The sequence below is a fragment of the Moschus berezovskii genome, chromosome 21, assembly GCF_049115385.1.
Source record: "Moschus berezovskii isolate FMDL1 chromosome 21, NW_MosBer_1.0, whole genome shotgun sequence".
Taxonomy (NCBI): domain Eukaryota; kingdom Metazoa; phylum Chordata; class Mammalia; order Artiodactyla; family Moschidae; genus Moschus; species Moschus berezovskii.
The window spans coordinates 44,262,439-44,334,527 of NC_142480.1; the positions used below are offsets into that span (position 1 = coordinate 44,262,439).

Consider the following 72,089-nt stretch of genomic DNA (forward strand, 5'->3'; position numbering starts at 1 on the left):
CTCTTAGGGAGGGTAAACATTTTCCCCTACAAGATTCCTTCTATTATTTTCTTAATTCACTTTTTTAGAACACTTAGCAAAATTCAATCCAGGTTCAGTCTGTCTATATGCAAACTTGGGATTTGTGGATCTGAATTCATATTTTATTGTAAAACTAAAAAAGCATTCTTATACCCAGCATGGTATAATTACTTTAATATTCTCCAAGATTTCATCAGAGACTTTTTTCTGTGTTTAGGTGTCAAGATATTAATTGCTTTTTCCAATGTGCTGTGACCCATGTTTAATCAGTTTTCTTTAATGACTCAAGCAGGGAACTCAGGACATCTGTGAGTGGCAGAAGGAGATGAAAGAAGCTAGGTGAATTATCTCCTCACCATTCTCAATGATATTATATGATTCCGCAAGCTCAGACTTCTGCCCAAGTAAGCTATTATTATTCATTTACTTCATGGCCAGGAATGACTAATGTCTCCAGGATGAAAAAAATGATGTTGATGTTGTTACACAACATTGAAAAAAAAAAACATTTGAAAACAACATTTGAAAGAAAAAAGACTAGATGAATGGAGCAGAATAGAAGGTCCAGAAAACCATATATGTTTTCAATAGACTAATGTCAAAGGGGAAAGACGATCTTTCTAATAAGTGGCATCAATCAATGGATATACAAATGGGGAGGAAAAAACTTAACTCTCGACCTCATATCAGGTATGAATATCAATTCCAAAGGGGATACATTATTAATAATACCATTTGCAGCACCATGGATGGACCTAGAGATTGTCATACTGAGTGAATTAAGTGAGACAGAGAAAGAGAAATATTGTATGATATTGCAATGAACGTATTTTACAAAACAGAAACAGACTCATGGACTTAGAAAACAAACTCGTGGTTATCACAGGGAAGGGATAGTTAGGGAGTTTGGGATGAACATGTACACACTGCTATATTTAAAAGAAATAACCAACAAAGACCTATTGCATAGCACAGGAAATTCTGCTCAATATTCTGTAACAACCTAAATGGGAAAAGAATTTGAAAAACAATAGATACACATATATGTATAACTGAATCACTTTGCTCTACACCTGAAACTATCAAATTATTGTTAAACAACTATACTCCAATATAAAATAAACATTTACAGATATGACATTAAATATAAAACAATAAAGTTTCTTAAAGAAAGCATACATCATGTTCATGACATTGAAGTCTGTAAAGATTTCTCAAACAGGACTCAAATTGCCAATCATAACAGAAGAAAATGATACATTTCTATATTAAAATAAAGAACTTCTACTGATCAAAAAGACACCATTAAGAGAGTAGAAAATGCAGCTCACAGAATGGAAAATGATATCTGTGATGTATATATGACAAATGACTCATTTCCAGAATTTGCACAGAATGTCTACAAATTGGTAAGAAAAAAGACAACAGTAGAGCAAAAACTGGCAAAAATATGGAAGGCACTCCAAAATATGAGGTCCAAATGGTCAGTAAACACACAAAATGATAGCAAGTCTTATTAGTGACCATAAAAACACAAACTAAATACACAATGTGATACCACTACATACCGAACAGAACGGCTCAAATGAGAGACGGAAAATATCCATTTTTAGTAGGATGTAGTACTATTGCCTAGAAAATCCCATGGATGGAGGAGCCTGGTAGGCTGCAGTCCGTGGGGTCGCTATGGGTCCGACACAACTGAGCGACTTCACTTTCACTTTTCACTTTCACACATTGAAGGAAATGGCAACCCACTCCAGTGTTCTTGCCTGGAGAATCCCAGGGACGGGGGAGCCTGGTGGGCTTCCGTCTATGGGGTCACACAGAGTCAGACACGACTGAAGTGACTTAGCAGCAGCAGCAGCAGAGCAACTGGAACACCCATATATATACTGCTGACAGGGCTGTAGCTTGGTACAACTGTGTTGGAAAACTTTTTGATAGTGTCTGGCAGTGTTTGGCAGAGCATAAGAACATCTCATGATTCAACAATTTTACTCCTTGGTATGGCAGACCACCTGACCTGCCTCTTGGGAAATCTGTATGCAGATCAGGAAGCAACAGCTAGAACTGGACATGGAACAACAGACTGGTTCCAAATCGGGAAAGGAGTACGTCAAGGCTGTATATTGTCACCCTGCTTATTTGACTTATATGCAGAGTACATCATGAGGAACCCTGGGCTGAAAGAAGCACAAGCTGGAATCAAGATTGCCGGGAGAAATCTCAATAACCTCAGATATGCAGATGACACCACCTTTATGGCAGAAAGTGAAGAACTAAAGAGCCTCTTGATGAAAGTGAAAGAGGAGAGTGAAAAAGTTGGCTTAAAGCTCAACATTGGGAAAACTAAGATCATGGCATCTGGTCCCATCACTTCATGGCAAATAGATGGGGAAATAGTGGAAACAGCGAGAGACTTTATTTTGGGGGGCTCCAAAATCACTGCAGTTGGTGACTCCAGACATGAAATTAAAAGACGCTTACTCCTTGGAAGGAAAGTTATGACCAACCTAGATAGCATATTAAAAAGCAGAGACATTACTTTGCTGACAAAGGTCCATCTAGTCAAAGCTATGGTTTTTCCAGTAGTCATGTATGAATGTGCAAGTTGGACTACAAAGAAAACTAAGCAATGAAGAATTGATGCTTTTGAACTGTGGTGTTGGAGAGGATTCTTGAGAGTCCCTTGGACTGCAAGGATATCCAACCAGTCCATCCTAAAGGAAATCAGTCCTGAATGTTCATTGGAAGGACTGATGCTGAAGCTGAAACTCCAATACTTTGGCCACCTGATGCGAAGAACTGACTCATTGGAAAAGACCCTGATGCTGGGAAAGATTGAAGGCAGGAGGAGAAGGGGATGACCAAGGATGAGATGGTTGGATGGCATAGCTGACTCAATGGACATATGTTTGAGTAAACTCTGGGAGTTGGTGATGGACAGGGAATCCTGGCATGCTGCAGTCCATGAGGTCTTGAAGAGTTGGACACAACTTGGCGACTGAACAAAAGCACTCACCAAAAGACACATACAAGCATATTCATAGCCCCAAACTGGAAGCTGCCCAATGTCCAGCAACAGTAGAATGAATAAATGAACATAATGAGAACTAAGCCGCTTCAGTTGTGTCCAGCTCTTTGTGACTCAACGGACTATAGCCTGCAAAGCTTCTCCATCTATGGGATTCTCCAGACAAGAATACTGCAGTGGGTTGCCATGCTCACCTCTAGAGGATCTTCTCAACCCCAAGGACTGAACCTGCATCTCTCACGTGTCCTGCATTGACAGGTGTGTTCTTTATTACTAGCGCCACCTGGGAAGTCCAGAATGAATAAATAAGTTGTGCGATGTTTGCAATCAGTGCAATGAGAAGGAAAAAACTACAAACACACAATATTATGTTGAGTGACACAAGAGTACATACTGCATGAATGCATTCACACAAAGCTTGAAAACAGGACAAACTAATATATGCCCTGGAAAAAGGGTGTGTGTGTGCGCGTGCACATGAGTGCTCAGACATATCCAACTCTTTGCGACCCCCATGGACTGTGGCCTACCTGGTTTCTCTGTCCATTGGATTTCCCAGGCAAGAATACTGGAGTGGATGGCCATTTCCACCTCCAGGGATCTCCCCACTCAGGGATTGAACCCATATCTCCTGCATTGGCAGCCATACTCTTTACCACTGAGCTACCTGGTAAATAGTATAGATGACCTTATTTGCAAAGCAGAAATAGAGACACAGACATACAGAACAAATATATGAGTATTAAGGGGAACAGGGGTAGTGGGAGGAATTAGGAGACTGGGATTGCCACACATACACTACTGATGTTATGTTTAAAATAGATAACCAATGAGAATCTACCGTATAGCACAGGGAACTCCACTCAATGCTCTGTGATGACCTAAATGGGAAGGAAATGCAAATAAGAGGGGATGTATGCATACATATGGGCTTCCCAGGTGGCACTAGTAGTCAAGAACCACCTGCCAATGCAGGATATGTAAGAGACATGGGTTCAATCCCTGGGTTGGGAAGATCCCCTGGGAGGAGGGCATGCAACCCACTCCAGTATTCTTTGTGTCACAAGGAGTCTGACACGACTGAATCGCCTTAGCATGCGTGCACACATATGGATAGCTGAGTCACTTTGCTGTACAGCAGAAACTAACACAACATTGTGAAGCAACTATATTGCCAATAAAAATTAATTTTAAAAAGTCAGGATAGTCATTCTTCTTTGTGAGATTTTCACTGGAAGAGGGCTTGAGGGAGGTATCTGGGGTGCTTGTATGTCCTGTTTTTTTTTTTTTTTTTAATCAGGATGCTAATTACATGAATGTGTTCCATTTGTGAAAAAGCATCCAGCCAGCCACATTTGATTTGTGCATGAAACTGCTTATAATTCATGCATAGAACAAAACTCACACCTTGCTACTTCATCATTTCCAGTTTATTCTCGATTATATTTGGAGAGGCAGATTTTACATGATAGCTTCAAACCAACCATTATACATTAACCAAATTTTACACAAGCCATTTGAAAAAAGATCTAAAAATGTGCTTAGTTATTGGTATTATATAACATTGATCAAGCACCAAGAGTGCGCTGAGAGCTTTACAGAACAAACATAGAAAAGACAGTCCCTGCCTTCGAGGATCCCCACTCCTTTAGACTCTAAAGTTCAGAGTCGTGCACATAAAACTTCACCTAATATTTCACACCCCTTTATTCATAAGGCATAAATAAGGAAGTTTGTTGCATTTCTCCTTGTTAATAAATATCGAATACCCCTTTCCCCTGTTTTACCAACTATTATTAACATTGTTGCCTTTAAATACAAATTTCCAAGGTACGATATACAGTATACTCTGATTTGGTATTCACACAATTGAGCACAATCTTCTTGCAGGCTGGTTATGATATGAAACAGGTTGAATTTCAACGTTAACACATTTTTATACCACTTAACAGAATCGTGTATTTTCGGCAGAGCTTTTTTTGTTAAGAAAAAGGAGGTGCCGTGCTCTTAAACTGATAAACTATAAATGAAGACAGCACTGCCTTGATTTCAATAAGGGTATCAGAGCTTATGCAGGTTCCAAACGGTGACTTTCAGCACATCTATTAAGCCAGCCTTGCAGATACAAACCACATAGCTGCATGCCCTAAAATACTAACAGTTTATGATCAGCTAGTAATGGGTGATACAAGTATGATTTGCTTTACTGTATTTTCCGTTTAAAGGAGGTACTGGCATAAAATATCTGAAAACCGTGAGCTGGGAAATATTCTTTGCTTCTCTTCAAGGCTGTGTTCAGAGCAAATTCAGACTGAAAAAGAGGATGTGATGATTACGACTTTATTTGGATAAAGAGATCTAATTTTAAAATAATTCCTTGATAATGTCTAATGGTTCATTTTTTTTAAGTGCAAGAGAACCGAAGGGACTTTTGATAGTATAATGATTTTCAGTTTAGGCACAAGAAATGGTACTTCATCAGAATATGCCAGATATGGCGATAGAGGCTGTTGCCTACTACAGAAGTCAGGCCTGAGCCTAGGTCGCCCACAGGGAACTCATAGCAGCAGAAGATGAGAGGCAAATTTTAGAGGAATGGGTAGATGCTTCATTCCCATCCAGACTCTGGTCTTGACCCTTTCTGCAAACAGAGGGATGGAGGAGCTGGAGTGAGTCTAGAGGTCTAGGGAAAGAAAGTTTAACAAGCTTGGGATCAATGGAGAGAAAGAAGCCAACTATGAGCTTCACATTCTCTAGACCCCAAGACTCCAAGCATCCATCAGGCTTCACGCCATGGCAAAGGTACATAACTTGACACCAGACTCAGAGCTACCAAGCTAAGGACAATCGCTTTCCAGAGGAAACCCCCTTGCCTGGGGGTCATCGCTGTGTGGTCTCCCAGGGGGGTGACCAGGTCTGGATGTTTCCATCATGCAGCAATGAGTGGAGCTGAATTTTAAAGCTACGCTGGACTTAGAGCAAGACTAAATTTCTTTGACTACCTCCCCAGATATGAAAAGTGTAGGAGAAAATTCTTCACTTCTATGCATTGGGAGGGTGCTTATACTCATGCCCTCCCCAGGGAACTAGGCACATAGCCCAAAGAGGACCCTTTAAGAAGAAACTCACCCAAAGGCAGTGGCCATAGTGGTTTGGTTGATCCGGCATGATCCTACCTGGCAAATGAAGGAGTCCGAATGGGATTTGACAAATTTTTCTTATCCTAGGTGACTGCATCTCCACTTCTCTGCAAATCACAGGGTAAGAGGTTGGCAACCTACCTACCTCTGCTGCTCTCGTGGCTTAACCTGTGATAAAGGGGAGAGCATCAGGGCTAGGGTGTATTCTAGAGTGGTATAGGTTGGGAGGAGACTTCGGAACCCATAACTCCCAACGGTATTAATCTAGAATCCCCTTTGGGCCGAAAGAAACAACCTTATTTAATGTGCCCAACCCAAAACAGAGCACCAAAAGACTAAATTCTGACAATAGACAGTAATATATATTAATATATTTTTCATTTTCAATTATAAATCCTCAGGTTTCCGTACTAAGGCTTAAATTTCAGTCACCTAGCTGAAAATCTATACATAAACATGAGACTATAAATAGAGAACATGAAGACCTCTAAAAAAGAAGGTTTACTACAGATGAGAGCATCCATCCTACATTTATTAACAACACAAAATGTTCTGACTCCCCTTTGGGAGAACAAGAGAATTAGACACAGCAAGCTAAGCAGTATTTAGAAGATTTTAGGATGGATGCTGAATTCCTATTGCTTTAAAATCTGAGATGCTTCCCAAAACTCTTGTAGGAATTTATTCTATCATCGGGCTTCCCTGGAGGCTCAGACAGTAAAGAATCTGCCTGCAATGAGAGAGACCTGGGTTCAATCCCTGGGTCAGGAAGATCCCCTGGAGAAGGAATGGCTACCCACTCCAGTATTCTTGCCTGGAGAATTCCATGGACAGAGGAGCCTGGCGGGCTAGAGTCCATGGAATACCAAAGAGTTGGACGTAGCTGAGTGACTAACAATTTCACTTTTCTTTCACTGGAGTGACGTGATTCTTACCACCAACATTTTTTATATTCCACTTTGTTCTCAGAAGAATTAAGGTAGCTAGTTTTTGTCCATTGTTTTTCTTTAACCTATAACAAGACATTAGGATCTGACGCTGAAAAGGATTCTTTCTGTCCACTTATGTCAAAGCACCATTCAACAGGTGGAAACTGAGATCAAATTCTCATGAATGACAACGGCTTCCTTACACAGGAGAAATCTTGCTCTCAAGTTAATTAACAGAGAAGACAATAAACCAAAATCAGGTATTTAGATAGACATATAGATAGATAGATAAACGGTTAAATAGATCACTTTTTTTGCACTGCTGACAAATATTTGAAACTCTGGAGTAGGTGCTGGAGTAGTTGAGAACACCTCAGAGCCTTTATCATATTATTGACAAGCTTTCAAAATCTTTTTAAAGCCATTGGAAATGGCTGGTATAATTGGTGCACAGCAACCACGGTTTATAGTTAGAAGGTCAAAGTTCTGCCATTGTCTCTACTCTTCAAGGCACAAGGACAAGTTCCAAAATCAACTCATGGTGAAAGGTGGAGGATCCGTACTACCAGGAGATAGAAGATGGAGGAGATGACCCACACACCAAGGCAAGGATGGGAGGTCTTTTGGGATACCTTGACTTTTAGATGCTGAGCATACATCATTAGCGAGCAGCCCTCCCATGGCTTGGGGTGGCCACTGGAAGGTCTCCTAGCCTGAAGACCTTGGCCTATTAAGCAGAGAGGTCACTTCATGCCATGCCTGACTTGGCAGTCCAGTACCTTCCTACCCTGGGCACCAGGATGAAGGTCCGGAATGTTTCCATGAAGATCTGCCACAAAGAGCATCATGATGACAGAAGGGCAAGTATGAAAAGTCAGTAGCCCTTGATTACAGTCAGCAGAGAAGTAAACAGTAACCCCCTATGGAAACATAGCCTGTTACTTCACCTGCAATGGTCTAGGAACATTAAGCAAGAGAGAACCCAGGCTTTTGCTTTCTCTTAGCTTCCTTTAAAGAAGCATGTATTAACCATCTCTTCTATAGCATATTCTCCACCATGAAATGGAAATAATCCAACCAATTAATCTTCCTCTTCTTTATTTTTTGCCTGGAATTCTGTTTGTATATACTGGTCGTCCATTACATTCTTTCGGTAGGAAAAGATATTGCACTTCTTAAAATTCATCTGTGTCATTAAGTCAAAGCTAATAGGTAGGTAGACATCTTTCTAGAATGAATATTTTCTGAAGACCATCATCAGCATTTGCAGAAAAGCCTCCATGATTTCTGTTTTAACAAGTGGTGCCTGCCCTGCCACGTGATTTTAGACTACAGAGAGAGATGTCAGAGGTCACGAGCCATTGGCAACATTGCCTCTAGCAGCTCATGATTTCATCGTGCAGATGGGCACGACGATCACCAGAATGACCGTGCATGCAGCCGCAGCAATCAGAGCCGCTATCTTGCAGACCTTGGCTCGTCTGAATTCGGCTTCTTTCCGTTTTAGCAATGAGTCGTAGCCCGGAGTATAAATGTCTTCCATCCAATACTCTAAGTTGTTTGGATTTAAAGATTCTTGAGTCTAAAAGTGAAGAGAAGATGTTAGAAAGATGGTGAATATTTGTAAACAGGTTCATCACCCTTGAAGCATCTCAGCTGCTGCTTGAAGCACCAGCTGCCTGCAGCTGGCAGGGGTGTCCAAGCTGCCCACCAGCCCCTCCTGAGATGGACCACCAAGGACTCTGGGTCTTGCACACCCCAGATTGCACCTGCCCCCTCTTACTACAAAGGTCATGATGGTCTCGACACAGGAAAATCCAGAGGTTTTCTGGGGACAAGCAGAACAGGGCCAAGACAAGCGAGAGTCTACACTTCAAGGGCGCACAGCCAAGAACAGGCTGGCCTCACTGTCAGGGAAGCAGGGAGGGTCACTGACAGATATTTCCCACTTACAGTCCCTAAGAACAGAGCTGTTTGAAGCAAGGCTGTTCTATTACTCTGATTCACTTCCCAGTTCTTCAGGAAAAGCCTCTACTGAAAAATCAAAGGCACCTCCCACAGAAGCAGCTCAAACAAAACATAAAATATTTCCATCTCAAATATCTGTCTGAGCAGGTCAGGCCACTGCTCAAAGGCCAGGTCTACAGACTGGCGGCAGGCCACCCCCAGGCCAGGTGCAGCATCCCCAGTGGGAGGCCCCTCCCTGATATTTTGTCTCCTGGTCTCCCTGAGATTAATGATTGTCTGCGCGAGAAATATCGTATTTAACCTGTGTTGCCCATGAATCCCGTTCCCTGTGGATGGCTATAATCTATTTCCATAAAGAAAAGCAGTGTTCTCATTTTACAGCAAGCATTTAATAATGTGAGTGGCACATAAGCAGCAACACATTGCGATTCCAAGTTGAGGTCTCCTAAATCTCTGAAATACAAGCAAAATATCCATTTTGAAGATGTTCTCAGATTGGTCAATGCTGATAAAGATGGATGTGTTACAAATTATGTACACACACACACACACACACACACACACACAGAATTACAAAACAATGCTTCCAAAACTTAAAAAAAAAAAACCCAAAACCTCAGTGGTTGCAAGTTATTGGAATATTGATGATTTTCTCACCCATATTAGTCATTCTCCACCTGTCCTTCCAGAGCAGTTCTCTGTTCTACTCCACCTTGCTCTGGTCTCCCCAGATCTTGGTCCATATGGACGCATCCCTGGTGGGTTTCCTGGTGGCTCAGATGGTAAAGAATCTGCCTGCAATGCAGGAGATGTGGGTTCAATCCCTAGGCCGGGAAGATCCCCAGAGAAAGGAATGGCTACCCACTCCAGTATTCTTTCCTGGAGAATTCCATGGACAGAGGAGCCTAGTGGGCTACAGTCCATGGGGCCACAAAGAGTCGGACACGACTGAGTGACTAACACACACACTGGTGGGTTCAGTTGGTGGAGCACCAGTCCTCAGGCTCCCTCTCTGATGGACTACATTTCTATCTGGCACCTGCTTTCACAGCTGTGGGTCCTGGCAGGTTTCAGAAATAGCTCCCATCTTTGGGCCTTCAGATCCAAGGGCAGCCTTAGCCTCTCACTCATGCTGGTCCCTGGGTGCTTGCTGGGCTTTAAGCCCCGCCTACACTGATGCCAACAGTCTCCTCATCCCATTCCCATCCTTCCATGAGTCCGCCAGCTGCTTCCTGATGGGATGCTCACAGTCCAAATGCTGTGGACCCCTCTGGCATCTCTATTGCTCTCCTGCTGCTAATGGCATTCTAGTACTGGGGCCAGCAGACGCCAGCCTGGGAGCTGAATTCAGCCCAATACCTGCCTCTGTACAGCCTACAAGTTAAGAATGGTCCTCACATTTTTTAGTCACTGAAAAAAAAAAGAAAAGCAAAACAACAGTCAGAGATATGTGAAAATCATGGGAAATTCAAATCTCAGTGTCAAAAGAGAATGTTTTATCAAAACACAACCATGTCCAGTCATTTATTTAACACAAATTGTCCATGGCTGCTCGAGGCTATTATGCACAGAGCTGAGCAGTTGAAGCCTGGGGTGCTGCAGTCCATGGGGTCGCAAAGAGTCGGACACGACTGAGAGACTGAACTGAGCAGTTGTGATGACGGAGATTGTAAGGACTGCTGGGTCTTAAGGTAGTTACTCTCTGGCCCTTTAGAGGAGAGTTTGTCAACCTTTGTTCTAGTCTATTCAGTTGTTGTTTAGTCATTAAGTCATGTCCCATTCTTTTGTGACCCCATGGACTGTAGCCCGCCAGGCTCCTCTATCCATGTGATTTCCCAGGCAAGAATACTGGAGTAGGTTGCCATTTCCTCTTTCACAGGATCTTCCCAACCCAGGGATCGAACCCATGTCTTCTGCATTGGTAGGCAGACTCTTTATCATTGAGCCAATGGGGAAGCCCTTTCCTGGGTAGATATTCTTTATGCACTGCGATTCAGTCAGTGAAATAAACTATTTGTAATTATTTTTTTCAATAACTGCAAGCTCTCATGACACCCAGTAGCAGAGAGGTGATGCCAAGCTTTCACAGGACCCAGGGAGCATCTTTGATCGACAATTACACCTGCTGAACACTGGAAATGGAAATGGTATCTTTGATGCATCCTCAAGGTGCCATTGCTGGTGAATTTATATCTTGAAGCCAAGAGACAGCAAGAAGATGGTCCAGATGCTGAGGCTGCCCTAAGACAGTACCTGGGTCTCTGAAAAGTGATGGAAACAAGGAGGTGGTGCCTTTCTGCCTTTACCAAGTTCCCGATACCTATTCTACTTTGCTGCAAACACCCTTGAGAGGCTATGAAACTCCTTACTGTCTTACATTTTGTGAAACTAGATATATTATCCTCTGTTTTTTTTTAAGTGATGTCACCTGAAGCTCTCTAAAGATCTTTAACTTTTTATAATTTTACCTTTAGTGCTTATAAACATTGGCACTTTAAAATCACATATATCTATAGGAGCAATTCTCTCAGACTCAGCCTTCGGAACGTTAAAAAGATGTTTCTCAATCTATGATGCATTCCATTAATCTGACCATGTCAAGGTCATCCCATGATACTGGTGAGACACTGATTATTCCTCCAGGTGAGCCATTCATACCTACAGGTCTTCCCTGATTCGTGGCATCCTAATACAGAGCACAGTGTGGTACCCACGGCAAAGTGTTAGGGCCACTTCCAGGAGAAAAGAATCCTATACAGCCTGCTTGCCAGCAGGATGGTGACAGGAGAGGACCTGTCATAAGTGATAAGCAGCAGGCATGTGGACATAAGGTGTGGGAGGGGACAGGGGCCACGATATCTCCAGGGTCATCCTGATAGCACTGCCCAGCTGACTCTCAGGATTTGGCTGGAGACGCTCCTCCCCATAACTGCTGTCAGTCAGGGACCAACATGAACCAATGTCACTGTGGTCACTTTAGTGACACAAAGCCCCACTATACTCTCATCACCAGAAAAATGAAATGGTGGTGAGGCAACAGAAGATGAAAGAACAGAAGTCTGATTGCTGGAGAGTCCGACTGGAATTCAGACTTGTCAGACCTGCAGCAAGTTCTTGAGTTTCTCGGGCCTCGATTTCCTCATTTACCTGCTTGAGATGAACGTCATCACTCTGCCTGCAGACCCCTGTACCTTGCATGAGAGACTGTGGTAAAAAAAAAAAAAAAAAAAAAGCACCACACAGGGGCTTCCCTGGTGTCTCAGTGCAAAGAATCCACCTGATAATGCAGGAGACGTGGGTTCAATCCCTGGGTCAGGAAGATCCCATATGTGCAGAGCAACTGAGCCCGTGTGCCACAACTATTGAGCCTGTGCTCTAGAGCTCACTCATCTCAATTACTGAAGCCTGCATACCCTGGACTCTAGGCTCCACAACAAGAAAAGCCCTCACAATGAGAAGCCTGCACACCGCACCTAGAGAGGAGCCCCCGCTCACCACAACTGAAGAAAAGCGTGCACAGCAACAAGGAGCCAGCACAGCCAAAAATAAATAATTTAAAAAAAAAAACCCACCATACAGAGTTGATTGATTTCAGCATCCTTTTGTCAGCCTAAATACCGTTTCAGTCCCTGATTAATGCCAGGTACTTTAAATACGTTCTTCTCATGTCTCACAACACCACCACAAGTTAGAGATTATCACAGACATTTAACGGGTGAAGGGACCACAGCTCAAACAGGTGAATGTTCCAGGCTGCACAGCAAAGGAACCCTGGAAGAGGACCTGCACTGTGGGAAAACACATTCCTTTTCTCACCACCGCACTGCCCCTCCTGCAGACTCTTGGCTTCAGAGCGAGGCAATGTCAGGGGACACCTTGCCATACCAGCCTCCACCAGCATCTCCCCAGCTGCCCTTTAAGTGGTGGGGGCATTCAGGAACCTGGACGTGACTGGCAGCATTAAGACAATGACCTCACTGCCCACAGATCTAACCAGCAGGTGAAGGCAAGGTGCTGCCCTGCTCCCAAGATGATGCAGACACACAGATAGACGCAGCGTGGATGGAACCACCAAGATGCAAGTGTGGCCGAAACCCAGCCCTGCCGGTGGCTGAACAGCAAACACACCCTCTAGCCACAACTGCATTCACAGAGCTTCCAGGGGTGGTGCTTACCTGGGGCTGCTCCGTACGGAAACATAATCCATATCTTGGCTCCCACAAACATGCTTATCCCACGGGCTACATGTGGAAGGAGAAATCAGGCTTGTGTTCCATTAACCAGTTGGGCTCAGGTCTTAGGAGCAAGCATGAGAATCTGCACTTGGTACAGAGTCTTAAATGCAACGTTAGTAAATTGATGGCCAAGGTCAATCCATCAATGAAGCATTCCTGTTGCTAAATGTTTACAAGCCAATAAGCAACATAGCAATCCTCTGGTTACACATCTCTGCCTTATGATGTATGCAGGTTCAGTATTCCATGGTGGGGACCAAGGGAGCTGAAGGGGAGGGAGTGGGTGGCTAGGGCATCCTTCATCCATTTCTGCATCCACTGGGGTGTGGCCAGGCTTCCCCCACCTTACCCGACCCTGGGCAGAGAGGCTCACCTGCAGGTCCAGGGCCGTCAGCTTGCCCTTGTCACCCGAATTGCGTGCATACTCCTCGATGGTCCAGGAAGGCTGGCCCCGCTTCACCTCTGCCAGCTCCGTGAGCCGCATGTCTGTGTACAGAGGGTTGCTCTTCATGTGGGCCTTGAGAGATGCGGGGTAAGGGTGAGGGCTGAACACCTGCTCCACCAGGAAGCCGTCCTTGGGCTGCTTGGGCAGGCGGTGCTGCGGGGGGATGTCGTACTGCCTGTCTGCCTGCAGAGGGGCACAGAGAAGTCCAGGAGGCCACACAGATGTGGTCAGATGTCACACTGGGCAGATCCCAGCTTTTCATCACTAGGTGCTGCCCAGGTAGCAACATGCAGTTATTCGTGAGCAAATAGGATTGCCTGTACTGGGGGAAATTTACTAGGAAAAGCTTACGACATTAATACTATTCATATGACCCAACATTTCTGTGCCAGAAAGAGACGATTTTATCTAATCTTCACACCATGACTACTACTATTAACACACATTATTCTGGTAAGGAAAAGGAGATCAGAAAGACTCAGTAATTTACCCTAGGGAGCACAGCTGCTAATGGCAAGGAGCTGGAATTTAAAGTTAGCATCTGACTTCAGAAAGGCCTTGCTTAACCACTGCATAGTACCGCGCCCTCTTTCTTTCCTTCCTTCTTTCTTTTTTCTGCCACGCTATGTGGTATGGCAAGATCTTAGCTCCCCAACCAGGGATCAAACCCATGCCACTTGCACTGGAAGCACAGTCTTAACCAGTGGACCACCAGGGAAGCCCAGGCCCCCTTTCTATTACCAATTTCTACCTGGTCCTGAGGAGTACAAGATATGGGTATTTTCCCCAAGGAGCTGGCCAAAAGCACGGATGACACCCTGCTTCTTTGGATGGAAGAAGCCATGGTGAGAGCGTCCACTGGTTTTCAGGAACATCTGCTCAAGACAGGGAACAGTCTGGACCACAGTGTGGAGGCAGGAAGGTGCCTGACACAGCTGGCATCACTGATGCTCTCAGTCCCTAGTTATGAACCTGGGGCTCTGCTCTCCATGAACCCTGTGATAACCCAGGTCTTCTGATACTTTCTAACTTCAGGCCCTCAGGTCTCCGCACACATGTCACTTCCTCTAGGAAGCACTCCTTGACCCACCAAGACCAGGTCAGTGCCCACCTATGAGACCCCTTCAGACTGCATATGGAGCTCATAGCCAGCACTGTCCCACTGAATTATAACGGCCTGTCCATCTGTCTGTCTGTCTCCTCCACTGGACTGTGAGTTCCTCAAGGGTAGAGGACTACCCTGATCACTTTTCAATGACACATTTGGCAAAGTCACACCACTAAGGAGAAGGCGCTCCAAGCTTTATAAAAGGGATAGATACAAACACTATGGGGTTTCCCAGGTGGTGCCAGTGGCAAAGACCCTGCCTGCCAATGCAGGAGATGTAAGAGATATGGGTTCAATCCCTGGGTTGGGAAAATCCCCTGGAGGCGAGCACAGAAACTCACTCCAGCATTCTTGCCTGGAGAATCCCATGACAGAGGAGCCTGGTGGGTTACAGTTTAGAGGGTTGCAAAGAGTTGGACACAACTGAACACATAACACAAGCAAGCTTTTCTGACCTGGAAAGTTACCCACTGCCCACACTTGCCCCCACTTCTACTACCAAGGAGATGCTTGTGTTCTAATCCGGCACTTCATATGTATACCTAAGATAGTTTAAAAATAAAAGCTGGTGTCTACTCTGCACAAAGATGACTAAAGGAGGGAAATCAGAGACCAGCAAGAAGACCCTGGGAAGTTTTCAGAGGCTTTTGAATTAAGAGGCCTTAATTCTGGGGGCTATCCAACCATCTCATCCTCTGCCACCCCATTCTCTTTTTGTCTTCAATCTTTTCCAGTGTCAGGGCTTCCCTGGTGGCATAGAGGTAAAGAATCCACCTGCAATGCCGGAGACCCAGGTTCGATCCCTGGACAAGGAAGATTCCCTGGAGAAAGGAATGGCAACCTATTCCAGTATTCTTGTCTGGACAATCCTATGGACAGAAGAGCCTGGCAGGCTACAGTCCATAGAGCCAAATAGAATCAGAGACGACTGAGATACTAAACAATGACAAAAACAACAAAGCTGGCACCCAGTTACATGGCCTTAATTGGGCATTACCTCTTTAGACTTCCTATGCCAGTCTTGACTGTCTCCAGGACCTCGCTCTTTGATCTCCTCCTCGCTGATGCCCATGCGGTTGGAGTAAGTGATGGTGCGCCAGTCCCTGGGTGAGTTGGAGATGCTGGCAATTTTGGATTCTGTGGCGCTGTTCTCCTCTGTCAGGGACCTTGAAGACGGCCTCGTGAAGAGGCTTTTTTTTAAGGCCTGGACACGAAGGCTTTCGCTGTTGCTCCCACTGGCATCTGAGCAGCACCAGTCAGCAGTATTCTCCAGCTTGGGCCCGTGGGTACCCTTGTGGGCACGGAACATCCGGGGCGAGGCGCTCTCGTCAGATGGAGCCTCACTGGTCAGAGAATTGAGGTCGATCTGCATGCTCACCTTCTCGGGCTGCTGCATCTTCTGGTCTAGTTTACTGAGCTTGCCCAGGACCTGGGAGATCTCCTCACGCACACCCGACAGTGACTCGAGTTTCCGTTCAATCTCCCCGATCCTGAGCACCAGCTTGCACACACTGGTCTTCAGCTCCTCTTCTGAGTGGTGGCTGTTTTCTGGCCGGCTGCCCTTCTCCCCTTGGCCGCCAGGGAGCCCATTGGCGATTCTGGTGAGATGGTGCTCTGGCGAACTGTCACAGTCCGACTTGTGAAGCTGAGATAGGGACCCCGTGCTGTTGTAGCAAGATGACTGCATGACTCCCGTCGAGCCGCTGATGCTCATGTCATCAAGAAACCGGAAGATGTCGCTGATGTCGTCACTGACCACCTCCGAGTCATCATCGGAATGCTTCACGGCATGCCGGTCACTGTACTTGCCCTGCCCGGGGGTACACAGGTCCTTGCCTTTTTTGGGCTCCAGCACGTGCAGGTCAGTCTGGGTGCCCACGCTGCTGGTGTCTGAGCTCAGCTGCCCGCTGGTGCAGCTGATGCTCTTGTCTTTAAACTTTTTGACTGGTTCATGCTTCTCCAGGTCCACAGGGGATGGGATCTCTTTAGATTTGAGCCCATTGGACTTTGCTGAGTAGCCGACGGGGAGGATGGGCTGTTGATCCTGTGGTGTCAGGTAAGCGGGACATCTCTCCGGGGTTGGGAAGTTGGGTGTCTGACTGTTGGAATTTGGATAACGGAGCTTCTCCTCGGAGGGGTTTCTGTTGAAAAAGGACCGTTCAAAGTCAGGAACTTCTTCGGTGTTGAGGCTCCAGCTTTTGGCCGGCCAGGGGGTCTGCTTGCCTGATTTGCCAGGACAGCGCCGGGCCTCCTGGGTCCCCATCACTGGAGTGGGTCCAAAATAAGTGGAGGCTTGAAGGTCATCTAAGCTCTCATGCTTTGCCCGCCTCTTGTCAGGAACCGGGGAGTACTCAGGGTTCAGGTACTGGCTGCTGTAGGGCATCTCAAAGCTGTGATGGGGGAAGGGCGTCTTGTGGGACTCCTTGCGGCCCTGGGATTTCCTGTGCTCGCCCTCGGCCTTGTTGGCCGGGCTGGCCAACCCGGGGGACACAGCCATCAGGTTGTGAAAGTCCTCTTTGAATATGTTCCTTTTCTGGACACAGGACTGGACCACGAAGGGCTCGTCATTCGAGATGAAGGTTGGTTTGATGCCCTGAGGGAGAGGCAGGGAGTCCTGATCAGACATGGACTCACTCTCGAGGTTCATGGGGAAGTAGGTTCTCTGCATCTCACAGGGCTGAGGGTTGGCCACCGAGTATGGGGCCAGAGCCTGCAGCCTGTCCAGGGAAGCTGCCCGGTTTTTCACGTCTTTGCTGACCCCCAGCAGGAAGTCAGGTTCAGAGGCAGGAATGAACTGCGGACAGTCCTTGCAGTCCATCTTTCTGCACTTGGATGACTGGCGGGTGGGGTAACCCCGGCTGAAAGGCCGGTCACTCAGCTCACAGTTGAGGGGTTCGCACTCGGCCGCGCTGCAGATCTCCGTGTCTGAGCGGCACGAATCAAAAGAGGCATCTTTCTTGCGCATCTTCTGCCGGCCTCCAGGTAGCTTCTCCTTGGCGGCGCCCCCATTCATCTGGATCAGGTTGAATATGGTTACGATGTCTGCGGCCACCATGATTTTCTTGGACTGCTGGTTGTTTACAGCACATTTCATCTTGTCTTTGAATAACGTGGCTGGGAAGTTGGGGTCAAGACAGGCTGTATAGAAGAGCACGCTTCTCAGTTTGGCGAGCTGGGACAGATCAAAGCGGGCGCACAGGGATTTGCAGAGGTCCTGGTAGGAGACGGTATTTTGCTTGCTGTCTAATTCCTCCAAGATCTTCACCAAGAAGAGGGACGTTTCCTGGTTGGTCTCCATGGCTTAGAATTTCACAGGCTATCTGGCGACACTGGAAACTTCAAGTCAGTTCTGTGGGACTGATAATATGGAAAAATAGTAGGGAGGGGAAAAGAGGATTAGAAACATCAGTGGAGTTTTAAGTCAATCTGGTCCTGAACCACATAAAGAAATACAAGGAAAGACTTCTTCATGCTTAGAAATATTGTAAATGCTTTAAAAATATTTATAAAATACCACGTAATAATTCCCTTCCAAGGAACATTGGACCTGGAAACTGGGAAATCTAGATTTTCGTCTTAACCTATTGATTAGCACTTAGACGCTGGGCAAAGGCTTTAAACATTCTGAGAAACTACCTAAATAAATGATAATGACTAAAGGAATCTACCTAAAGAAATTATGAATGACTTTGGTTTTGCATAAAAATGTTCACTGTGTATATGTGCAACTGATTCACTTTGCTGTACACCTGAAACACAACATTGCAAATCAACTATGCTCTAATAAAATATTCTTTTAAATAGTTATAATCGCAAAAAGATGCTCATTATAATGGCAATTATAATAGTGAAAAATAAAACATCTTAACTATCCAAATATTATGGTAACGCATAAATAAAGCAGGCTATGATATATAGTAATTTCTCACAAACATGAAAATTACATTAATGTAGGACTTCCCTGGTGGTATAGTGGATAAGAATCCTTCTATCAATGCAGGGGATATGGGTTAGATCCCTAATCTGGGAAGATTCCACATGCTATGGAGCAACTAAGCCTGCACACCCCAACTAGTGAGCCCCCGTGCCCTAAAGACTGTGCTCCACAACAAGAGAAGTTACTGCCACGAGAAGCTGGTGCACCATAATGAAGAATAGATTCTGCTCACTGCAACTAGAAAAAGCCTGTGCACAGCAGCAATGACCCAGGGCAGCCACAAAATAAATAAATTACATTCATGTATATCCTTCAACGGAATACTACTCATCAATAAAAAGGTACAAATTACCAATGCATATAGTAAATGACATGAATGAATCTGAAAAATATGGTGCTTGAATGAAAGAAGCCAGACTCAAAAGGCTACCTATCATATGGTGATTTTGTCACTATGTCCAACTCTTGTGACTCCATGGACTATAGCCTGCCAGGCTCCTCTGTCCATGGGATTTCCCAGGCAAGGATACTGGAGTGGGTTGCCATTTCCTTCTCCAGGGGATCTTCCTGACTCAGGGATCGAACCTGAATCTCCTTCACTACAGGCAGATTCTTTACCAATTGAGCCACCAGGGAAGCCCCTGGTTCCATTTTTATTATATTCTGAAAGACAGATCCGTGGTTGCCAGACACTGAATGTGAAGCAAGGTGTAGGCAAAATGGCAAGGTATAGACAAAACTCCATTCTGGATGATGGAGCTCTTTCACATCTTGATTGGAGTGGTGGTTACATGTCTCTCTGCATTTGTCAAAACTCACAAAACTGTGTGCCAAAATGTGTGAATTTTAATTATGTAAATTATATCTTAATTATAAAATTACACATTGGAGACTTTTGATGACAAAAGAAAACTGAGGAATGACATTCTGAGTGAAAATGCAAAAATGAATCTGTATCTGTAGTAAGATCTTAATTATATAAAATTATATCTTCTTGGAAATGAAACTGAAAGAAAATAATATACACTAAAATGTTAATGGCTGTTACCTTTGGATCGCAAATATAGATTTTCATTCTGAATTAGTCATCTTTGTTTCTCAATATTTTATTACGCAAATCTTCAAACATACAGCAAAGTTGAAAGAATTTTACAGTGAACACTCATATAACCACCATCTGGATTCCACCATTAACATTTTACTATATTTGCTTTATCACGGATCTATCCATCTACCCTTCATGAAGCCATCTTATTTTTTTAAATGCACTTCAAAACAAATTGCAAACATCTGTGCACCTCCTCCTAAAGATTTCACTGTGCCTATAATTAACCTAAGTCCAATAATTGCTTACAGTTTCTCTTTTATTAATAAGATTTACATACAATGAAGTGCACAAAATTTGTGTGTATTTGCTGAAGTTGTAACAAATGTGTGTGCCTGTGTTAAAAGCAAAACCCCTATAAGATCTAGAATGTTCCCATTGCCCCCAAAGTCCCTCATATCCCTTCCCATTCAATGACAGTTTTTATTTTTTATAGGTAACGTTAATATTTTCTTCATAATTTTCCTTCTTTTCCAAAGTTCCTACCATGACCACACATTATTTTTTGCCATCACCAAATCAACATAGGAGACGTTAAGAGACGTGGGTTCGATCCCTGGGTCAGGAAGATTCCCTGTAGGAGGGCATGGCAACCCACTCCAGTATTCTTGCCTGGAGGATCCCATGGACAGAGGACCCTGGAGAACTACAGTCCATAGGGTTTGAAAGAGTTGGACATGGCTGAAGAGATTTAGGACACACACATACAAACAATAATTAATCTTATTTTGAAGTGGAAGAAAAAATCTACATTAATGAAACTTGGATGGAAAAATGAAAAACATCAAGCCAAAAGCTTAATAAAGCATTTCAAGAGAAAGTAGACTTCTCATGGATAAATGTGCACCCAATTTCTGAGATTTATAAGGAAATATCAAACTACACATGAGAACCTCGCCAGTCACTACTTAGCAAAGGCATTTTGATGACTGACTTACAGATTGTCAAGTTGACTTGGCCCATACAGTCACGGAGCTTCCCGAGTGGCGCTAGTGGTAAAGAACCCGTCTGCCAGTGCAGGAGGGGCAAGAGACGTGGATTCAACCCCTGGGTCAGGAAGATCCCCTGGAGAAGGAAACGGCAACCCACTCCAGTATTCTTGCCTGGGAAATCCTATGGACAAAGGAGCCTGGTGGGTTACAGTCCATGGGGTCACAAAGAGTGGGACGCAACTGAGAGTGTGCACACACACACAGCCTGTTTTCTAGGGGAACAGTGTCTTTTTTAGGGGTTAAATTTCAGCTGCTCTGGACCACGGGCTCTCTCTCCATCCTGAAGGCAGTGCTCCCAGTGAGAATCTATACCCTCTTTCCATGAACGTCTGCAGGGACATGCAGAGATGAGTGGCCTGGATTTTCTTGTATGGAAAAGGCAGTTGAGCCCTGAGAGGCTCTGCTCCTGCCCAGAACAAGTCACAGGGAAACCCCCATCTCCCCGCACAGCTCTCCTTCCCTGCCCCATCCGCCCACTTTGTCTGATGGGAGTGCTGCATGTCAGGATGTTCTGGTTTATTCCAGGTGGGGACAACCTGCCAAGCTCAGTCTTCAAGGAAACAGGCACAGAAACCCAAGCAGGGGACAAATGAATATAAATAGTGAGGGAAGAGCAATTACAACTCAGGCACATCAGATTTTATATACAGGGGACACAAAGCACTTTCAGAAATCCTAGAATTATTTCAGAGATTTCTAGAATTCTTGTAACAATCTTAGGAGGCGTCTCTCACTGTCAGTTTCTGACAGACCAGCAAACAAGTTCAGAGCCCTGCAAGGAGTAAGCGGGAGCAACAGGGATGCTCAGAGCTGGACTTGCAGTCCAACCCCATGGACCTCCCCCAAACCCAAGACCCCACTTTCCCATGAGACTGTCTCAACTTTCTATTCTACTTTATGTGGTGAAAGTTCTACTAATCCCAGGTCAAATAAGATCTTGGAAAATCAAGGCCCAGCGTCTCCTGAAGTGAATAAATGCAACACAAGTGGGATCTGTCTAAACCTGAGTTGTTTTCTATTAAGACTGAAATTTAGGGGATTATGAACGGCTGGCAGGGTAGGCAGGTGCCCCTGTGCCAATGGACACATGCCTGCTGTGTGCTTAAAACGATTAATCACCACAGAGAAATCCATGTAGATTTTCTACAATGTGCCAATGAATGCCAGAGAGGAATAAGGAGCAAAAGAGAGGCCAATGGAAAAAGAATTTCTAGGCTCTGTGACAGTGAAATAGGATCTGGGCTGCAGCACATGGTCCCTGGCAGCTACCTCCTCGGGTCACAAAACAGCTCTGCGGTGTGGAAAGAGTGCTCCCATTTAGCAGATGAAGAAACTGAAGAGAGGGGAGGGAATGTGAGCTGCCTGGGGCCCAAATGGACCACAGCCTGGGCTGAGGACGCTATGGGCAGAGTAGCAGGCTCTGTCTTGTGCCAGGAGGACGGAAAGCATCACTGCCAAGAGACAGAAGTGAACTGGGGCAGGGGCGGTGGTGGTGCTGAGCCGGACGGACGGGTATTACAGCCAGACCACCTACTATGTGCCGGGGGTCACACAGAACGTCCACAGCAGCCTGGAGAGTGCAGCACCACCACTCGGCCACCTGTGCGGGACGATGAGGGAGATGAGGCCAAAGGGAGAAGGGAATGCCGGGTCTGAAGCCAAATCTCCTGAATGCTGGCTCTTGGATGCTTCTCTTAGTGATGACAGAGCAAAGAGGAAACATCAGCCCGAGATCTCTGGGGGCTAAGCGACTCTGCCATGGAAGGTGCACGTGTGTGTGCACACGGAGACATACACACAGTCACACATAGAGACACACAGAGACACACTCAGACACTCACACACACTCTCATACATGTTCACACACAGAGACACACAGACATATTCACACACACACACACATTCATACAGACGCTCTCATACACGTTCACACACAGAGACATACACTCATAGACACACATTCACACAGACACACCCATACACTCACACACATTCACACAGAGACACTCATACAATCATACATGTTCACAGAGACACACACACTCATACACTCACATTCACATAGAGACATATGCCAACAGACACACTCACATACCCACACACGTTCACACCCAGAGACACACACACAGACACACCCATACATTCATACACATTCATACATACAAGTCATCTGAGCAATAGTATGGACACTGAGCAAGCAACCACCGTGAGCCCCCAGGCCGAGCCCCTCCCCCTTACAGACTGGAAAACAGGGTCAAGCACCATCATTTTTCAAAACTACATGGAGAGCTAGTGGCAGAATCAGCCCCAGGTCGCAGGTTGCACCTTGCCATTTTCACAAGTGTCTGTGTAGAAACTGTCAGGCTTCAGAGAAGCAGAAACCAGAGGCTGGGGACCTGGGGAGAGAGAGATAAGTCCCAGCCACTAGGAAAGGCCAGTTTTGCCAAGGAGGCACCATCAGCAATGGCCTCAAAGACTGGAGAGGAGGAGGGTGTGTGATGGTCCGGAGGAAGGAGACAGAGGGAAGATTCCAAGGCAGAGGGCAGAGGCGTGAAGGGGTGATGTGGTAGAATCTGTCTGTGTGGTCAGGATAAGCAGGGGGGCATCCAGAGAAGGTGGAGTGCTCAATCTGGGCTAGGTGTCTGGACTCGATTCTGTGGGCAGCGGAAGCTGGGAGCAGCGACAGAGCAGCTGCAGGACCTGCAGCTCAGATGAGCATTTGCCCACAGGATGCACAGACTGGGGCCTACATTCTCTTGTCTGCAACTCCTCCTGCATACACACAGCCAGAAGGAGAACTCCAGGCTTCTCCATCTCCGGACGCATGGCTATTTCCACTGCATGTCTACAGCTTCAGGAAGGGCCGGAACCAGATTTCCCCACTCCCTCATGACGCCATCTGTGATTCTCACGTTGTGCTCCAGCTTGACTAATGCAGCTGTCCAGTCTCAAATGAATGTCCACCTTTTCATAATTTTATGCATTTGTAACTGCTCAAAGTGTTGACATCAGATGTTGATCAAAATGGAGAAGAAAAGGACATGATTTAGGGCTATAACTTGCAGAACTGCCGCATGAATCTTTGGACAGAAGACAAGCTCTCTGAATTTCATCTCCACTAACTCCCTTAAAGCTTTCATCTTCCCTTTTGCCAACCACTCCAAAAATCTGATGAGGACAAATGATACAAACCTTAAGCTGGATGAACAAAACTTGGTTATAAGGTGTTCTTATTAATGATTTCCCAGATGCAATGATATATTGATCTTTCCAACAATGAAATAATGTGCCAAGATATAGTGTGGGCACAGTGTCCTCACTTTACGCTCATGAAAAGCACGGCAAAGAGAATTTCTCTGCAGCATCTGGGTATTGGCCTGGCTTGGTGTTTTGGATTTTGGTGTTTTTTTCCCCAGGATGATGGATGCTACTGTGATTCAGTGAAACTCTGGATTCAATGAAACTATTAAAAGAAGGCATTCATCTAGGAATCTAAAATTTATGGATGGGAATTTCTACCTCCCTTGTGTCACCTGCAATAAATTTCTAACTGAAAGGAGGCCCCTTTCTCCCTTCACGGCAGTTTTCCTCTACAAATCTGCTAAAGAGGGCAGATAAAAATTACAAATAAGATGACAGAAATGTTTCTAAATACATCATACAGAATAAATGTAAACACACTAAATTTACTGGTTTTGTTGTTGTTGTTCAGTTGCTAAGTCACTAGGTTGCTTTGTGACCCTAAGGACTCAAAAATGACAGTCTTCTCTGTCCTTCACCATCTCCCAGAATTTGCTCAAACTCATTTTCATTAAGTCAGTAATGCCACCTAACCATCTCATCCTCTGTTGTCCCCTTCTCCTCCTGCCCTCAATCTTTCCCAGAAAAATGTGGTCCTTTTCCTGATAAAAAAGTGGTCCACTAGATAAGGGGATGGCAAACCACTTCAGTATTCTTGCCTTAGAACCCTGTGTATGAACAGTATGAAAATTTACTGGTTAAAAGACTGTGACTCTCAAAATAGATTAAAAAAAAAACATTTTTTTAAAAAAAACTGCAGTCAAATGCTACCTATAACAGGCATACCTAAATGCTGTCACAGAAAGGATGCAAGTATGCCAATGGGATAAGAAAATATCAGTCAAAACCAAATCAGCATATAAAGTGAAGTCGGTCAGTCGCGTCTGACTCTTTGCAACTCCATAGACTGTAGCCTACCAGGCTCCTCTGTCCATGGGATTTTCCAGGCAATAGTACTGGAGTGGATTGCCATTTCCTTCCCAGGACTCGAACCCAGGTCTCCCGCATTGTAGACAGACGCTTTACCATCTGAGCCACCAGGGAAGTCCCAAAGTGAAAGTTGTATCCGACTCTTTGGGACTTTACACAGTCCATGGAATTCTCCAGGACAGAATACTGGAATGGGTAGCCTTTCCCTTCTCCAGGAGATCTTCCCAACCCAGGAATCGAACCCAGATCTCCCACTTTGCAGGCGGATTCTTTACTGTCTGAGTAGCTTTTCCAGGCAGATTGGCATAATAGTTAAAGGTCATAGACTCTGGAGCTCAATTGCTCAAGTTCAAATTAAAGCTCTTCCACTTACTAGCTCTGTGACTTGAACAAATTCTCTTTGTCTCAGCTTCCTCGGCTATAAAATGTGAATGATAATAGTATCTAGCTCTTGTTATATGTATTAGTGTCTGGTGAACATTAAGCAACTTGGCAATAGTGGTAAGGCTCAAGTTAAACAAGGGATTCCCTAGTGACTCAGACGGTAAAGAATCTGCCTGCAATGCAGGAGACCTGGGTTCAATTCCTGGTCCAGGAAGATCCCATGGAGAAGGGAATGGCAACCCACTCCAGTATTCTTGCCTGGAGAACCTCATGGACAGAGGAGCCTAGTGGGCTACAGTCCTTGGGGTCCCTAAAGAGAAGGACATGACAGAGCAACTAACATTTTATATAAAAAGGAAGGTACACAAACGTATATGGAAATAATTCATGCCATGTTTAGCAGAGCGTTTCCTTTGGAGAGAAAGAAGGGGAAGGAAAAAATGCAGTTTAAGGTCTAAATTAAATCTCAATGTTAAGAGCTGTCCTGACATCTGGTGACACCTGGAGGGCCTGTAAGGATCTAGCCACAAGTTCCTCCCCCACTCTGCTCCCAGATAGGATCCCGGAGCAAGACAACTCTCCTCATCAAGCGGACCTGGCAGTTTCTACTTTTCCCCAAGCAGCAAGTATTGGTACCCTGCAAGCCCAGGGATATTCAAAGAAGCCAATCACAGCCTCCCATGGAAACCAGGGGTCCCCTCACCCCCTTGTTACTATGAAGCCTGCCCTCAACAGACCATGCGTGTTCACTCTGCTCCTGAGTCAATCCCTGTGTGGCCCTGAATGATGTGCTGTGTCCTCCCGCTAGACTATGAACTATGTGGTTAATGAGCTGCTGTTGGTAGAGAATAGACTTATGGACACGGGTTGGGTGAGGAAGGAGAGGGTGGGATGAATGGAGAGAGTAGCATGGAAATATATACACTACCATATGTAAAGGGCTTCCCTGGTGGCTCAGATGGTAAAGAATCCGCCTACAATGCAGGAGACCTGGGTTTGATCCCTGGATCAGGAAGATCCCCAGAGAAGGGAATGGCTACCCACTCCAGTATTCTTGCCTGGAGAATCCCATGAACAGAGGAGCCTGGTGGGCTACAGTCCACAGGGTCACAAAGAGTCGGACACGGCTGAGTAACTAAGCACAGAGGGGTGGGAAGGGGTGGGAGGTGGGAGGGAGGTTCAAGAGGGAGGGGACATATGTATACCTATGGCTGATTCAGAAACCAACACAATATTGTATGGCAGAAACCAAAACAATATTGTAAAGCAATTATTCTTCAATTAAAAATAAATAAATGGTTAAAGAAAAAATTAAGCTGCTGTCATGACGTTCATGGGATCATGAAAGCACAGGATTAAGACTCAGTACTTCTAATACAGAAGACATGGATTCAAACCCTCCAAGAGGAACTAAGATCTCACATGTGGAAGTGTGGCCAAAAATAAATAAATACAAAAAATAAAAAAATAAGCTGCTGTCAATCTTCTCTGTCCAGAGTCAGATGTCAGGTGACCAAATCCATAACCCCTAGGCAGGGAATCCGCCTTCTCCAGTGGGGTGAATAGCTGGCAATTAAACAAAAGGATGAACAAGTAGATCTTGAACTAACACGTATTCTTTAAAAAAAACTAACACACAAGCAAAAATGACAAAATGTTAATGCCTATTTAATCTCAATGGTACGTGGATGTTTCTTGGTTTATTGTCTGTACGTTTCTGCATTTTTTAAAACAGGTACTAATTTAAAAAGAAAGTCAATTTTAAAAACTAGAAAAATAAGTTCCCACTTAGACCTCCTGTCAAAATGGAGCAGAAAATTTCATAAATAAGGCTGTAAAAGTTAACTACTAATTAACCAGTTTTTGTTACTATGTTTTGCTATTTTTGCATTTTTACAGTGAGAAGTCTGTGTCTTAGAAGGAACACTGAATAGTTACTTGCTTTGTTTTAATTAATTAAGAATTCTGGATCTATTTGGATAGACAAATTCTAAAGTTTCCTATAAAGCTCCTATAACCATAATTTGACAGATAAATCAATGGAGCAAGATAAAAAGACAAGAAAGAAAGAAAGGGAAGTTGTGTCCAACTCTTTGCAACCCCATAAACTGTAGCCCACCAGGCTCCTCAGTCCATGGGATTCTGCAGGCAAGAGTACTGGAGTGGGTTGCCATTTCCTTCTCCAGGGGATCTTCCCGACAAGAGGCATACACAAATGTAGGATTCATTCCATGATGTAAGGTGGCATTTCAAGTTAATGAGAAAATAATGGTTTATTCAGTAAAATGTGTCAACAGTTAAGTATTATTAGAAACATTGCCAACTGTAAAAAATTAAGTTAGTACTCATTCCTTGCCATATACAAAAATAAATAACAGATAAAATGAAAAGAAGAAAATCTGAGTCAGGACTCATGTGAGGTTGTAAAAAGATATTTCCACACAACATTCCAAAAGTGGAAACCATGATGAAAAAGATTGATCAATGTGGATTAGTGAAAATGACTTACCATGTCAATGAACATCACAGAAATTGAAAAAAAAATAGAGTGCAGAAATTTTTTGCATCTCATAGAAAACTCTAAATATCAGTCAGAAAGAATGAACAGTCCCATAGACAATATTCAAAGAGAGAAAGGCAAAGGAAAAAATGGGCAACATTATAAGAAACAATTATATAACTTATTATGTAATATAATTATGTAAACTTAAATTATAACATATAATTTATATATTATATAAATATATAAAGAATTATAATAAACAAATTCTTTGTGGCTCAGCTAGTAAAGAATCCGCCTGCAATGTGGGAGACCTGGGTTCGATCCCTGGGTTGGGAAGATCCCCTGGAGAAGGGAAAGGCTACGCACTCCAGTATTCTGGCCTAGAGAATTCCATGGACTGTATAGTCTACGGGGTCACAAAGAGTTGGACACACCGAGTGACTTCACTTTCATGATAATCAAAGAAAGCAAACTAAAACCACGGTGGGTTTGACTGCCTTAGGATGTATACATGTAAAGAAAATGAAAATGATATTTTCTTTCTAAGGTGGAGAAGCACCAAAACACTGGCTTTTTTTGTTTTGTTTTGCTTGCTGAACTGGTATGGGTTAAGAAGACTCATACCACTGTTGGGGAGAATGTGGAAAAGTGAGCACTCTTAGGCATTATGAAAGAGAAAGAGAGATAGGAAATTTGTGTGATCATTACAGGAAGTAATCTGCATAAAACCTGAAGCACGCATATCCTTTAAATAAAACAAATCCACACTTCTAAGTACTTATCTCAAGGCAACAGTCAAATACATGTAAAAAAGAAAGTGCTACAAATACATTCTCTTTAATGTTGCTTATAATAAGAGAAATATCAGCAATAACCTTTGTAGCTAACGATTGGTTATATAAAACTGTGGTGCTTCACCATGATGAAATATCATGCAGCCACTATAAGCCATGTTGAAGAAATAAATGTATTGATATGCTTAATTTTTAATGATGTATTCTTAAGCTAAAAAGTGTGCCAGTAAATGGCATACTGTAATATGACATAAAATTGTCTATATGCACATCTTATATACCAAAATGTTATTAAAAATTATCCTTTGGTGCTTTTTCCTTCTCTTTGTTTTAGGTCTGTATTACTTAAATGCTTGGAATATGTGATTTTCTAATAAAAAAATAATAAAACAAGGATTTGCAGGAAATTCCAGCAAGGGGAACCTGGGAAAGTAAATTATTACCTCCAATCTTTGGTGTTCTCACCTAGAAAAGGAAGATATCAATTCCTCTTCCTGGGATTTCCTGGTCAAAGGAGACATTCATGATTTCATTCAGAAACCTTGTAAATGGCATGTGTCAGGCATGGTTTTATTTCTATCACTACTGGAAATATAGCAGGCTATTCAAGCAGATTAAAAAAAAACCTTCATGAGCTTATATGCTAGTGAGGAGACATATAATAAGCAAAATAGACCAAAAAATGAATAGTATATTAGATGGTGGAAAATGCTATGGAGAAAAATAGAGGAGGGTTTAGAAAGTAGGGGAACAGGGTAGGGACTGCAATTGTTAAAAAGATGTTCAGAGAAGTCCTCAGGGGAAAGATTACAGATAAATGGAGTCCCCAAATAGGCAACAGAGCCAACCACATGCCTAGCTGCCTTTCATGAAGAGGAAGTCAAGCGTCCCAGGCAGAGCAAATAGCGAGTGCAAAGGTCCTGAGGTTGAAGCATGACTGGTGTGTTTGGTTGGCCAGGAAGGCATTTTATACATTCAGTTCAGTTCAGTTCAGTCGCTCAGTCGTGTCCAACTCTTTGCGACCCCATGAATCAGCCCGCCAGGCCTTGCAAATAAACACTATTTACTACTTACTTTACTGTCAACGATACAATATTTATCTCTAAGGTGACTATGATCTTTATCAAAATATCCCCCCAAAATAGCGCAGACACCTCTCACATTCCATTTTAGAGTGAAATAATAATGAGACCTGGGAGCTCCCTCAACTTCTCCTCTGCTAAGTCACTTCAGTCGTGTCCGACTCTGTGTGACCCCATAGACGGAAGCCCACCAGGCTCCCCTCTCCCTGGGATTCTCCAGGCAAGAACACTGGAGTGGGTTGCCATTTCCTTCTCCAATGTGTGAAAGTGAAAAGTGAAAGTGAAGTCGTTCAGTCGTGTCCGACCCTTAGCGACCCCATGGACTGCAGCCTACCAGGCTCCTCCATCCATGGGATTTTCTAGGCAAGAGTACTGGAGTGGCTTGCCATTGCCTTCTCCGCAACTTCTCCTCTCTCCACCTAAAATCATCCCTGTGTCAGCCTCCCTCCTAACCTTTAACTTCCTAGGAAGAGATGAGGCCCTGGACCAGATGATGACTGTTGGGATGGAGACGGACAAATACCACTGCTGCTGCTGCTGCTAAGTCACTTCAGTCGTGTCCGACTCTGTGTGACCCCATAGACGGCAGCCCACCAGGCTCCCCTGTCCCTGGGATTCTCCGGCAAGAACACTGGAGTGGGTTGCCATTTCCTTCTCCAATGTGTGAAAGTGAAAAGTGAAAGTGAAGTCACTCAGTCATGTCCGACTCATAGCGACCCCATGGACTGCAGCCTACCAGGCTCCTCCATCCATGGGATTTTCTAGGCAAGAGTACTGGAGTGGCTTGCCATTGCCTTCTCCGAAATATCACTGAGGGGAAGTCAAAATGTTTCCTAATAGGAAACAGGATAAGAACCCTCTGGTTTTGGCTTCCCTGTGGTCCAGTGGTGAAGAATCTGCCTGCCAATGCAGGGGACATGGGTTCAATCCCTGGTTTGTGAAGATTCCACACACCTCAGGGCAACTAAAGGCATGCACAACCACTGAAGCCCTTATGCTCTAAAGCCCATAAGCCACACAATGAGAAGCCCAAACACCACAACTAGAGAGTAACCCCTACTCGGTGCAATTAGAGAAAGCCAGAGCACAGCAATGAAGACCCAGTATAGCCAAAAATTAAAAACAAACAAACAACTCTCTGGTTCATTTCTCATTTAGGAAACTTTCTCCAAACCTCTTTTCATGTATTTTCCTATATATGACATTTGGTGGGGAAAATGGTATGTCATTTTTCTGCTTCGTTTTAATTTAACTGTTTGTTTTCAGTTCAGTGATAAATGTAAATGTATATTCTAGATCCTGAATGTGGTCACCTCGTAACTGGGTATGGTTATGTGGTCTCAGAGACTATATGCACTGTGGGGACAATGTTGAAATTTTATCACTGTGTTTCCAAAACTGCAGTCTAAGAGGAAACTTTGGGCTTCATGGATTCGTTTTAGAGAGGATAGGGTTTTGTTTTTTTTTTTTAATGTTTATTTGGCTGTACCAGGTCTTAGTTGGAACACTTAGGATCTAGGTCCCTGACCAGGGATTGAACCCAGGCCTCTTGCTTTGGGAGCACAGAGTCTTAGCCACTGGACCACCATGGAAATCCCGAGAGGGAAGAGTTTTAGGAGTCAAGAAACACTGACCAAGGTGTAGATCTGATCAGATTGCCCAGAAAGTCCACTGCCACCAGAAGTCAAAGTTATGCCTCTGGGTCTGCAAAATTCTGTTGCCTCTCGACACTCAGGTGGCAAATACTCATCATCTCAGAGGTTGTGCTGTATTATTAATAGTTTCTTATTGCTGTGCTGTGTGCTAAATCACTTCAGTCATATCTGACTCTTTGCAACCCTATGGACTGTAGCCCATCAGGCTCCTCTGTCCATGGGTTTCTCCAGGCAAGAAGACTAGAGTGGGGGGCCATTGTCTTCTCCAGTGGATCTTCCCAACCCAGGGATCAAACCCATGTCTTTTACGTCTCCTGCAATGGCAGGCGGGTTCTTTACCACTAGCACCACCTGGGAAGTCCCGTATATGGGATCTTCTTATCCCTGCTATAACAAATACCATAAATATAGTGGCTTAAAACCACACAGATTTACAGTCTTAGAGTTCTGGAGGTCAGAAGTCCAAATGGACTTTTTAATCCAGGTATTAGCAAGGGCTGAATTCCTTCCAGAGGCTCCTCTAGGGGACAATCTGTTTCCTTGCATTTTTCAGCTCCGGGAAGCTGCCCACAGTCCCTGACTCATGGCCCCTGCGTCCATCTTCAAAGCCAGCAATTACATCATTTTGAGCTCTACTCCAGTGGCCACGCCTCCTTCACTAACTCTTCTGAATCCTCTTCCCCATCTGTATGCTCATGTGTTTCCTCTGAACCCCTCGATCATCCAGCATAATCTCCCCCTCTCAAGATCTGAACTTAATCACATCTGCAAAGGACAGGTCACATATTCACAGGTTCCTGGGTATTAGGACATGGCCATCCAGGGGGTGGGGTGAGGGCTAACCTCTTTACCGGAGGGGCTGAACCCCTGATCACCAGTGCACACGCAGAAAGAAGGATGGTCTGTCCTTTTCACTTTCTCATATTTAGAGTAGACACAGCTGGAAGATTTGCAGTCCTTCTCGGAAGACAAATGCTTTGCTCTAGTTGATAAAACAAGATCTGGTTTGCCCAGCCTATCGGCTAGAACCCTCTGTTGACCGGCAGCTGAGGATAAAGATAACTGGAGATGTTGATAAGGACTCTCTTGTACTGTAATCCTGGAATTTATCTTAAAATCCTGGACACGAGGAAGGCCACATTGTCACATCCCTCCTCCGCATTTTTCGAGCTCACAGCAACCCTGACCCACGCCTGCCTGGGCACCCGAGACAAAGAACTGGTCCAGCCCAGGTCCTTCAGCCAGCCGGGACCTGGCTGTGACTCCCGGAATTCTTCCTGTGGATGGGGACATGGTCTCTGACTCTGGGGACATGGATCTTCTCCTTCCTCTAGCAACTCCAAACAGCACTTGTAAATGTGGAGAATAAACTGGGGCCCAGGCCTCAAGACCAGACATTCTGACCGGGCAGAGTGGGGCAAAACCTGAAATCTACTTGTATAAAGATCCCCAAGACACTCTGGTACCCTCGAGGCCCTGACAGTGGCTTGGGAATGCTGGACTAGATGTATCGTAGCAGTGATGACCCTGATACTTTTAATAATCTTCAATCTGCTCATGAGCTCCTCCAGCTAAGCCTCCTTACACTGAAGTACAGAAAACAGCTGAAGTCCCCTCCTCCTTCCCCGTGCCGTCCTTAAGCTGAGCCTCTTTCCGGTGGCCACACTGTAGTGTTGACTCACACGGAGGTGATGGGACACTGAATCATTCCACTTTTCCATCACACAGCAGCTCCGGAGCCAGGCTTTCCCGGCCCTGCAGAGAGCCTTCTGAATCATCTGAAGTGACACCCAGTCCCTGCTTCACACAACAACGCTACTGCACTGCCCAGCTCCTTGCCAGCTCCTTGCCGGCCATGGCCAAGATGGGAACAAGATACTGTCCCACTCCTTCTGGGCTCAGGGATCAGAGGGAAGCGCAGACTAGCACTGGTCTGTCACAGCACAGCGCAGGGACAGAGCGGGAGAGAGCCCACCACCCAGGGCGCTCACTGTCCATCCCCACTCACTACCCACCCCACTTCCACCCACTCATTACCCTCCCCATTCACTCCCACCCACTCAATACCTGCTCTCCACCCTGCACCCACAATGATAAACGACTCTGCATTCTCTTCAACCCCTGCTCCAGAAACAGGCTGCATTGCTGAATCTCAGCTGGCCTCTCACGGCTGCTGTCAACCCTCCAGGCTTCCAGGAGGGTCTGAAGCCCTTCACATTCCAATGAATCCCCACTGACTTTTGGTTTGTTTTCTCAGCTGTTTACTTGAAGTCTCCTTAAGTAACCATAAAACAGGCATGCTTAGCATCCTGCTTAAAATTTTTCTTTCTCAAAATCCCAGTGATATAGAAGAGGCCACAGCGTGGTCATCATAGCACATCAGCCTCTGGAAGTCAGAACTGTTCTCCAGGACCCGAGGGGAGAGGCAGGAAGAAAGATCACAGCAGACAGAGGAACACCAAGGAAGACATGCATGGCAGAGGGGAGGCGGAGGGCTGCAGGCTGGAAGCTTCCGTAGTGCTCTGTTCTCACAGGCCAAGCCAGTCGAAAAGGCTGCCAGGAAAGTTCCCACTGCTGAGAACATGGGCATCAGAGCCCCAGAAAAATCACACAGTATTCGTGCTGGGCAAGTCACGTGCTAAGGATGGTTTTAAATGGCAGGGGGTTTAGGGAGTGTCTGTGTGTCTTTCTGTATGGAGTGCATTCAGCGAGTAGTTTTCGAACTTGGATAAAGAAGGAAACATCAGGGCTTCCCTGGTGGCTCAGTGGTGAAGAATCCGCCTGCCAATGCAGGAGACACGGTTTCAGTCCCTCGTCTGGGAGGATCCCTGCGTGTCCCAGCCATAGGACAACAGCCATTCCACTAACTCCCTGACATTTCACTTCAAGCTCACAAAATAGTTTCTTATTATCTGGCTTCTAATGGGCATCTCTCCCTGATCAATGAGCACATTTATCAGATTCACTTTATTCGCACTAAACTATTAAGCCCGCAGTTTGTGTCTTATGCATTGCTGTTGCTGCTAAGTCGCTTCAGTTGTGTCCGACTCTGTGCGACCCCATAGACGGCAGCCTACCAGGCTCCCCTGTCCCTGGGATTCTCCAGGCAAGAACACTGGAGTGGGTTGTCATTTCCTTCTCCAGTCTTATGCATTAGGCCTCTGGTTATCATGCTTTTGCATGTGTGCTCAGTTGTGTTCAGCTCTTTGGGACCCCACGGACTGAGCATGCCAGAATACTGGAGTTGGGTTTCCATTTCGTCCTGCAGGGGATCTTCCTGACCCAGGGATCGAACTCAGGTCTCCTGCATTGGCAGGTGGGTTCTTTACCACTGAGCCACCTGGGAAGCCTTGGTTAACCATGGGTCCTTCTGTAAAAGACTGGCCTGGGTATATCAGCAAAGGAACACTCCAACTAGCAAAAATGACAGCTACACACCTCAATGTGGGAACCACACCAAGGTTCAAATCTTCATGAAGTTCTGTCTCAGCAACCTCTGGCCTTTGAGGATAACACGCGATCCCAATGTGCTCTGATCACACACCAGTGTTGTCTTAAGCTCTTTTATGTGCTGCATCCATCAGGACAGACTAGGTTACGGTGTAGCAAGACTGTCCCTGGATTCCAGGAGCTTAAAACCCCAATGGTTTATCGCTTATCTATGGATGTGACCAAAGTGAGTTAGCCAGGGCTTCTGCTCCACGCCACCTTCAGCCTAGAATTCAGGCCGAGGGGCAGGCCCTGCGATGTTTGCAGGATCCTAGTTCCTTGACCGGGATAGAATCCAGGGCCAGAGCAGTGAGAACTCCAAGTCCTAACCACTGGACTTCCAGGGAACTCCCATGGAGCTTTGTCACTGGAGCAAAAAAAAACGGAAGAACAAAAAGTGAGGCACCGGCCAAAACTCTGAAAGTTCCCAGCCAAACAAGGCACAAGACCACGTCTAATTTCAGGTGACAGGGGAGGAGGAAATGGCAACCCACTCCGATATTCTTGCCTGGAGAATTCCATGGACAGAGGAGTCTGGCAGGCTACAGTCCACGGGGTCGCAAAGAGTCAGACACAACTGAGCACACACACGCACGGAACCTGAATGGGAAGGAAGTCCAAAAGGGAGGGGATATATGTGTAGGTATACCTGACTCATTTTGCTGTACAGCAGAAACTAACACGACATTGTAAAGCAACTACACCCCAATAAAAAATTAATTGAAAAAATAAAATAAATAATAATTTCAGGGAACTGCAATCCACCACATTCCCAGAAGGAGAGAGAATGAGAATCTTTATTAGCAGAAGAATAACCATCACACACATGGTGCTGATGACCTCTTGGAGCAATCAGTTTCCAACTTTAACTAATGTAAAGGTTTTTCTTGCATTGAGCCAAAATCTGCCTGTGCCAGGCCATGTTCTAGGCACTGATATACAACAACATTTCCCTGGAGAAGGAAATGACAACCCACTCTAGTACTCTTGCCTAGAAAATCCCATGGACAGAGGAGCCTGGTGGGTTACAAAAGAGTTGGACAGGATTTAGTGATTAAACAACAACAAATAATCCAAAGTTCCTGTCCTTCTACAATTTATACTGTAGTGGTTCCATCCATTAGTTCCTGTTGAGTCAAAATAACTACTCCTTTGTTGTCTCATCCATTCAGTAAGCATTTACTGAGTACTTAATTCCCTGCCAGGTACTGCGCTAGATTTCAGGAGCTTTCAGGCTGAAGAGGACATGGTCTTTCAGGAGTCCATATTGTAGGTGGTTAACTAGACATCAAGGAGGATCAGCTACCAGGATCAGGAAAGGTAGGTGACATGTCAATGACACAGAGTTAGGAGGCCACAAGCTGGGCTTAGAAAAGGCAGAGGATTCAGAGATCAAATTGCCAACATTCATTGGATCGTGGAGAAAGCAAGGGAATTCCAGAAAAACATCTACTTCTTCTTCATTGACTATAATAAAGCCTTTGACTGTGTGGATCAAAACAAACTGTGGAAAATTCTCAAAAAGATGGGAATACCACACCACCTTACCTGCTTCCTGAGAAACCTGTATGCAGGTCAAGAAGCAACAGGTAGAACTAGTCATGGAACAACGGACTGGTTCCAAATCGGGAAAGGAGTACATCAAGGATGTTTATTGTCTCCCTGCTTACTTAACTTCTATGCAACTACCTCATATGAAGTACTAGGCTGGATGAGTCACAAGCTGAAATCAAGATTGATGGGAGAAATATAAAGTTCAGATATAGAGATGATACCACTCTTATGGCAAAAAGCAAAGAGCAACTAAAGAGCCTCTGCTGCTAAGTCACTTCAGTCGTGTCTGACTCTGTGTGACCCCGTAGACGGAAGCCCACCAGGCTCCCCTGTCCCTGGGATTCTCCAGGCAAGAACACTGGAGTGGGTTGCCATTTCCTTCTCCAATGTGTGAAAGTGAAAAGTGAAAGTGAAGTCGCTCAGTCGTGTCCGACCCTTAGCGACCCCATGGACTGCAGCCTACCAGGCTCCTCCATCCATGGGATTTTCTAGGCAAGAGTACTGGAGTGGCTTGCCATTGCCTTCTCCGAAACAGCCTCTACATGAGGGTAAAAGAGGAAAGTGAAAACTCTAGCTTAAAATTCAACATTGAAAAAACTAAAATGGCATCCAGTCCCATCACTACATGGCAAATAGATGGGGAAAAAGTGGAAACAGTGACAGGTTTTATTTTCTTGGTCTCTAAAATCACTGTGGACAGTGACTGCAGCTGTGAAATTAAAAGATGTTTGCTCCTTGGAAGGAAAACTATGACAAACCTAGACAGCATATTAAAAATCAAAGACATCGCTTTACTGACAAAGGTCTGTACGGTTAAAGCTATGGTTTAACCAGTAGTCATGTACAGATGTGAGAGTTGGACTATAAAGAAGGCTGAGCACCAAAGAACTGATGCTTTCAAATTGGGGTGCTGTAGAAGACTCTTGCAGAGAAGGCAATGGCAACCCACTCCAGTACTCTTGCCTGGAAAATCCCATGGACGGAGGAGCCTGGTAGGCTGCAGTCCATGGGGTCACTAGGAGTCGGACACGACTGAGCAACTTTCACTTTCTCTTTTCACTTTCATGCATTGGAGAAGGAAATGGCAACCCACTCCAGTGTTCTTATGTGGAGAATCCCAGGGACAGGGGAGCCTGATGGGCTTCCGTCTATGGGGTCGCACAGAGTCGGACACGACTGAAGCGACTTAATAGCAGCAGCAGAAGACTCTTGAGGGTCCCTTGGACAGCAAGGAAATCAAACCAGTCAATCCTAAAGGAAATTAACCTTGAATATTCATTGAAAGGACTGATGGTAAAGCTGAAGCTCCAATCTTTGGTCACCTGATGCGAAGAGCCAACTCACTGGAAAAGACCCTGATGCTGGGAAAGACTGAAAACAAAAGGAGAAGGGGGCAACAGAGGATGAGCTGGTTAGATAGCATCGCTGACTCAGTGGACATGAGCTTGAGCAAACGCCGATGGTGAAGGACAAGGAAACCTGGCATGCTGCAGTTCATAGGGTCCCCGAGTTGGACATGACTGAGTGACTGAACAACAACAGGGAACCACAGTATTTCATTTCCAACACTCAGAGGAGGGATATGCACATTCTAGAAAGAAGCCTTCTAGGGGTTCTCAAACTGTGTTCTCGGAGCTGTTAGGGGTTCCAAGACAGTGCTTTAGAAATTACCTTGGGAAGTGAACAGGCTGCCATGTCACTCCCTCATCTCTAATCCGTTTCATGTACTTAACTTTCATATAAGATTCAACTTAAAGAGTTCTACTCTTAGAAGAGGGGGAAAAAACTAATGGCCTATGGGACCATTAACCACTGGTGGTCCAGTGGTTAAGAACCTGCCTTCTGGGGCTTCTCTGGTGGCTCAGTGGTAAAGAATCTGCCTGCCAATGCAGGAGAAGTGAGTTTGATCCCTGGTCTGGGAAGATCCCATCTGCCGCATAGCAACTAAGGCCATGTGTCACAACTACTGAGTCTGTGCTCTAGAGCCCAGGAGCTACAACTACTGAGATCATGTGCAGCAAATATTGAAGCCCACTCGCCCTAGCGCCCTTGCTCCACAATAAGAGAAGCCACTGCAATGAGAAGCCCATGTACTGCACCGAAAAGTAGTCCTTGCTCACCACAACGAAAGAAAGCCCGCGCAGCAGTGAAGACCCAGCATAGTCCAAAAGAAAAATTAATGGTCCAGTTTGAAGTTCTCTCATTTTATACAAACATGCAGAAAACTTAAGTAACTTACTGAGGTCATATTATGAGTTAGATGCATGCCAGAGGCTGCCTGCCAACGGCCTCTGCCTGTCTCTAAACTCCATACCCACCCCCACCCCCTTATTTTTCAATTTATCCAAGTCTGCAGGTAAGTTCCCCATGTCAATGGGGAAAGCTAATCAGTGGGCTTTAGCGGCACAGCCACGGGGGAACCTGGAATCTTTCCCGGCTACTTTAAGAACACACATCACCACTTGGCAGAAGCAGACAGCAGGGCCTTCCCCTTTCTTCTCCTGGTCATCAAGTCCCAGCTCAGCAGGCACCAAGCCATAGCTGCAACACTGCTTTCTGCTTCACATTTTTCAGGATCTAAGAAAGGACTTGTCTGGGGGCTCCTGAGTGAGGACCACTGGCCTGAGACCAGTTCTGGGTGCAGTGGACAGAGACAGAACAGACATCTTAACCTCACAGGAGCGACTGAATGTTCCAGAGGGAGTATCAGAGAGTTAATAAGCTGCAAAGGCTTTTGGAAACTGGAAAACCACATCAATTTTGCCTCTAGCATTGGCTGGAATGGCGGGTGGGGGGTGGTGTAGAATATTATATTTGTAAAATTCAAAAAGAACACATCACTGACAAAGAAATCTCTGTCTGTCTTCCAAGTATTAAGTGCTATACAACACTTCCTCACCAAACTCATCAGAAATGCAAATAAACTGTTTGATCTATTATTTGCCTGGCAATTTATTTGCACATAGTCTCAGATTTATACAAGCCTCTCAGACAAGTACAGTAAAAATCAGACTCTTTTTACCAGTCAAGGTTTTCCTTCCAGATGAGAAAATCTCTCAATCTGTTCATTCTCAAGGTTCCTCCTCTCTCCTGCACCTCCTTCCTCTGATGCCCCTAAAAGGGGCTGACCAACTCTCCCTACAGCATCAGAGCATCAGGGACCCCACTCTCTTTAACGTCCTTCTCTTATCTCAACTCTCTTCAAAATACTGCTGTGGGGGTGGCATTCCTACAGACATAATGTGGTCACAGCAGTCTGCAGTTTCTACCTGCAGAGCATCCCGGCCAGGGATGCTGGTGGTCACAGGACTGGGAAAGAAGGGTCATTAACCAAACATCTCCATCTGGGCGAGGTGGTGGTGACAGCTTGTTTGGTGGAGAAAGGAGTGCATAACCTGGCTCCATAAGCTGCTCTCAAACAACTGGCAACTCTTGATGCCATGCATAAGACCTCAGCCAGCCAGGCAGCAAAGCTCCCCCACCACAGCCACGAGGGCCGAAGCATGGACTCTGCTCTCTCTCTGGAAACCACCCCTTCCTCAAGAGAAATGGGTTGGAAGTCTCTGAGATAAATCTTTATTATTTATCGCAGAGACTTTTGATCCCCCAGTTCAGGTCATCCCCACAGGATCCTTAACTTCCCCTGAAAAGAGCTCCTGAACCAACCATCTTCCCCAGCGTGCACACAACAGTCGAACACTGCTACAGTCTTCCAGCACAAAGGTGCTGGAGTGGGCACTGTTACAGTGAAGCTGCTCGAACACGGGGAGCTCCCGACACCCTCGGGAGAGTGGGCTAACGATCACTCTGGCTGGATGTGTCAGCCTGGAGGAACGCTCGCGTTCAGAGGACCAAGAGGCAAGGAATGCTGCAGGCGTACGAGTTAGACGGCGGCGGCCGCGTGTGAGCGTGCGCTCCCCGCCCGCCAGGCCTGGCTTCTGTGTCGTCTGGCAGGTGAAGTTGAACAATCTTATCTCCTCGGGAAAACCAACGATCCCATCCCAAGTCGACGTGACTGGAAATCTCAATTTAAGAATTGGATGCACTGGTCAGTCCGGCTCGGGTGGGTACCTGGCACCTCTGATGTGTCGGGCTTTTTGTACATTAGTGCTGGCCTACTTAACCCTCAAGACACCGGATTCTACAAGGGAATTTTCAGCCATGAAAACTTGCCCCAAACCGCATGGTCCTCTCGCATCGACTCTCTTCCTGAATCCCTGATCTCTCCACCAGGTCTGGTCAAGCCCAACACCACACACAGACATTTCCATCACAGCCCCCAGCGCGGGACCCCGCAGGCAGCCGAAGGGAGGCGGGGAGGGGAGCCCGCGGCCCGCGACTTCACATCCCGCGCGCGTGTACGGGAGCCGCGAGCACACGGCGCACACACCTCGCACCGGCACACACGAGCACGCGTGCGCTCCCGCCCCCCGCCCGTCGCGGGCTCTCCGAAGTTACCTCCGAGGCTCCCCCGGCGCCGGGCCCACGCGGCCCTGCAGGGCTCCCACTTCTTTCCCGCCGTGGTCCGCCCGATCTCAATCGCCGCGCCTGGGGAAGACTCCGGAGCCCGCCGGTCCCCGCCTCCTCTCGGGCACCCCGGGGTCCGCACTCGCGGCGGCACCCTGGGGGCTGGGGCGGCCGTGGCCTCGGCGCCCCGAGTCCGGCTCTGCCCTCACCTGCGCTGCGCCCACCGGGCTGCAGCCGGGGCCGGCGCACCGCGGGGGAGGCGGCCGCTCGGGCTCCTCCCGGGCAGCCAGCGGCCGGCACCCGCTCTCATGGCGCTCGGGCTGGCTGCGGCTCCGGGACGCGGCCTCGGCCCCCGGGCTGCCCCAGCCGCGGTCTTTGTGTCTCGGCCGGCGGCGCCGCGTCACGGGCTGGCGGGCGGTGAGCTGCGCGGGCCGGGAAGCCCTAGGCGGCAAAGAGCTGGGCTCGGCTTCCCCATCGTCGCCCGCCCGGGGCGCGCTGGCGGGCAGGGCGCACTGGCGGCGACTGCGCGCGCCCGGGGGACGGAGGGGGCGGGCCCGGGAGGGGCGCGGCGGACGCGCCGAGGGGCTGCCTGGCTGGCAGCTGCGACCGGGGAGGGCAGAATGGGGGCCCGGCAGTACTCGGAGAAGGCGACGTCCGCTCGGTCCCGGGTCGCGGCTGCAGCGCTGGGAAAGAGCGAGCGGAGGCTGCGCGCTGGAAGGAGCCCGGCGGCCGGAGCCACCGCCGGGATTCGCGTCTACCCGCTCCGCTACGCTGAAGGTGACTGCGGCCCCCAGCGGCCGAGCCGAGGCGGCGAACGGCGTCCTCGCCTCGCCTCTTCCCCGGCTACATTCGGCTCGCCCTTCCCCGGCCTCCGGTTCCGCAATCCTTTGCAAGACCAGGGCAGAGTGGTCACTTCGCTCATTGATTTTCCCTCTTGGCTGGTCTGGGCTTAATTGGTACCCAGATTGGAGCGACTGGCGATCACGTGACCACCCCTTCCCCAAACACACACACACACCCCAAGCCCAGTGAAACTAGCTAGGGTGGGTTTCCAAAAGTCAAATTGGATACAGCCTTCAGAACTGGAGGCCTGTCGCGAGTTCCCCCCCGCGCGCTGCGGTGGGGCTTAAACGCTGCAGCTGGCTCTGGTGCCACCATCTCTACAGATCCTGGCCCTGCGGTGGGGAAGCGCCCACGAACACACTTTTGGTCCGCTCGGCCAGAAAAGCGCAGAGAGAGTGTAGTTTCAGAATCAACGGATTCCGTTGCAGAAGGAAAGCCAAGCCCCCTACCGAGTCGCGGAACAGGACTGCTGCGGAGTGCGCCTCGGTACGGACAGAGCCCACTCCTAGGGCTGCAGTCGGCGGGCGGCTTTTCCCGGAGCGCAGCCAGGGTACCACCTCAGGCGTCAGCTACCTGTGGTCTGAGCGCCGGCCCCATCCAAAGCGCTGCCTGGATGCAGTTGGTGACAGCGCTCTAAAAGTGAACCTGCTAATAAATGGATACTTTAAATAATGCCTGATCGGGGTGGTAACTGTTGACTGCTTGGTGTTCTCAGAGCTCCTCTCTGCCCGAGTTTTATCATCCACTTGTTCCTTAGTGTAAAGGGTGTCGACTAAGAAGATCAGTGATAGCTTAAGTGACCCTGAGCCTCCCAGAATCCTCAGTTCCCCTAGAGTTCAAAGGATAATTATTTGAGACTTAAGCAAAGATATATACATATATATAGATAACTAACGCGAACCTACTGTGTAGCACAGGGAACTCTGGTGACCTGAATGGGAAAAAAGTCCAAAAAAGAGGGGATATATGTATACATATGGCTGATTCACTTTGTTGCACAGCAGAAACTAACACAACATTGTTGTATATATATATATATATATATATATATGATTTAGTTGCTAAGTTGTATCTGACTACTGTCACCCCATGGGTTGTAACCTGCCAGGCTCCTCTGACCATGGGATTTCCCAGGCAAAAATACTGGAGTGGGCTTCCGTTTCTTTAGAATTAGAATTCTTTAGAATCAGTCTGCCAATGCAGGAGACACAGGTTCAGTTCCTGGGTGGGCAAGATCCCCTGGAGGAGGAAATGGCAACCCACTCCAGTGTTCTTACCTGGAGAATCCCTTGGACAGAGGAGCCTGGTGGGCACAAAGAGTCAGACATGACTGAGCAACTAACACTTTCACTTGCATGGTTGCTTTACAATGTTGTGTTAGTTTCTGTTGTACAGTAAAGTGAATCAGCCGTATATATACATATATCCCCTCTTTTTTGGACTTTCTTCCCATTCAGGTCACCATAGAGCATTGAGTAGGGTTCCCTGTGCTGCACAGTAGGTTCTCATTAGTTATGCACAGGTTCTCATTATTAACACAGAATCAATAGCATATGTATGTCAATCCCAATCTCCCAATACATCCTACTTCCCTTCTTCCTCACCTTAGTATCCATGCATTTGTTCTCTGTGTCTATGTCTCTCTTTCTCTCATCCAAGTACTAACTAGGCCCGACCCTGCTTAGCATTGGAGATCAGATGAGATCGAGAGTGTTCAGGTATGGCCATAGACTGTGTCTCAATTTCTGCCCTGAAAGTAGGTTCATCTGTACCATTTTTCTAGATTCCACATATATACATTAATATATGACATTTGTTTTTCTCTTTCTGACAATATCTGTTCCCAGGGGACTTGCAGCAGTGGCAGGGGTTTCAGGTACAGTCATAGGTTTATAATACAAATTGGAGGTGGGAGTGGGGTACAGAGCAACTCCCAACCCCGATTCCTTTCCTGTGAGTTACGTGGGTAGAGACTGGGGTCAGCAGCTTGCCAGTCATGAAGTGAGGCCTGGAAGGAGATGGGGATCAGAAACACATCTGAAACAGGGACTGAGGTCTTGTGAATTCTCCCCCGATCCTCACAGTGGGTTGCTGCTCCAATATCCTTCAGACCAGGGGCCTGTTTAGACCAAGGTGAGTCTATCAGCGCCAAGGTTATCTTCTGAAGGCCGGGCCCTTGGCTGGACACACCCCAATCAGATATGAACCCTCTGGTTCCACTCTTCAGTTTTGCACTTGGCCTTTTCCAAGCAGAAGCTGTTGTGGTGGGATGTTTGCCAGGCACAATGTGTGTGTATTATTCCTTCAGTCATGCCTGACTCTTTGCAACCCCATGGACTGTAGCCTGCCACGTTCCTCTGTCCATGGGAATCTCCAGGCAAGAATACTAGAGTGGGTTACCATTTCCTCCTCCAGGGGCTCTTCCCCACTGTCTGAGCCACCAGGGAAGCCCGCCAGGCACAAAGGACATTTGTTTATTTTCTTGTCTGCCCAGATCCTGAATTCTCTTATCTTGGAGGAAATTGATACTTCATGAAACTTCAATACCCTCTCTCCTTGCGGACCCCCTGCAGATAGGGCCAAAGCTCAGCCAGCCCAACACTCTTACCCAAAGCTGTGAAACTGAAGCCAGCAGTGGTGAAAAGAAGCTGGTGACAGTCTTTAAATTGTGCCACCCCTTGGGGTTGTGACATCTAGGGTGCAGTGGCCTGAGTTCAGTACTGTGAATAGCAGGGCCCCTGACCGACTCCAATTTCACCCCACCCCTGATTTCCCTCAGGGCATTTTCCAAGCCTGGTTGGAAAGTAGTCAGTGTTCTCTAGAGAAATAGACCAATAGGATGTATACTTATAGTATTGGTCATGGTGTGTGCTCAGTCATGTCTGACTCTTTGTGACCCCATGGACTGTCACCCACCAGGCTCCTCTATCCATGGAATTTTCCAGGAAAAATACTGGCATGGGTTACCATTTCCTTCTCCAGGGGATCTTCCTGACCCAGGGATTGAACCTGCATCTCCTGAGTCTGCACTGGCAGGTGGATTCTTTACCACTGAACCATAATGAGATTTATTATAAGGAATTGATTCATGTAATTATAGATGTGCAAGCCCCAAAATGGATGAGATGAGTCATGAAACTGGATACAAAAAAAGCCAATGGTATAGTTTTAACACAAAGGCACTTGCAGTCTCTGAGCCTTGGTTTCCTCAGCTAGTCCATGAGACGCTTGCAAAGATGCTGGGGTGCACTGAGGGGAGTCCCTGAGCACAATCCTAGCTACTAGCGTCAACCTCCCAATGAGTGAGGCTTCCAGGACCAAGGGAGGAAGGTGGTGGGAAGGGAAAAGGAGCTTTGCCCTTTTTCTTTTTTCAGTTCCTGTGCGTTATGGGAGAGGGGAGAGACAAGGTACCCTGGTACAAAGGTGAGTGGGAAAATCAATAACTTTTGGGCATGGCGGTCTAGGGGACACAGAGCCTCCTAATTGCCTATTGATTTGCAGGAACAAGATACATAATAGCCACATGCATTGTTACAGGAAAAGCATGACTCCTTTCTGATATTGCAATTACACAGCAAAGTTTAGACAATCCATAGATGTTACTGCTTAAGTTAGAAGATGAGAATTGAAACACAAATCCTCCCAGAGAGAAAGAAGTAGGCCATTTTTCTATTTCAACAGCACCCAAGTATTCAACAGCATCCAAGTGTCTTGGAAAGCAGAAGGATGCACTTTTGTGGTTTCTGACCATGGATGTATCCTAAGCACTAAAACAGTGCTTGCAATATAGTTTTGTTGTTGTTGCTGCTTAGTTACTCAGTTGTGTCCGACTCTTCGGGACCCCATGGACTGTGTAGCCTGCCAGGCTCTTCTGTCCTTGGGATTCTCAAGACAAGAATACTGATGTGGGTTGCCATTTCCTTTTCTAGGGGATCTTCCTGACCCAGAGATCGAACCCACATCTCCTGAGTCTCCTGCATTGCCAGGCGGGTTCTTTACCACTGAGCCCCATGAGAAGTCTAAACATAGTTTGGGGCTCAGTAAATATTTGTCAAATGATTTAGGTGTTCTTGAAAAACTTATTTAACATGAATCTCCTTCATTTTTAAACCCCCAGATCCAAACCCAAGGACATGCACACAGTAGGTGCTCAGCCTGTTTGTAGAATCAGCTCTGTATTTCCACCGTGTTTTATCCAGGCAGCTCCCAGCCCGAGTTTGACGTTAACCTCACAATAGTCTCATGATATCAGGGAGCATGGGTTTGATTTATATGTTTATTGTCTCATCATGACTCAACAGACAGGAGAACAAAGCCACAGCACTATGAATGAATGAAGTGACTTCACCAAGGTCATCCGGAGAGGAGGAATTCTCTAATGCTGATCTAACATTTTCTCCACTAGACTGAACTTCAAAAAGAAGTTGGATTTGAATTCAGCGAACCCAAATAATATTTCCTGACAAAGAGGAGTTCAATGAAGGGAAACTCGATGGAGAAGAGTACTTAAGAAAAATCCATTTATGCTAGACTTGGGTGCTGGCGTTTCAGATGCTATTTTGTGAGCAGATAAAGCCTGGCCTCTCTAACTGAAAGTCTGGTAACTAAGCCTCATTCTGAGATTCCATTATTTTCCTGGAGTTATCTGGATCCCTGAGATAAACAAAAATATTTTTAGGGTTGGCACAAATGGGCCTGCATCCAAGTTCTACTGAAATAACCATCTCCTTTATCATATCAGGGATGTCAGATTGCTGGACAACTTGAATCATCCAGAATTATCTACCAGCTAAGCGAAAAGAAAGACAGCTTTGTTAGCACTGGGTCATGGTAGGGTGGCGAGTGGGTATGCATCTATTTATTACTTGAAAATGCTGAGTGCTACAGTGTGCCAGGCCCTCTGTTAGTGGCACCTGAATGCAGAGATGTCACAGAGACCTGTCAGTTCTGAAACTTACCTTACATAATCCTTACCAGAATCCTGTAAGATGGCTAATACTATTATTCGCATTTTAAAGATGGAAAATTGAGGTACATAGAGGTTCAGTTCCTTCCCTAAAGTCATAGAGTTGGACCAGAAATGTGAGCCCAGGCAGTCTGACGCCAGAACCTATGTTTTGATTATTTATACTGAGATGAGTAATATATGGGTTTCCCTAATGTTTCAGTGGGTAAATAATCTGCCTGCCAATGCAAGAGATGAAGGAGACGAGGTTCAATCCCTCGGTCTGGAAGACCTCCTGGAGGAGGAAATGGCAACCCACTCCAGTATTGCCTGGAGAATCCCAGGGACAGAGGAATGTGGAGGGCTATAGTCCATGCGGTCACAAAGAGTCAGATACTACTGAGTGACTGAGCACACACGAGTGACATCTGGCCCTCAGAAGTCTCACTGTCCACTGGGAAAGGCAGATGCCAAGAAGTCTTTATAGCTCAGAGTGATCAGTGAGTTCAGAATGGCATGGGAACACCAAGGTGGCAAGGCCATCAAGCAGTCATGGGAGTGGTACTTTGTTTATTGGTAAATAAATTGCTTAATTATTGTTTTAAATAAGTAATACACACAACAGGGAAAAATTATGCAGTATTCAAAATATACAGTATACCAACCAGTTACCCTGTCTGGAGATAGCTGTCTCACTAGTTTCTTACTTGTCCCTTCAAAGATAGAAGATGAAAATAAAAGTAGTGCCCTCTTCTGTTTTTTTACACAACAGTAACATTCTGTACATGTTACTTTATACGTTAATTCTTTTCATCATCAACAAGATATTTGGGGGATCAGTCTATATCAGTATCTATGGTGATGGAATTCCAGTTGAGCTATTTCAAATCCTAAAAAATGGTGCTGTGAAAGTGCTGCACTCAATATGCCAGCGAATTTGGAAAGCTCACCAGTGGCCACAGGGCTGGAAAAGGTCAGTTTTCATTTCAATGTCAAAGAAGGGCAAAGCCAAAGAATGTTCAAACTACCGTACAATTATACTCATCTCACATGCTAGCAAAGTAATGCTCAAAATTCTCCAAGCCAGGCTTCAACAGTCCGTGAACCATAAACTTCCAAATGTTCAAGCTGGTTTTAGAAAAGCCAGAAGATCCAGAAATCAAATTGCCAACATCCATTGAATCACAGAAAAAGCAAGAGAATTCCAGAAAAATATCTACTTCCGCTTTATTGACTATACCAAAGCCTTTAACTGTATAGATCACAACAAACTGGAAAATTCATCAATAGATTTGAATACCAGACCACCTGACCTGCCTCCTGAGAAATCTGTATGCAGGTCAAGAAGCAACAGGTAGAACTGGACATGGAACAATAGACTGGTTCCAAATAGGGAAATGAATGCATCAAGGCTGTATATTGTCACCTTGCTTGTTTAATTTTTATGCAGAATACATCATGCAAAATGCCAGGCTGGATGAAGCACAAGTTGGAATCAAGATTGTCAGAAGTATCAATAACCTCAGATATGCAGATGACACCACCCTTATGGCAGAAAGTGAAGAGGAACTGAAGAGTCTCTTGGTGAAAGTGAAAGAGAAGAGTGAAAATGCTGGCTCAAAGCTCAACATTCAAAAAACGAAAATCATGGCAACCAGTACCATGACTTCATGGCAAATAGATGGGAAACAATGGAAACAGTGACAGACTATTTTCTTGGGCTCCAAAATCACTGCAGATGGTGACTGAGGCCATGAAATTAAAAGACGCTTGCTCCTTGGAAGAAAAACTATGACCACCTAGACAGCATATTGAAAAGTAGAGACGTTACTTCAACAACAAAGGTCCGTCTAGTCAAAGCTATGGTTTTCATATCAATGTATGGCAAAACCAACCAATATAATATTGTAAAATAATTTGCCTCCAATAAAAAATAAATTAATTACCTAAAAAAAAAAAAAAAAAAGCTATGGTTTTTCCAGGAGTCATGTATGGATGTGAGAGTTGGACTATAAAGAAAGCTGAGCACCAAACAATTGATGCTTTTGAACTGCAGTGTTTGAGAACACTCTTGAGAGTCCCTTGGACTGCAAGGAGATCAAACCAGCCAATCCTAAAGGAAATCAGCCCTGAATATTCATTGGAAGGACTGATGCTGATGCTGAAACTCCAATACTTTGGCCGCCTGATGCGAAAAACTGACTCACTGGGAAAGACCCTGATGCTGGGAAAGAATGAAGACATAGATGGCATCACCGACTCGATGGACATGAATTTGAGCAAGCTCCGGGAGTTGGTGATGGACAGGGAAGTCTGGCATGCTGCAGCCCATGGGATTGCAAAGAGCCGGACACAACCGAGTGACTGAACTGAACTGAATATTCTATACATGTTACTTTATACATTAATTTTTTTCATCATCAAAAAGATATTTGGGGGATCAGTCTATATCACCATCTATAAACCTGCCTTCTTTCTTAAAAGCAAACTTTTTATTTTGAGATACATGTTGATTTGCATATAGTCATCTTATTCTATTTTATGGTTGCATAATATTCCATTGTGCAGATTTCAGTTCAGTTCAGTTTAGTCGCTCAGTCATGTCCGACTCTTTGCGACCCCATGAACTGCGGCACGCCAGGCCTCCCTGTCCATCACCAACTCCTGGAGCTTGCTCAAACTCATGTCCATTGAGTCAGTGATGCCATCCAACCATCTCATCCTCTGCCGTCCCCTTCTCATCCTGCCCTCAATCTTTCCAGTCATCAAGGTCTTTTCAAATGAGTCAGCTCTTCACATCAGGTGGCCAAAATATTGGAGTTTCAGCTTCAACATCAGTTCTTCCAAAGAACACCCAGGACTGATCTTCTTTAGGATGGACTGGTTGGATCTCCTTGCAGTCCGAGGGACTCTCAAGAGTCTTCTCCAACACTACAGTTCAAAAGCTTCAATTGTTCAGCGCTCAGCCTTCTTTATAGTCCTACTCTCACATTCATACATGGCCATAGCCTTGACTAGACAGACCTTTGTTGGCAAAGTAATGTCTCTGCTTTTTAATATGCTGTCTAGGTTGGTCATAACTTTCCTTCCAAGGAGTAAGCGTCTTTTAGTTTCATGGCTGCAATCAGCATCTGCAGTGACTTTGGAGCTCAAAAAAATAAAGTTTCTCACTGTTTCCATTGTTTCCACATCTATTTGCCATGAAGTGATGGGACCAGATGCCATGATCTTAGTTTTCTGAATGTTGAATTTTAAGCCAACTTTTTCACTCTCCTCTTTCACTTTCATCAAGAGGCTCTTTAGTTCTTCTTTGCTTTTTGCTATAAGGGTGGTGTTATCTGCATATCTGAGCTTATTGATATTTCTCCTGACAATCTTGATTCCAGCTTGTGCTTCATCCAGCCCAGCATTTCTCATGATGTACTCTGCATATAAGTTAAATAAGCAGGGTGACAATATACAGCCTTGATGCACTCCTTTTCCTATTTGGAACCAGTCTGTTGTTCCATGTCCAATTCTAACTCTTACTTCCTGACCTGCATATAGGTTTCTCAAGAGGAAGGTCAGGTGGTCTGGTATTCCCATCTCTCAGAATTTTCCACAGTTTATTGTGATCCACACAGTCACAGATTACCTTATTTAATGAGCCTCTATGAATTAATATGTAGGTAATTTCCGTATTTCTACTATTAAAAGATTGATGCAATTAATATACTTGGTCACATAGTTTCACACCTTTGAGAGTAAATATCTGGGTCATAAATCTTTAAAAGTAGAACTGGTAAGTCAAAGAGTAGATGTAATTTAACTTACGATATTAAAAATTTACCCTCCTTTGAGGTTATAGCAATACACACTCCCAACAGAATAGAAAAACTTATCTGCATGATTTCATTTTTAGGGGCAATTTGACATTTTCTTCATGGCCAGATTAATGGTCAAATTTTCTGAATTTCTGTTTGTTGAACATAGACTTCAAAGTGTATTGATTTATACCTTCAGATGTATATTGAGATTTTCTGTAATTGTTCATTTTTTGCTCCCTTGCTCTGTTGTTGACTGAAGAAGGCTTTTTTAGTAATAATATGTTTTTGTCTATTTTCCTGTTCAGTTTCTGTAGTGTTTGCTCTATGAGTGTCTCTTCCACATTATTTGGTGTGGAGATATCCCACCTTGTTTGAAATTAAGATGGCAACCTTTGCTCTTTTTGTTGGTTTGTGTCTATTTTCTCAGCATGTGTTTGTGCAGCCTTTAATTTTCAACTTTTTGGAGTCACCTTGTTTTAGGAGTTTTCAAGTGTCACTTCTCCCCAAATAAGAAAATACATCATACAGTGAAAGAAACTCAATAATAGGAAGCATGACATAAAATATGACAACTGAATCAAAACTAAAGCGTATGTCATCTTCATCTTTGTAAGTATCTTAAACTCACTTATTAAAGGTTGGGTTACCTAGATCAGGAAGATCCCCTGGAGGAGGGCATGGCAACCCACTCCAGTATTCTTGCCTGGAGAATCCCATGGACAGAGAAGCCTGGCAGGCTATGGTCCATGGGGTCACACAGAGTCAGACACAACTAGAGCGACTTAGCACGCATGCAACTACCATGCAAAATTCGACCATCGACTCTCCCAGGAGACACCTGGAAACTCCTAAAACAAAGTGACTTCTAACCCATCCTGCATCAGAGGGTGATTAGGAAGGTCAACTGAGAAAATGAAATCTTTGAAACCATAAAACACAATCCAAGGTAGGGTGTTGTTTTAATATTATTGTTTTCACTATTTTGCTGGGCTCATGAATCGATTATTTCATGTCAGAAGTGCCTGGTGAATCAAGGAGCTTCAGTGACTGCCAATTCAGTGATGGGATTCCCAAACCTCAAAAGCAAATTCCTTAAAAAAAAAAATTTGGCAGTACCCCCATCCCCTGCTAGGATACGGGATCTTAGTTCCAAGACCAGGGATTGATCCTGCATCCCCTACATTGAAAGACAGAGTCCTAACCACTGGACCACCAGGAAAGTCCCCACAAGTTCCCTTTTCTAAGGCTGTTCATCCCTGACCCTGTAAGGCAATTGCACACAGGAGGTCAGTTGCAGGCTGCTCACCAACTTGTCCTCAGCAAAGAAGGGCCAAACACATAGAATATTGGTAGGGGAAGATAACAGAGCAAAGAAATATATCCATGCGTACTAATGAGTGTAGATACATGTATCCATAAATATTTCTCTATATAAGCATTTGTACCTATAGTAAGATAAACATGAGCTCATACTGGTACTTCCAACTCTCATCCATTAGCCACAGATCATTCCAGCATTCCCCTTGTTTGCCTGTACCCCCCTCCTTTCAACCTTGAGAACTGAGTTCCCCGCTACCCACCATCCATGGCCTTAGTTGTTCTATTCCAGCATGTCTGTGCAGTAGTTTCAGAACCGTTAACCCATACCCCTAGGAAATACCTCATCAAGTAGAGAACAGTGTTTATATTCAGTTCCCTGGGCCCTCAGTCTTACCTTCTCACTCAATTCCAAAGTTATTTAGGTTCATGCTTTTCTCTCCTACCTCCTTTCAATGAGATTATTTTATGCGTTTGTTATCAAGTTAGATTCTTTGGTCCCGTTCGACATTCCATCTTAGCATTCCCCAAAGTCCTAAATGATTTTCTAGATTTTCATACATGGAGGTTCACTCTCCGTGATGTAAAGTTTTGAGTTGTATTGTTTGCTTATCTTGGCCATGGTGGATCTTCTGAGGCACGTGGGCTTTCTCTTGTTGCTCTGCACAGGCTTCTCTAGTTGTTCTGTGGGATCTAGTTCCCAACCAGCGATCTAACCCACATCCCCTACACTGGAAGGCAGACTCCTAACCACTGAACCACCAGGCAAGTCCCAAGTTATGGGTTTTGACAAATGCATAGTTTTCCTGTTAATACTACCAGATTTGACAATATCTGTCATGGAAAATGAATAAAACACATTTTAGTTAGAATAGAGACTCTTTCTTTACTTAAACTTGTAGAACAAAAAAATTCTTCAACTGAATATTTTTACCAAAACTCCTTTCAAGTATCAGAACTGACCTTTGATAGTGAAATGACCTCACTGCATCAAGGACTTTCTGTTTTGAGAGCCCTTTTCTGTCTCCTCTCTGCTTTGATCTGCATAACAAACCCACAGAGTTGTTTGGAGACCACTCTGACCTGAACTTCACCTCTTCTCTCTTTGTTCAGTTACTCCAGATGCTAAGAAGCAATGACTTACCCACAGGATAGATGGGTGGGGTAAGGGAGTAGCTAGTCCATTGGAGAGCAGCTCGAACATTGTTTAGTTCCATTTCATGCTTACGTGTTCAAAAACATTCTTTAAAAACCTTCATCACCTTGCTCTCCTTATGGAAATGGTCCCTGGACTTCTGCTTGAATAGCAAAATAAGCTTATGTGGAAAGACCCATCTCTTGCTCCAAAAACATACAAATGTTGCATAAAATATAACAATAAAATTTTCTTGAAATATAAAGCCAAGTTCAAGATCAAAAAGGAAAAGCAACACCAGCAACCGGAAATGAAAAAGAACCTGAGAGTTGAAATGATGTGCTGGAGTAAGGCAAATTGTCTGCCAAGGAGTCTGACTTAAATATACATGCCTTAGAGCAGAGGATGGCAAACCATGGCCCAGGGGGGCAAATTCAACCCACTGCCTGCTCTTGTACAGTTTGGAAGGTAAGAAATTTTACATTTTAAAAATCTATTTATTTTTAATTGGAGGATAATTGTTTTACAATACTGTGCTGGAGTCTGCAATATATCAACATGAATCAGCCAGTATACGTGTGTCCCCTCCCTCTTGAATCTCCCTCCTATCTTCCACCCCATCCCACCCTTCTAGGTTGTCACAGAGCACAGGTTTGAGCTCCCTGAGTCACACAGGAAATTCCCATTTGCTGTCTATTTTACATATGGTAATGAATATATTTCCATGCTGCTCTCTCAATTTGTCCCACCCTCTCCTTCCCCCACTGTGTCCACAATTCTGTTCTCCACATGTCTGCATCTCCATTGTTGCCCTGCAAATAGGTTCATCAGTACCATCTTTCTAGATTCCATATGTATGCATTAATATATGATATTTGTCTTTCTCTTTCTGATTTACTTCACTCTGTATAACAGACACTAGGTTCATCCACCTCATTAGAACAGTGTCAAATGCATTTGTTTTTATGATGACTCATTGGAAAAGGCCCTGATATTGGCAAAGATTGAGGGCAGGAGAAGAAGGGGACAGCAGAGGATGAGATGTTTGCATGACATCACAGACTCGATGGGACCTGAGTTGGAGCAAACTCCAGGAGATTGTGAAGGACAGGGAAGCCTGGCATGCTGCAGTCCATGGGCTTGCAGAGTCGGACATGACTGAGTGACTGAACAACAGCAACAAATATTCCATTGTGTATATGAACAATGATTTCTCTATCCATTCATCTGTAGATGGACATTTAGGTTGCTTCCACATCCTACCTATTGTAAGTAGTTCTGTAATGAACACTGAGGTGCATATGTCTTTTTCAATTATGATTTTCTCAGAGTATATGCCTAGCAGTGGGATTGCTGGGTGATGTAGTAGTTTTACTCCTAGTTCTTTAAGGAATCTCCATACTGTTCTCCGTAGTGGTTGTATCCATTTACATTCCCACCAACTGTGCAAGAGGGTTTCCATTTCTCATACCCTCTTCAGCACTTATTGTTTGTAGATTTTTTTATATTGGCCATTCTGACCAGTGTGAGTTATCTCATTGTAGGTTTAGTTTGCATTTCTCTAATAATGAGCAATATACAATTTAAATGGCTATATAAGTACCTCCAGGCTATCCTTCGGAGAAGGCAATGGCAACCCACTCTGGTACTCTTGCCTGGAAAATCCCATGAACGGAGGAGCCTGGTAGGCTGCAGTCCTTAGGGTCGGGAAGAGTTGGACACGACTGAGTGACTTCACTTTCACTTTTCACTTTCATGCATTGGAGAAGGAAATGGCAACCCACTCCGGTGTTCTTGCCTGGAGAATCCCAGGGATGGCAGAGCCTGGTGGGCTGCAGTCCATGGGGTCGCAGAGTTAGACACGACTGAAGTGACTTAGCAGCAGCAGCAGCAGCAGCAGGCTATCCTTAATTTTGTTTCCTGGTCCAAAAAGCCTAAAATGTTTACCACCTAACCCCTTACAGAAAAAAGTCTGAGGACCCAGCCTTACAATATACCCTCAAGGGCATGGTCTCTGTTGAGGGTCCCAGCCTGTATGTGAGTTCCGGGCAGAGAACCAGGAACCCAGAGAGGATGTTCCACCTATGAACAGAGGTAGACACACTGCCCACAGGTCAGACGTATGTGTAATAGCTGGCCTTACCCCGAGTCATGCAGTGAAGGAGACTCACCTTTGAGAGTCTGGGAATCTAAGCCTGTCCTGCAGTGCCAATGGGGATGAATGTCCACACCAGGATGGGTGTAGAAATTCACATCAGACTGAATGGATAATGAGTGGAAGGGTGTTCCGTGAGCAGCCTTCCAGGAGTTTCAAGTCTCAGATTCGGTTTCTTCAGTGATTGTTCCCTGTGTTGTCCTAGGGGGTGACCTGGCTGCCTGTGTTAACCCTTTTTTGTTATTATTAACATATAAAATGGCCTGTCTCAGGGAGATAATCTGAGCTGTCCACCTGTGAAGGACTGTAGAAGTGAGACTAACACATCCCCCTGCCTGAGGTGTCCCATTCCAGGGGATATTGGCAAGGATTGAAAAGTGCTTTCACTTCGTTTCCTCGCCTCCCCCCACCCCATCTCTAATGCATAAAAGAACCCTGACAAAATAGTTGTTTTGAGGTCCTAGCCTGCCGTCTTCTCGGGCAGCAGGCTCCCAAATAAAGTCCCTTCTGTTAGAGCCTACATGGGGGCTCATTGTTAAAATGGCTCATTATGTTGACCTCGCAAACAAACAATAAAATCACAGTGACCCTTGAGACTAACCAAATTGCCCAAATAACATTCTCTTTTCTCACTGGGCGCCTACCTTCTTAAGGCTACAAGACCACAAGATTCCAGGCCTCTGTCTACATGACCTACATGACCGCAGGACTCAGCTATAGGCTAAAATTTAAACATCCTTTTGTTGCAGGAAGGAGGACCCCTTCCAGGGCCCCAAACTGGGCTCTTGTCTAACACTCAGAAATGAATTATCCGAGGAGACACATGTGCTGACAAAGCAAGAGATTTTATCGGGAAAGAACACCCAGGCAGAGAGCAACAGGGTAAGGGAACCCAGGAGAACAGCTCTGTCACGTGGCTTGCAGTCTCAGGTTTTATGGTGATGGGATTAGTTTCCGGGTTGTCTTTAGCCAATCATTCTAACTCAAGACTCCTTCCTGGTGGTGCACGGCTTGTTCAGCCAAGATGAATGACAGAGAAGGATTCTGGGAGGTGGTCAGACATGCGATGTCTCATTTTGACCTTTCCTGAACTCTTTCAGTTGGTGTAGGCTTCTTAGTTCCGTGTTCTTTACCAGTACCTCCTGTCATAAAACAACTCATATAAATGGTTACTATGGTGTCTGGCCAGGGTGGACAGTTTCAATCAGTGTGCTTTCCCTAACACCTCCAGAGAAATTTTCATTCAATTCAGTTCAGTCGCTCAGTCGTGTCTGACTCTTTGTGACTCCATGAACCGCAGCACACCAGGCCTCCCTGTTCATCACCAGCTCCTGGAGTCTACCCAAACCCTTGTCCATTGAGTCAGTGATGCCATCCAACCATCTCATCCTCTGTCGTCCCCTTCTCCTTTTGTCCTAAATCTTTCCAAGCATCAGGGTCTTTTCAAATGAGTCAGCTTTTCGCATCACGTGGCCAAAGTATTGGAGTTTCAGGTTCAGCATCAGTCCTTGCAATGAACACCCAGGACTGATCTCCTTTAGGATGAACTGGTTGGATCTCCTTGCAGCCCAAGGGAACTCTCAAGAGTCTTCTCCAACACCCACAGTTCAAAAGCATCAATTCTTCGGCGATCAGCTTTCTTTATAGTCCAAGTCTCACATTCATACATGACTCCTAGAAAAACCACAGCCTTGACTAGACAGACCTTTGTTGACAAAGTAATGTCTCTGCTTTTTAATATGCTATCTAGGTTGGTCATAACTTTCCTTCCGAAGAGTAAGCGTCTTTTAATTTCATGGCTACAAGCACCATCTGCAGTGATTTTGGAGCCCAAAAAATAAAGTCTCTCTCTGTTTCCATTGTTTCCACATCTATTTGACATGAAGTGATGGGACTGGATGCCATGATCTTAGTTTTCTGAATGTTGAGCTTTAAGCCAACTTTTTCACTCTCCTCTTTCACTTTCATCAAGAGGCTTTTTAGTTCTTATTCACTTTCTGCCATAAGGGTGGTGTCATCTGCATATCTGAGGTTATTGATATTTCTCCCGGTGGGATATAAGAAAGACCCCATCAGAAAGGGAGGATGCTGGTTCTCCTTAAGGGCCAGTCACCCTCTCGCTTCCCTCTAATAAATTTCCTTTTCTTGCCTGACTGCCTGGCTCGCTCTCTTTTTCTCCACACTCGCCTTACACCTTCCCTATCCCAACACCTCATCTCAGATTCATTGACTTATCTTAGATTTGAAAGGTTGTAGCTGAACCACAGAAGATGCCAGGATTCTTGGCCTCTGGAGAAGAATTCAATCCGGGGCCAGAGACGAGGCTTGATCGCTCAGAGCTTTTCTGTAATAAAGTTTTATTAAAGTATAAAAGGGATAGAGAAAGCTTCTGACATAGACATCAGAAGGGGGCAGAAAGAGTACCCCCTTGCTAGTGTTAGCAATGGAGTTCTATACTCTCCAATTACTTATTACAATGAATCAAAAGAATGTCTCAAGTTTGTGACATTTTACCAGACCCACTCCCACAATTTACATTTTAGGATCACAAGATTAGAATTTAACAACAGAAAGATCCTACCAGACCCACTCCCATAATATACATTCTAAGATATCAGGATTAGTCAGAAGGTTTTCAGGAAGGAGCAACTGTCCTCAAGCAGGATACATTGTTGTTGTATAACCCCTGGTACAGAGTTTAAACTGAGTTGTGTAATGGTCCTAACAGAAGCAGAAGATATTAAGAAGAGGTGGCAGGCATACACAGAAGAACTGTACAAAACAGATCTTCACGACCAAGATAGTCACAATAACGTGATCACTGACCTAGAGCCAGACATCTTGGAATGTGAAGTCAAGTGGGCCTTAGAAAGCATCACTACTAACAAAGCTAGTGGAGGTGATGGAATTCCAGTTGAGCTATTTCAAATCTTGGAAGATGATGCTGTGAAAGTGCTGCACTCAATATGCCAGCAGATTTGGAAAACTCAGCAGTGGCCACAGGACTGGAAAAGGTCAGTCTTCATTCCAATCCCAAAGAAAGGCAATGCCAAAGAATGCTCAAACTGCCACACAATTGCACTCATCTCACACGCTAGTAAAGTCATGCTCAAAATTCTCCAAGCCAGGCTTCAGCAGTATGTAAACTGTGAACTCCCAGATGTTCAAGCAGGTTTTAGAAAAGGCAAAGGCACCAGAGATCAAATTGCCAACATCCGCTGGATCACGGAGAAAGCAAGAGAGTTTCAGAAAAACATCTATTTCTGCTTCATTGACTATGCCAAAGCCTTTGACTGTGTGGATCCCAATAAACTGTGGAACATTCTGAAAGAGATGGGAATCCCAGACCACCTGACCTGCCTCTTGAGAAACCTGTATGCAGGTCAGGAAGCAACAGTCAGAACTGGACATGGAACAACCGACTGGTTCCAAATAGGAAAAGGTGTACGTCAAGGTTGTATATTGTCACCCTGCTTATTTAACTTATATGCAGAGTACATCATGAGGAACGCTGGGCTGGAAGAAGCACAAGCTGGAATCAAGATTGCCGGGAGAAATATCAATAACCTCAGATGGCATCTGGTCCCATCACTTCATGGGAAATAGATGGAAAAACAGTGGAAACAGTGTCAGACTTTGTTTTTTTGGGCTCCAAAATCACTGCAGATGCTGATTGCAGCCATGAAATTAAAAGACGCTTGCTCCTTGGAAGGAAAGTTATGACCAACCTTGATAGTATATTAAAAAGCAGAGACATTACTTTGCCAACCAAGGTCCATCTAGTCAAGGCAATGGTTTTTCCCGTGGTCATGTATGGATGTGAGAGTTGGACTGTGAAGAAAGCTGATCGCCGAAGAATCGATGCTTTTGAACTGTGGTGTTGGAGAAGATTCTTGAGAGTCCCTTATACTGCAAGGAGATCCAACCAGTCCATTCTAAAGGAGATCAATCCTGGATGTTCATTGGAGGGACTGATGCTAAAGCTGAAACTCCAATACTTTGGCCACCTCATGTGACGAGTTGACTCACTGGAAAAGACTCTGATGCTGGGAAAGGTTGGGGGCGGGAGGAGAAGGGGACGACAGAGAATGAGATGGCTGGATGGCATCACCGACTCTGTGGACATGAGTTTGAGTGTACTCCGGGAGTTGGTGATGGACAGGGAGGCCTGGCGTGCTGTGATTCATGGGGTCGCAGAGAGTCGGACACGACTGAGCAACTGAACTGAACTGAACTGAACTGAAGGAGTGTACCAGAGAAGGCAATGGCAAGCCACTCCAGTACTCTTGCCTAGAAAATCCCATGGATGGAGGAGCCTGGTAGGCTGCAGTCCGTGGGGTCGCTACAAGTCAAACATGACTGAGTGACTTCACTTTGACTTTTCACTTTCACACATTGGAGAAGGAAATGGCAACCCACTCCAGTGTTCTTGCCTGGAGAATCCCAGGGACTGGGGAGCCTGGTGGGCTTCCATCCGTGGGGTTACACCGAGTCGGACACGACTGAAGCGACTTAGCAGCAGCAGCAAGGAGTGTACTTTGGCCACCGCATGCGAAGAGTTGACTCACTGGAAAAGTCTCTGATGCTGGGAGGGATTGGGGGCAGGAGGAGAAAGGGACGACAGAGAACGAGATGGCTGGATGGCATCACCGACTCGATGGACATGAGTTTGAGTGAACTGTGGGAGTTGGTGATGGACAGGGAGGCCTGGTGTGCTGTGATTCATGGGGTCACAAAGAGTCGGACACGACTGAGGGACTGAACTGAAGGAGTATACACAAAAAAAGTTTGTCCTTTCCTTCTCCTTAAGAATTCCAGACCCCTATCTCCACTTCGAGATCCCCAGACCCCTTTCTCCCCCTTGGGGACCCTGGACTTCTTATCAGTCTGCCTAGGAATTGACTCTCTCAGATTCATTGACTTATCTTGTGGAGAGCAGAGCAAATTTGGACTCAGTAACAGGAAGAGGGTGGGGAGGTCCTCTGGTCTGCAGTCTGAGTCTTCCCCCATTTCAATCTTTTCAGCCCTCCTCATCCTCTTTTAAGTCTCCTAGTGTCAGACTTTCCAGGTTTTGTTGAGTCAACTGGCTCTCACCTCAGCACCCATCTTAACAGGGCCGTTTCGGCTCTTCCCTGGTGGTCCAGTGGCTAAGACTCCAAGCTCCCAATGAAGGGGGAACTAGATCCCACATGCCACAGTGAACGATCCCACATGCTGCAACAAAGATCGAAGATCTAAAAGATCCCACATGCTACAACCAAGACCTAGTGCAGCCAAATTAAACAAATGAAAATAAATATTTAAAAGAGAGTAGTGTCTTCTCTGGGTTAGATCAATTACCACTCCCCCATTTCCTTTTTTCCAGTAAGAAAAGTGGTCTTTAAGCTGATTTCCCTTCTCATACTCACCCTGTTCTTTGGAGTTGTGTCTTTTTTAATTCCTTTACCGTCATTTTTGGGGATTTCATTAGAAATCGGTGATAGCTTCCTATGGTCAATGTACCATCTTTGTCTGAGTTCTTTGGGAACTGAAAGTCTTAAAACTGGTTTTTATATTTTCTGAAATGACTGTGTGTTGTAAATATATTGCCTAGACTTTAAACATTGAATATATGGTTGTTTCCTTTTCCATGATAATGTACTTAGCATTTTAAGTTTAATTAAAACTCTGTTTTTAAGGTATCTTTTAAAAATTATTTTGAATTGCACAAGTAAGGCATGAATGTCGTCTCCATTCATAACTGATTTTTTTGTACTAGTCTTTTCTTTATTCCTGCTGGAATAGATCTATAGCTATTCTTTCAGGAGTGTCTGTGGGTTGTAAGTTTATCTGAGCCCTTAGAAAAATGCCTATATTTTATTCTCCCTGTAGAATGGTAATCTACTGGATAGACAATTCTAGAACGAAAAGGCTTTCTTCCTCTCTTTTGGCACTTTAAAGATTTCCCTTCATTTTCTTTCATCCAGTGTTGTTGAGGTAAATTTGATTCTCATTTTTGCATAACTGTTCTATTTCCTGGAGGTTTCTAGAATTTTCCTTACTTATCCATGAAGTTTTGAAATTTCACTATTATATGTCCAGGTATTATCTGTGTTTTTATAAATTCATCCTACTCAATAAACATTGAAAGTGAAAGTGAGGTCGCTAAGTTGTGTCCGACTCTTTGCGACCCCATGGACTGTAGCCTACCAGCCTCCACTGTCGATGGGATTCTTCAGGCAAGAGTACTGAAGTGGGTTGCCATTGCCTTCTCACAGGGGATCTTCCTGACCCAGGGATTGAACCCAGGTCTTCCGCATTGCGGGCAGACTCTTTACCCTCTAAGCCACCAGGGAAGACCCTGTCAATCTGAAGATGAATGTCTTTCTACAGGTGTAGAAAATTCTTAGCTTTTTTTTTCTTTTTCAAATCTTGTATTCCCTCCGCCTATAGTCTGTCCTTTCTCTCCTTCTAAAACTATTACAAGAATTTTTTAATCTCTGGATTTATCCTTCATGTCTTTGAATATTTCCTTTATCCTGTCCCTTTCTCCTTTATCTATTGTAGTTTCTGCCATATAGTAAAATGAATCAGCCATACATATACACATCTGCTCAGTCACTTGGTTGTGTGTCGGTCACTCTTTTGCGACCCCATGGACTGTAGCCCGCCAGGGTCCTCAGTCCATGGGATTTCCCAGACAAGAATACTGAAGTGGGTTGCCATTTCCTACTCCAGCATATACATGTATCCCTCTCTTTTGGACTTCCTTCCCATTCAGGTCACCCAGAGCACTGAGTAGAGTTTCCTGTCCTAAAGAGTATGTTCTCATTAGTTATCTATTTTATACATACTATCAATAGTGCATGGGGTCGCTAAGGGTCGGACACGACTGAGCGACTTCACTTTCACTTTTCACTTTCACACATTGGAGAAGGAAATGGCCAACCCACTCCAGTGTTCTTGCCTGGAGAATCCCAGGGACGGGGGAGCCTGGTGGGCTTCCGTCTATGGGGTCACACAGAGTCGGACATGACTGAAGTGACTTAGCAGCAGCAGCAGCATCAATAGTGTATGCATGCCAGCCACTTGACATCCAGAGTCAGCATGGCAGCATTTGTCACTTTGGGATTAAATTCTACCTTTTTTCTTTTTTTAATGTTTTATATCTTCTGCTGGAATTGCAGCGCTCTCCCCAAATGTTTGCTGACTCTCATCTTATTCGCTGAGACTCCCAGTTAGTTGATCTGCTGCTGGCCCGGGAGCGGGTAGGGGGTGGGGAAGCCTTCCTGCAGTCTGCACTGTGCTCCGTGGAGTTGGGCATTCTGGCCCAGCTCCCAGGGCAGTTTGGCCATCTAGGTGTGCATGTCCCCAATTCTCCCAGGGCTCTGCTGTCCTTTCCAGTCCACCTGCCTGCAATCATTCTTCCCACTGGAGGAAAACACGATCTTGGCTGCTTGGGGAAAGCAGAGACTATCTGTATGGGGTCAACCCCCCGGCTGCTCTCCCTGAATCAACTCAGCCAATCAGGGCTGTGAGGTGCCCTCCTCCCCGCCCCCATCTTCTCTCACCTCCAAACAAAAAGCAGCCTCAGCACTCTCCCCACCTTTCTGGGTTGGCACTCTCTCACCCCTGGTGTCCTGAGCCATCTCTTCTGCTATCACGGGCTTGCCTTGCTGGCCTGCTGACCGACTTTGCTTTTGCCTTTGTTTTTTAATTTGTATTGGAGTATAGTTGTTTTACAATGTTACATCAGTTTCTGCTATACAGTCAAGTGAATCAGCCATAGGTACACATACATTCTCTCTTCTTTTGAATTTCCTTTCCATTTAGGTCATCACAGAACACTGAGTAGTTCCCTGTGCTATACAAAAGGTTTTCTATTTTATACAAAGTAGTGTGTATATGTCCGGACCATATCTGATTGTTCAGGGGCCCTTCAAAGATTTGAGGCTGAGAGTATCCAGTGCTGTTTACAAGGGTGACTACTTTCATTTTTTAATCTTTTCTATAATTTCTTTGGAGTCTCTCGATGGGCAGGATGGAAACAGGGTTGGGGCAAAGGAATGCCGTGTTGAAGGTGCTAAAACCTGTCTTCACAGAGGTGTTTTTGAAAGCCAGTTTAAACCTAAATGTCTTATTTAAATAACATCTGTTTAGGCCCCTTAATAGCTTTTCTGTGTGACTTAGGATAAATCATTTTACCTACTTAATTGCATTTTTTCACCTGTAAAATGAAGGGTGTGGACAAAATGACCTTAAGCTTCTCTCTAACATAATTTCTGTATTTATATTTTAAAGGCAGCTGCATGTGACCAATGCAACTCAGGCTTCCCACCTCCAGATTCCTATAAACAATTCATAGCTTTCCCATTCTTTATCTCCAAGGAGAATCACATGATTCATTCTATCCTCCCCAGTCCCTCCTTTTGCACTTGGCATATTACAGTGAAACTCATTAACTTGGATGACGCTAATTTAGAATCTACAATAATTCTATGACTGGACCAAACTGCATCTCTGTTTAGGAAAATGTGACTTGGTGGCAAGTGCAGATGAATGGTATTGGTAGCACTGCCAAACCGGTATTCAAAATCCTTAAGAAACAGCTATTTTTCAAGCCCCTGCAAGCATTTTCAACATATGCATTTCTATCTACCCAGCACCAGCTTATAAGCCAGAACATCAAACCAAATCGCCTGATGGTCAGGACTCTTGTCTTCTCTAAGCCTGGCTTCTTTCCCATTGGCTTTACGCAGTGCTCATAGTTTTGAAAATGGAAAAAATTCTGTGCCTCGTGAAAGAGGGAGTCACCCATATCGCAGTGGAAATGAGATAGTCAAACAGAGACTCTCTGGTTCTGCAGAAGCGGATAGAGAATTTCTAACCGCAGCTGCTGCAGTCTAATGGAATGTGTATGTACAGTCGACAGAGAGGGAATCTCTGATTAATGAGGGAGAAGCCCGTCCGGGCGGCATTCACCATCACCGTCAGACACTGGTCAGTCACTGCCACAGAAGTTTTGATGGGGAGTCTTGTCTTCAGGATCTGTATAATTTACAAAGCACTATAGGTAATGTCTAAGCCCACCTCTAGTTGAGAAATGTGACCCTGATAAGAAGGTGTTATTAACTGCTGGTTAATAAGACTCGCCCTGCTGTGATGCCTGGAACTTATCTGGAATTTAATACACAGAGGCTTAAGTTAATAATTCCCTAAACTGTGTCATTTACATTCTGACTATTGTTAATGAGATATAGCTGAGCTGTATGGATTCAAACAGTATTTGCAACCTAGATCCTTATGTCTGGGGTGGACAGGGAAGATCAAAGCAGCCGCCTGCCAAGAACTGAACTTGGACGGAGCCTCCATCATTTTTTGGAGCATGCCAGCCCTCTCGGCAGGAGGACAAGGCCAGGTGAGCTGATTCCAGTTTACCTGTGCTGTATATGTGGTGCCCGACAAGCTGTTCACCTAAAAGGAAACTTTGCACAATTTCCTGGAAAGATGGAGACTTTCCACATTCCTTTTGAGGAAGAACTCATGGTGAGTTAGCATCACAAGTCATCCTGAACCAGGGGATGGGGGATAGTGGCAATAAGGATGCCAAGTGGAGGGAGATCACATTGGACATTTGGCATCTCTTGCTGTATGAGTTTGGCGGGGAGGACATCCTTAGATTTTCTTGGGCTCCAAAATCACTGCGGACAGTAACTGCAGCCATGAAATTTAAAAAACTCTTACTCCTTGGAAGAAAAGCCATGGGCTTCCCTTGTGGCTCAACTGGTAAAGAATCTGCCTGCAATGCGGGAGACCTGGGTTCGATCCTTGGGTTGGGAAGATCCCCTGGAGAAGGGAAAGGCTACCCACTCCAGTATTCTGGCCTGGAGAATTCCATGGACTATCCATGGGGTCACAAAGAGTCGGACGTGACTGAGTGACACACCTAGACAGTGTATTAAAAAAGTCCAATAAAGTCCAAAGTATAGTCAAAGCTATGGTTTTTCCAGTAGTCATGTATGGATGTGAGAGTTGGATCATAAAGAAGACTGAGTGTCAAAGAACCGATGCTTTTCAATTGTGATATGCTAGAGAAGACTCTTGAGATAGCAAGACCCTTGGACAGCAAGGAAATCAAACCACTCAATCCTAAAGGAAATCAACCCTGAATATTCATTGGAAGGACTAATGCTGAAGTTGAAGCTCCAATACTTTGGCCACCTAATGTGAAGGGTCGACTCATTGGGAAAGACTCTGATGCTGCGAAAGACCGAAGGCAAAAGGAGAAGTGGGCAGCAGAGGATGAGATGGTTGGATGGCATCACTCACTCCATGGACAAGAATTTGAGCAACCTCCAGGAGATGGTGAAGGATGGGGAAGCCTGGCGTGCTACAGTCTGTGGAGGCACAAATAGTCGGACATGACTGAGCAACTGAGCAACAGTGACAACACCCTTAGAGACCGAGCAGACTGGTCAGCTGAGAAGATAGACCCGCAGTGTCCGAATTAGCCAGCCACCGCGTCCCCAGTCAGTCCCACTGTTAAAGCAGCCAGGAGTATGTTGTTAGATTTATTCTCACTTTTCCCATTTTTTATTGTAACTTCCTTCAGTGCCTCAAGTTATTTCCATGGTGGTTCTCCCTTCCCCATCCTCTAACCTCCCTGCCCCCACCCCCCACCTCCTCCTTCAGACTTGCCTTAAAGATCAAATTTTGCCAGCTGCTTGGCGATCCCTTTACTGTCCCATGAATCTGAAGGAGATGACCTCATCAGAGAACACCGCTATCATCAGGGAAGTGAGTTTTTCCTGGCGACGTGAGATTAAAGTCCCTGGAAAGAGATCATAGAGCTGAGAAGCTGGGAATTTCTTATCATGGATAGCTGATCCTGACTGGCCAGGATTTGGGGCCAATAAGTCTGTCCTATCACAAATCAGACCCTCCTTCCCAGATGTTCTAGGCCAGAAACTTGCCAAATGTTTGAAATTTCAGTACCATCTGCCCAATGATGGGCCAAACTGAAACTTTTGGTCTGATTCATAAAAAGGCAGAGCAGGAAGCCAAGAGTGACAAAGCTGTCCACCGTGATGTCAGCGGCCGCTTTATCTACAAAAACATTTCCAGTGTTAAGAGAAGGGTTCTGAAAAGTGTGGGACACTGTCTTAGATGGCATGTTCTTAAGTCACTGGGTTTCCCTAGTGCCTCAGACAGTAAAGAGTCTGCTTGCAATACAGGAGACCTGGGTTAGATCCCTGGGTCGGGAAGATCCCCTGGAAAAGGAAATGGCAACCCACTCCAGTATTCCTGCCTAGAGAATTCCAGGGACAGAGGAGCCTGGTGGGCTACAGTCCATGGAGTCGAAAAGAGTTGGACACAACTGAGCAACTAACACTTTCACTTTCGATCACTAAAATCAAAGTAATATGGTATCTGAAAAAGTAACAACTTTAGGTTATGCTAAAGGAGACTTCCCTGGTGGTCCAGTGGTTAAGACTCTGTGCTTCCAATCCAGGGGGCACATGTTTGACCCCTGGTCGGGGAACTAAGATCCCATATGTCTTGTGGCACAGCCAAAAAATAAAAAAATTTAAAACTACAACGGGAATTATACATATTACTGTCACAACAAAGAAAATACTTCTGCACGAGGACAAGGTTTGGGGAGGTATGGAGTAGGAAGGAAAATAAGAGTTGCTAGTATTTTTCTATAAAATTTTCATTAAAAGTGTTATCTTACTACAAAAAAAAAAAGTTTTCCCATCACACCATGATGCCTTTGTTTATTAAATTCCCTGAGTTGTTTCCTGGTCTCTATGTTCTCAGCATAAGGCCTGTAATTAAAATTTGTTTTGTGTTTCTTGACCTTGCTGGGAGCCCTGGTTTTTATATGGCTTTGAGATTCTCAGACATCAGACCCTAGAATAACACAGAGGAAAGATTGACCCATCCAAAGTGACCTGGTCTGACCATGCCTGCATTGGGTTTCCACAACGGCCATTGATTTCAATTTGTGACTCAGAAGAATTCAGCCACCATGGGTAGAAAAACAGTCAGCAATAAATCCACCCCCAAATCATAATGACACATGTGATCAGGCAATTGCTAATAACAAGGTGAAGTGAAATAAAAGTCTTTCAGTTGGGTCTGACTCTTTGCAGCCCCTGGAGTGGGTATCCTTTACCTTCTCCAGGGGATCTTCCCAACCTAGGGATCAAACTCAGGTCTCCCACATTGCAGGTGGGTTCTTTACCAGCTAAGCCACTAGAAAAGCCCAAGAACACTGGAGTGGGTAGCCTATCCCTTCTCCAGCAGATCTTCCCAACCCAGGAATCGAATCAGGGTCTCCTGCATTGCAGGCAGATTCTTTACCAACTGAGCTGTCCAGGAAGAACAAGTGTGTGAGTGCTAAGTCGCTTCAGGAAGGAGTGTATAAATAGCTTTGCAAGAATTTTTTCTCAACAAGGGAAGGGCAAACACTAAGCAAATACACCCCCAGGACAGTATCCAGTGGCACAGAAGTAAAAAGGCTGGCTGGAGTTTTCAACAGAAGGTGGCATGGGTACTGAAAAGTTAGGCCACTTCTGACAGTCATGCTGAGGCTAATGTTGGGAATTCCCTGGCGATCCAGTGGTTAAGACTCTGTGCCTTCACTGCAGAGGGTATCAGTTCAATCTCCTGGTCAGGGAGCTAAGATCCTACATGCCTTGTGCTGCGCTTAGTCGCTCAGTCATGCCCAACTCTTTGTGACCCTATAGGCTGTAGCCCACTAGACTCCTCTGTCCATGGAGATTCTCCAGGTAAGAATACTGGAGTGGGTTGCCATGCCCTCGTCCAGGGGATCTTCCTAACCAAGGGGTTGAACCCAAGTCTCTGGCATTGCAGGTGGATTCTTTACTGACTGAACCACCAGGGAAGCCCCATGGTGAGACCAAAAAAAAAAAGCCAAATAGGCAAAAAATACAGACTTTTCAAGCAAGCATCCATCTTAACCATCTCCCATAGATCTGTGATTCTGAGTCACTTTCTATCTCTCCCCCAGCCCTGGGGAATCATCAGAGAGGATAGAAGGAGAGGGATGCACGGAAAACAAACTCTTACTCTGGAATACAACCCTGCTAATACAACCATGCTAATTTTTGTGGGGTTGCTTAAAGGAATATGCTTCCAAACTAAAGAAAGAAAAGAAAATGTTAAATGTCAAGGCATCCTTACCCCTGCATGGGGCTGGGGCAGGCACTGCCCAAAGCTGGCATCTCCCTCTTTCTCCCAACTAGATAGTGCAGTCCCTACTAGAACAGGAACTGCATTCCCGAGTCCTTCCAGCATCCCACACACAATCTGTGCTCGATTAACATGCCTTTGGCACATCTGAACTGGGACAAAATGAATGCTGCTTACCAGGATGGCAGTGTCCCATCTTTCAACCTCATCCTCTGTCTATTTTGAGAAGACTACTCCCAACAAGAAGTTCATTGAAAGAATGAATCAAAACTTCCTGGTTATTTCCATGAAGGAGCAGTTTCCTCTGCTGGGTTCCGCAAAGCAGCTGGCATGTGTCATGCTCCTTGATGGGTCAACAGTGGGATGAATCATGGAGCTCTAAGTGCAGCTGCAAAGTGATTGAGATACTAGTGCATTGGGGAAGCTGAGTCTTCAACACCAGCCCTTCTCTGAATCTGACGATTGTTAAAAAGGATAAAAGGATTCAGATGACCAAATTCAGAGCCATGAGTGACCCAGGATAAAACCCTCTACTTGCATATTGTGGCTTCCCAGGTGGTGCGGTGGTAAAGAGCCTGCCTGCCAAGATGCAGGTTCGATCCCTGGGTCAGGAAGATCCCCTGGAAGAAGAAATGGTGATCCTCTTCAGTATTCTTGCCTTGAGTTCCATGGAAAGAGGAGCCTGTCAGGCTACAATCCATGAGGTCACAAAATCGGGCAAGACTGATCACGCACATCATTGTAGTCTGTTTTTCTCTTGGTTATCCAGTCACTTTGGGGAATAATTTACTTTATTGGTGGCTCAAGTTATCTTTCCCAACCCAGGAAGGCCATACCCTCAGTCGCTGTTGGGAGCCATCAAGTGTATTTGAACAGGTTCCAGGTTGCTTTGTCCTCGTTGGCTGTGTGACCTTTAGGTGAGTTACCCAACCTCTCTGAGACTGTTTCTTTCTGCATACAGTAGGTAATTAAACAGTTTTCTGGCCTGAAGTCCTGCACATCCCTTTGCTATTACCAACTGTGAACAACCAGCGTGTTTCCAGCACTCAAGTTTCAAATCCGAAAGACAAATATACAGAGGATTCTTCAAGGTCACAGGTCAACAAGACCTACATGAAATACATCATGGTAAAGACATGATCTTCCTGTCAACACATTCTGCATTAGAAAGGCAAGACTTGTTTCTGGAAATTTATTGTGATCGACTTGGGAAATTATAATTTAGATTGAATCTCTTGCAAATCATTGCTTCCGAGATGTTACTGTCAACTTTCATAATTGTATTTTTCCTTTATCCCAGGTTCATTCATTCATACATATACATTTGTAAGAATATATATATGTCACACATCTATCTTATATTTTTCCCCCTAATTTGAAGCTTCAGCACCTGAGGGATCAGGCATTATTTTATGGGCCCCAAACAGCAGGCATTTCCTGTTAAATTAAGTGGTGATGAAATTTATTATGTTAACTAAACCAATTTTCTTGCAATCTCAGTGAAAATTCTGTCTTGGGGGTTGTGGCAGGACTTGTCTGACCACATCATGGTCACCCCTGCAAGGGTTCCTACCAATTAAGAAGAAGCAATTCAGGACTTCCCTGGTGGTCCAGTGGTAAAGATTCAGCAGTTCCGTTGCAGGGGGCGTGGGTTTGATCCCTGGTGGGGAAACTAAGATCCTGAATGCTTTGCAAAACAGCCAAAACAATAACAAAAGAAGATGCAATGTAATGACAGCTTTGTCCTTGTCTCTGCTATTAGCAAAAGAGAACAGAGACTTTCTTCTCACAGACAGAACTAGGCTTTTTCACACTTGTTAATAACCAGAATTAAAACAGAATGCATTCTTTGTCATTTGACTTGGTTTTCTGTAGAGCTATCATGTTTAATGTCTTACTTATAAAATCATGAGGTGATAAATGAAGAGAACATTATATACCATTCTCAGCAGACAGCATCAAGGGCAAGAAATAGAATAGGATGTTCTGTTTCCAGGAGGAAATACACCAACTCCCTAGGTCTATGGACCTATTTATTTTAAAACTTTTTATTTTATATTAGGGTAGAGCTGATTTGGAAAAGGCAATGGCACCCCACTCCAGTACTCTTGCCTGGAAAATCCCATGGATGGAGGAGCCAGGTGGGCTGCAGTCCATGGGGTCGCTAAGAGTCTGACATGACTGAGTGACTTCACTTTCACTTTTCACTTTCATGCATTGGAGAAGGAAATGGCAACCCACTCCAGTGTTCTTGCCTGGAGAATCCCAGGGATGGGGAAGCCTGGTGGGCTTCCGTCTATGGGATGGCACAGAGTCAGACACGACTGAATCGCCTTAGCAGCAGCAGCAGCAGAGCTGATTAACAACGTTGCAATAGTTTCAGGCGAACAGCAAGGGACTCCGCCATATATACACGTGTATCCACCCTCCCCCCAACTCCCTTCCCATACAGGCTGCCACATGACATTGAGCAAGAGTTCCCTGTGCTATAAAGTAGGTCCTTGTTGGTTGTGGATTTGTTTCATTTTAAATATGTTTTTGTTTAATGAATAGGTGGTATAAATGAGAGTCTAAAATTCATAGCGACCAAAGGTACACAGGGTATGGTAAAAAGTTCCTATCCAACTGCCTATGGCTTTTCTCCAAATTCAACCCCAGCTCGTCAGTTAACTTCTCTAGGGGCAACTAAGGTTCCCAATTTCCCGTGTATTCTATGGCTTATTTTACAGTGGAGGAAAGCGAGGCTCAGAACAGTGAAAATGCTTTATCTAAAGTCACACAGAGTGTTACTTGCTGCAGCCTGAGCTGGCCTTTCTCCTCTAGAGCACATGTGACAGCATATGTAGCTGTCAGAAAGCCTGAGGCAAACCAAAGACATTCCTTTCTTTTTTAAAAAAAATTATTTATTTACCTATGTAGTTTTGGTTCTGCTGGGTCTCCGTTGCTACATGAGGGCTTTTCTCTTAGCTGCAGTGAGTGGGGACTGGGGCTACCCTCTCGCTGTGGTGAGCAGGTTTCTCATCGCAGGGGCTTCTCTTGTTGCGGAGCATGGGCTCTAGGGCTTCGGCTTCAGTAGTTGTGGTACACAGGTTTGGTTGTTCCGTGGCATGTGGGATCTTCCCGGATCAGGCATTGAACCTGTGTTCCTTGAATGGGAAGGTGGATCCTTAACCACTGGCACACCAGGGAAGTGCCCATTCTTTTCTTAACAGGCAAACCAGAACCTTCTAATATCATTCAAAGTGCTTTTATTTGGCTAAACGTTCAATAAAGGCTCAAGATATTCATTTTGAAAGAGAAGTGTAGGAAATCTATTCTTTTTTTTAAAATTGGAGTATAGTTGCTTTACCGGGCTTCCCTGGTGGCTCAGAGAGTAAAGAATCTGCCTGCAATGCAGGAGACTTGGATTCAATCCCTGGGTTGGGAAGATCCCCTGGAGAAGGGAATGGCTACCCACTCCAGTGTTCGTACATGGACAATCCCATGGACAGAGGAACCTGGCGGGCTGCAATTCATGGGGTCAAAGAGTCGGACAGGACTGAGCGACCAGCACTTTCACTTTTCATAGTCGCTTTACAATGATGTGTTAGGTTCTGCTGTACAACAGTGTCAG

General features: G+C 45.2%; 1 protein-coding gene across 1 annotated transcript; it reads right to left on the reverse strand.

Annotated features, from left to right (window-relative positions):
* Positions 1-8,262: 8,262 nt before the first annotated feature.
* MINAR1 (membrane integral NOTCH2 associated receptor 1) lies at positions 8,263-41,188 on the reverse strand. The gene is made up of 4 exons (XM_055417564.2): positions 41,067-41,188; positions 15,881-18,240; positions 13,704-13,958; positions 8,263-8,709 (listed from the first exon to the last, which is right to left on the reverse strand). The coding sequence occupies exons 2-4, from the start codon at positions 18,179-18,181 to the stop codon at positions 8,512-8,514; spliced, it is 2,754 nt and encodes a 917-aa protein (XP_055273539.1). The 5' UTR covers positions 18,182-18,240; positions 41,067-41,188; the 3' UTR covers positions 8,263-8,511.
* Between the last annotated feature and the right edge of the window lie 30,901 nt (positions 41,189-72,089).

Excerpts from the sequence above, each read along its gene's own strand:
- MINAR1 (XM_055417564.2), bottom strand. The coding sequence starts at position 18,181 with ATGGAGACCAACCAGGAAACGTCCCTCTTCTTGGTGAAGATCTTGGAG. Across the intron at positions 13,959-15,880 it reads GGCATAGGAAGTCTAAAGAG|GCAGACAGGCAGTACGACAT; the intron begins GTAATGCCCAAT and ends GCCCCTCTGCAG. Across the intron at positions 8,710-13,703 it reads TGACGGCCCTGGACCTGCAG|ACTCAAGAATCTTTAAATCC; the intron begins GTGAGCCTCTCT and ends CTTCACTTTTAG.